Below are 72,089 nucleotides of genomic sequence, written 5' to 3'. Positions count from 1 at the left end.
TCTCAAATGGTATACCCATAGGATGTTGGGCAGTTCGTTTGCCCATAACCCCTTAGCTTGATCTAGCCTAACTTTTAGTTTGCAGATGATAGTTCTGTTTGTGACTTCTGCCTGACCGTTTGCTTGTGGGTGTGCAATCGACGTGAAGTTTTGTCGGATCCTCATGTTTTGGCACCACTCTTGGAATTTGATGTCCTCGAACTACTTTCCATTGTTAGAGATCAGCACTCGAGGTAGTTCGAAGCGGCACACTACGTTCTTCCAGAAAAAGTTCTGGACGTTTCGATCTATGATGGTTACGAGAGTTTCAGCTTCAACCCACTTTGTGAAGTAGTCTACTACCACTACTAGGAATTTCCTTCCTCCTGTTGCTGGCGGGAATAGCCCGAGTAGGTTGATACCCCATTGTGCGAAGGGCCACGGGTTGGTGAGGTACTTGAGGTCGGCGGCGGGTTGGTGGTGAATATTGGCGTGCTTTTGGCACTTTTCGCATTCGCACTTCTTGACTAGCTCGATGGCGTTTGCTTTCATTGTTGGCCAATAGTACCCCTGCCATAGTGCTTTCTAGGTGACAACCTTGCCCCCCATGTGTCCGCCACATAGGCCTTCATGAATGTCGTGGAGTACGAACTTGGCTTCGAGAGGTCGCAAGCAGCGTAGGTAGGGGAGTGTATAGGATTTTTGGTACAGCCGTCCGTCTATCATGACGTACTTGGCTGCCTGGCGCTCTACCCTCCTGGCAGCGTTGCGGTCTGCGGGGAGGGTTCCATATAGTAGGAAGCTCACGAGTGGATCAATCCAACTCGGTTCTGCTTGGGCGACACGAGCGACCTCCTCTGCCCCTAGAGAATGCTAGGCCGAGGTAAGTCCTCTATGTACACAGTTCTCATGGTATTGCCACTGGTGCTGGCTAGCTGAGACAGGGCGTTGGCCTCGGCGTTCTCTGACATCGGGATTTGCTTGATGAAGTGTGACTAGAAGCTAAGTAGAGCTTTCTTTACCTTTGCCAAGTAAGCGATCATAGTTGGCTCGCGAGCTTCGTATTCCCCTGTAACTTGGGTTACCACGAGCTGGGAATCGCTGCAGATAACTATGTGTTTTACATTCACCTCTTGCGCCAGGGCTAGCCTAGCTATCAACGCCTCGTATTATGCCTCATTGTTGAATGCCGCGAACTCGAAGTGTAGCGCATACTCCAGTTTCGTGCCACTCGGATTGTGGAGAACTACATCAGCTCCGCTACCCTACTGATTTGAGGAGCCATCTATGTGAAGGATCCATGGCTCTTTATCCCAGTTCGCGTTCGACCTAACCAGGAGAGATACCGAACTGGGTGCGACCTCACGGGGCTCGGACTCAACCGGCCTGGAAGCACCGAGCTCACCCAAATTGGGAGCCTCGTGCTCAACCGGGCTGAGGACCTCAGAGCTAAACGTGCATTCTACAACAAAATCTGCCAAGGTTTGAGCTTTGATAGCGGTTCGTGGCTTGTATTGGAGGTCATACTTGCCTCAAGGGTTTTTCGGTGAGGACGATGATGGTATGGGCTTGGAAATATGGACGGAGTTTGCGGGTCGCAATGACCAGCGCATACGCTATCTTTTCTATCTCTGGATATCGTGTTTCTACTCCTTACAATATTTTACTAACATAGTAGATAGGTCGTTGTACCCGATCTGCTTCCTTTATCAGTACCGAACTGACCACTTCGTTGCTTGCCGAGAGGTACAGTTCTAAAACATCGCCCTCTTTGGGCCGGGTCAACACTGGGATACTGACGAGGTATTTCTTGAGCTCGTCAAATGCGAGTTAGCATTTCGGGTTCCACTCGAACCCTTTGCCTTTTATTGCTTTGAAGAAGGGTAGGTAACAGTCTGCTGGCTTAGACATGAAATGACTCAGAGCGGCTATTCTGTCATTTAGCCTTTGAACCTCTTTTACTTTTCAGGGTGGTCTCATATTTAGGATGGCCTTTATTTTGTCCGGGTTGGCCTCAATGCCACGCCGATGTGACACTGAAGACACATTTGTTTGGGTTTAGTTTCATGCTAAATTGACGCATTATTTGAAAGATAGAATGCAAATCTTGTATTAATTTATGCGAAAACTGTGTCTTGATGACCATATCGTCTACATAACATTCTATCTTTGTGCCAATCAAGGGTTGAAACAGTTTGTTCACAAGCCTTTGAAAGGTTGCCTCAACATTTTTCAGTCTGAAGGGCATAACCTTGTAGCAGTATAGGTCGAACTCGGTTATGAAGGCGGTTTTTTCCTCGTCAGATGGGTCCATCTTGATCTGGTTGTAGCCTGAGTAGGCATCCAAGAAGCCTGAGTAGGGAGGGGGAAGCAATCTTTTGGGCAAACTCGGTTCAGGTTAGTGTAGTCGACGCACATGCGCCACTTGCCGTTTGCCTTTTTTACCAGAACTGGGTTGGCCACTCAGCTCGGGTAATGAACTTCCCTTATGAAGTCTACTGCGAGGAGCTTCTCGACCTCCTCATCGACTGCCCTTCAGCACTGTGGGGCTAGGTTGCGTTTCTTCTGTCTAACGGGCCTAACTACAGGGTCAGTATTCAACTTGTGAGTTATAAGGTCGGGGTTTATACCGGGCATCTCTACCGCGGACCATGCAAAAAGGTCTAAATTTTGAAGTAAGGAACTTACCAGTTCGGATCGTAGGGGTTCCTAGACGGAGGCACTGATCTGAAGCATCCGAGCTGGGTCTGCGGCTGAGGTCGGAACAACGACTGTTTCTTCCATGGGTGCAACTCGTTCTTCGCCTTACTCTGTAGGCCGCTCCAGTTTGAGGTTGCCGACCACCTTGGTCTTTCCCTTTAGGGCGGCAACATAGCACTTGCGGGACTCGAGCTGGTCGCCCCGCGCTACCCCCACACCGAAGTCTGTAGGGAACTTCATTGCCAAATGATAAGTGGAGACCACCGCCCGTAGGACATGGGTGATCAGCCGACCTATTATGGCATTGTATGGGGAGGAGGTCGCGACTACCAAGAAGTCGTGGTTGAGTCTGATTATGCAGGGCCATGTACTGACTACTACGGGTACTGTCACTTTCCCGAGGGGTCTGACTTCTTCTCCGCTAAAGACCACCAAAGAAGTGTTTGCGGGTTTCAAGTCACTCCCTTGCAATTGAAGCTGGTCGAATGTGGCTTTGAAGAGAATATCTGCCGAGCTGCCCGAGTCAACCAGTACACGCCGAACTTCAAAGTCATTGATCTTTACCTTTATGACAAGTGCACCGTCGTGGTGGTAGTGGACCCTGCACGCATCATCTTCGGTGAAGAATATGGGGTCTTTCGTCTTAGGCCGCTTTGGAGGATTTTGTTCTTCTCTGGCGGCCTCCCGTGTTGATGCTTGAGCTGTTGCCAAGATGCATCCTGCTACGATTGATCCTCCAACGATTACGTGGATTGTTCCCCAAACTGGTCTTTCCTCTGGGGGTTGCTTCTGCAGTTCGGCTGGCTGGCTGCTGGACTCGGGAGAATCTTTGTTGTGCTCTCCCTGTCGACCTATCTTATTACTATTATTATTATTATTATTATTATTATTATTATTATTATTATTATTATGCTGTACAAAATTTCTCAGGAACTCGCGACGGATAAGTTCTTCTATCTCGTTGCGGAGATTATTACAATGTTTGGTGCTATGACCGTGGTGTCTATGGAAACTGCAGTACAAGTTTTTATTCCTCTCGTTCGGGTTTCCCTTCAGACGAGGTGGCCACTTCACATACGGGGCATCCTTGACCGTTATTAAGATCTCGTCCCGCTTCGCGTTTAAGGGTGTGTAGTCTGTCCGGCCTACTAAGGGAGCTCGGAACGGTTGGCTTAGCTTCAGCCCCCGAGCTGGGTCTTTCTTTCTCCTATCATCTAGGTTGGAGGGTTCACCTTCCCTCTTCCTTTTTCGATCCCACTTTCAGTCCTTTGGTTGATCTCCTCCTCTATTCTTATGAATTTGTTTGCGAGCTTGAGAAATTCAGCTACGGTCGCGGGCTGGTTGACTGCCATGTGCCACCTGAACTCCTTGTGTGTCACACCCCTCTTGGCTGCCGCGAGCTGTATCTGCAAGCACACGTCATTGAACCATTTGACATAGCCCCGGATGGACTCTCCATCCCTTTGGACTATTCCAGGGAGGCTCTCCTCAGTTCGGGGGGCACCGCTTGCTAGTAACAAAGTGCACAGTAAAGATTTGCACAAACTGGGTCTAGCTCCTTATCGACCTAGGGGCCAGGTTCCTGTACCAGGTGCGGGCCACTCCCCTGAAGGTGGTAGTGAAGGCCACACACATGCAGGACTCGTTGGCCCTCGCAGGTGCATTTGGGACTGGAAAGCATCGATGTGGTCATGGGGGTCAAAGGACCCGTCATACTTGTCTAGGGGAGGGAGTTTGAAATCCTTGGGCATGGGAAACGCAAGGAGTTTTGATGACAGGGGGGAAGGAACTGAAAGGATAGGGGCGACTTTTACCTCGTCCGAGCTTGTTTCTTCTCTACCTCGGAGCTCGGGCAGGATGCAGGTGGTAGTTCGATGACTTGCCGGCGTCTTCGTTGCTGCTTAGAAGGCTTGGTATTGGCACTACTTGCCTTGGTGTTGCTGAGCTCGATCGGCCCGGACTGTTGGTAGTCCACGGCCAGGATGCCAAATTGGTTCTCTGCGAGCGGGAGCTCGAACTTAGAGTGTTGAGGTGACTTCGGCAAGGAGGTTCCTGATCCATCGGTGGGCTGCGAGGCGGGGGTAGTTAGTCTTTCCCTCCTGCTCGGGGATGAGGCCTGGCTTCTGGAGGGGTTGATCGGCTGGGAAGCTTCCCCTTGGTGAAGGCGCCCGCCCTGAGGAGAGGGCTTGACCGGCCTAACAACAAGGTGCCAAGGTGGGAGCTATGGTTGGTTCAGAGGCAGTTGGGGGAACTGCTGTTGATAGTGATGCTGGGAAATGTGGTGTAGTACTTGCTACTGATGGAGCTGATGTTGCTGGAACTGCTGCATTTGGGCTTGCATTGCTCGCATGCACTGCAGTAAGTCATCAAGCTGGTTTTGGCTGGTTGCTAGAGGGGCAGTAGTTGGTTCGGTGAAAGTGGTCTCGATAGGGGGGGGGGGGGGAAGGGGAACATTCACAAGTGCCACCGCACTTGGTGCATTGAGGCTAGGGATCCCGTCCATTGAGAGGGGGACGATGAACTGTTCGATACATACAGTGGCGGGTTGAGGGTGTTCCTTACAACATTCAAGTCGGCGTTGTGCCTGTTGCTGTTGGAGGAAGCCATGGAAGCTAAGGTTTCTTTGAGAGAGAGAGAGTTAAAGGTTAGGGGAAGCTTTTTGAAGTCTTCCCACAGACGGTGCTAAATGATGATGTGCAATCCGGTTGGTCCTAGCTGCTGGTCACCTTGCCTTTGATAGAGCCGAAGATGCCTGAAACAAGGAAGAGATTGGAGACTTCCGGGGAGGAACCCAGTTGGAACACTCCGAAGCTCAAGTTAGTGCTCTTGAGAAGGCAAGGGAAATGAAGAACTTCAAGACCAGAAAACACAAAATATCACATACCTCCTTTGAGAGATGGGGGCCTTTTATAATCACCCTGTACACTCACTCCCATACCTTTGCCAGATCGGGCATCATCACCTCCGCCAGATCGGGTGTCATCATCCCTACCAGACGTCAGTTCGGGTGTCATAATCCCTGCCAGACGCCAGTTCGGGTGTCATAATCCCTGCCAGACGCCGGTTCGGGTGTCATAACCGCCACTATATTTTCCAAGGCCGTCTCTGCCACGTCTGAGATGGCGGTGGCAGGTGGCCGTTGGAGGGCGGTTGTCATGCGTTAGACCCCTAATCAGTCAGGCGCGCCGCTTCCGTGTACGAGCTTCCTGGGCATCAGGTATGGTTGTTCAGTTAGGCGACTAGGAGCCGAAGTGGTGTGCGAGGTGAAGTTTTGAGTTCAGATAGAAGTGTGGCCCGAATTGCCCCGGTGTGACAGTTTGACACAGGCTTAGCCTTTCCTTTGCTTGGTAGGCTTATGTTAGGGACATGACTGTCATTTTCGCCTGTAAGATTTTTGGGAGAACTGATGTCATCTTCAGGCAGACCACCAAAAGCTTAACGTACTCTTTGAGGAGGGGTGCTCGACCTCCTTGGGTGCCTAACCTTGGCACTCCTAGACCTTCATCCCTTTGCGGGGCGGCCCTAGTTAACGGCTAGCATGGCTATTAGGGTTCCTCATGGGCGCACACTTGCTCATGGGGATAGTGTTGGACCGGCACTGTGCTACCGATACTCAAGGGAGGCTTGGAATGTGGGCTTGGCTCAAGCATGACCCTTCACCATGTTAGCCCCTTGCCCAAGCTGAGTGAGCTATCTTGTTGCCTCTAGCGCTTGGGTGTGTTTCGGCCCAAGCGGTTGCCTATCATCATGGCACACAGGTGCTTGTCATCTTCGGCATACAGGAGACCCCTCACATCGGTGCCAAGTCACCTCATTGGCGCATGGTCGCCTTGCATTATGGTTGTCCCCCTTTAGCACGTAAGCGGCGCCTCCCATGGACCGGTCTGAGCCAGGAGAGTGCCCTGACCATTGGACTTGAGGTCATGATCCAGTGCTACTGACTTTGGTGGAGCCATCCCATCGGGCAACTCCTAGCCTCTAAGCTCATAAAGGCTTGTCCTGGCCTACATTGGCCTGGACGTCGCACGGGTTTCTTTTGCTGTAGAACTACCCCGTGACACTGGGGTGGGTCAGCTCGGGTTTTTGCCCCTTGTGCTCCTTATAAGGCTCAGGACCTCCAAGGGAGATTTCAAATTCTTCCTTGGGGAGCTTGGGTCATGGGTTTTTCCTTTGGCAGATCTCGGGACTCCTTTCCTCGGAGCTCGGGTTGTAGGCCCGCTACCGTGCCGAGCTGGCGCTTCTGTCAAATCACTCTCGATTGCTTCCACGTGTCGCATGGCCAAGGGGTCGGGCCAAATGTCCCTCCATCAATTGTCTAGGAATATGTCATTACTACCATTTTCTTGAAAGAGATGTGATGCGAGAGAAAGTAGATCCTATAATATCTTTGACGTTGGTACGAGGTAGAGATGAAGGCAAAGATGAATGTGGAGAAAAGATTCATCCTTTGACAGCTTTTAGGGAAAAAATGTATATCCCCTTCGAGGTTTTGATTCTTCCTTTGAAAATATTGCAGGCGAGTTGAAATATTGCAAGGATAAAAGAAAAAATGACTCCATTAGATTTTTCAGATAGACAAAGATAGAATAATCTTTGATAACAAGAAAAAATGGCTCCATTAGATTATAAATACCGAATTAGAAATAGGAAGCAAAGTTGAAGTCGTCCGTTTACAATAACCCTTTCACCGTGGGTGTTCAAAGCCGCCGCTTCAATGAATATTCAGAAGTTTTGACAAAACAGCAGAGAGTCAAGGTGGTCTCCAATCACAGCTCCTCTAGACGTCACAAATCAATCAAATATTTTCCGACATCTACTCGGCTATAATGTTCTTTTATTTATTTATTTATTTATGAGAGACATAACGACCTTCTGTTCAAGATCAAAACAACTTTAAGAGCACGGCACCTAAACCATCGAAACACTTGTCGCAATTCGTCCTTTCGACTGGTTAACATTGACTATGTACGTAGGTCCACCGTTTACGATGGACAAATGGTCAATATGGTCTTTCATAAGTGTTAGAAAGGTTAGACCGTACGTTCTTCTGCAACCCCCACATGGTTATAGAGCTTTGTCCCAATACCATGATTCCCATCATAACCTCTGACCATGCATCCCCCGATAACTCATGACCAAACCTTCAAACACACCTAGCTCATTTTCGTTTCCTTTCCTTTTGGACGGAACATGAAGAATGTATAAAACCATAACAGCTACCAATGAGAGGCTCCCCTCATTTTTGCATAGCTCACAACAAGAAAGTGAGGATTTAGTGGCGTTTTTCTAACCGGCATTTATATAAACGCCACTATATATTATTTTTAACGGCATTTATTAAAAGTGCCACTATATCCATATCAAAAAACGCCATTATATATTTTAAGTGGCAATTATTAAAATGCCATTAAAAATATATTTAAATTGCTGCTACATATATGGTTTTTAAGTGGCATTTATTGATTTGCCATTTAAATCATCTTTAAAAGCCATTATATCAACGTTTTTTAGCCATTGATTTCACTTCTACATCAATGGTGTAGATTTAACTTCATTGGAGAAATTAATAAGAATTGGCGTGCGGATACCAATTTCTTCCCCTGCCCATTCTTCTTCTCTTTGGCAACGCACATCTCCTATACCAAAACCGCATTCATCAGAAGCCACCACAGCAAAGAACCCTAATTTTTTCACTTTAGACTAGTTTGCTCTTCTCTCTAGCAACGCTGTCTTTGGAAAACCCCTATCTGAAGATGCTGCTCTTTGTCTTTCTAATCCAATCCTAGAAAAATGCCACTAATCGACCTTGCAATTACACTTTGTTTCTTACTTTTCCATGTCACTAGATTTTCTCCTACAAAAGTACAATACCCACTTGTGGAATTTATATCATCCACAACACTTGCCAAGTTAGCATCTATATAGAGTTCCATTCACTACAAGAAAAATGATTTTTAGCGACAGTCAAAATTGCCGATAAGGGTCCATAAAACTGCTACTAGATGCTTTACTGACAGTTTTCGTGACTATCGGTACAAATACAAAACTTCCACTAAAAATATTTTTAGCGGCAGTCGTGGCTGCTGCTAATAGTAAATTGGCTACTACTATAAGTCTGATGTGCGATTTTTTAGCAGTAGTCAAGGACATCTTTAGCGGCAGTCACGACAACCGCTAAAGCCATACTTTTTTTTCATATAACCAATTTTTTAATTTTTTCTAATTTGCTTCAAATAACATATTTTCTCTATATTCATTTAAATTAAAATGAAATACAAAAATATAAAAAATCAATTATAAATAAAATTTAAAAAACTATTCTCCATTCAAAATATTTGGATCACAAATACATCTTAATTTCAATTGCATCATGCAAGGTCCAATCACAGTAAGTGGTTGGAGAGAAAACGGAATTCCATAGCTCATATTCCCAATCTTGGATTCATTTCCTAGTGGAACATTAGAATGCTTTTTGCCTTGGTGTATCCAGAAACATGTCGTTAACCACTTCGGAACACCAGTTTTAATATTTATAAATTTTTTCTGATTCTCAAACAATTACAAACACAGTAAATGGTGAGAATGGGTCGTATCCACAGGGAAGTGAAGGAAAATCGTTATTTACTTAAATATGGGAAAGAGAACACAATTAAGAGTCGCAGAAATATAGAATTAAATTAATTAAACTAAAATTCATTAAAATAAAATTCGAATAGTGCTGGAAGTGAAAAGTGCAGAAAAATAAATAAATAGCAGATATAAATAAATAAAAGGAACAAAATAAAAAGTCTTTAATCCGATCAGAGGTAGTAGTCTCTAGATCTCTATAGAAAAGAAAACAAGAATCAAACTGAATGAAAGTAAATTGTAAAAAGGAAAAAATGGAACTGGAAGCGAAAGAACAGAAATTAAATCTAAGATTAATGGTTGGGATCCGAATCCAGAGCTGGTAGTAGTGGCTTAGGTGAATTGCAAGTAGGAACCCCTCCTCTTGCCTGGGCGTCCTCCTTTTCCTCTACCCTTGAACTTCTCAAGATTAGCCTTTTGTCTTACATGGGGGCATAATTGAACCCCTTCTCAAGAGCCCTTGGGTCATTTTTATAGAGAATGATGGACACAACTAGGACTAAAGAGAAAGAGGGGGGCGGCAGTTGGGTTTTAGCAAAGATATGGGCACCTTAGGGTTTTTAATGAAGGGTTAGGATGGTTTTGGGTTGATCCTAAGGCTGAGAAGAGAAGAAGAGGGCACCCAATATTATGTAGGGTCAAGATTTGGGTGCCTAGAAATGGAGGGTGGAGATTAAGGCGCTTAGGGTTGAAAGGTGGAGATTAAAAGGAGTGGGTGGCGTTTTAAAGTGGATGGCTGAGATTGAAAATGGAATGGCGGTCTGAGATCTAATGAGTAAGGGTTGAATGGTGAGGACTAGAAGTTAAGTGGCGCCATAGGGTTAAAAAGCTAAAAAGAGAGTGTCCTAAAATGAATGGTGGAGATTAGAAGGGATGGAAGGTGGAGATTGAGCAGTTAGGGGCGGCTAGGGTTTGGTAAGGATGAAAAGAATGAGCTGGAAGGCGTCCTAAGGTTTGCTAATGAGAGGGGAGCATGCTAATATATTAGGAGGGGTGCCATTCTAGGTTTAGTAGATAGTAAGTGCCCTCCTGTTCTCAGCTTTTCACAGAAACACCCCTCTCTCAGTTAGACTTCACACCAGCTTCCCAAAAATTGCATTTCAGCAATTTAATTTCTCCATTTTTCCACAGAAGTTGTATTGATACCCTCAGAGGTCACAATATTGAATTTAACTAGGAAAATGACACACTTTGACTATTCTAAGGCCAAAAATACCCTTGAAATGATGCCCTTAAGGCATCAAAATATAAAGTTATCACACCCCCCAACTTAACCATTGCTAGTCCCTTAGCAATGCAGCCTTAAAATTACAACGAGTAAAGAGATCATTCTCATTGCAAAATCATCCTTCACAAAATTAACCAATTATCTTGATTCCAAAATTCTCAAACTTTGTAGAGATCGGTATTGGGCTTAAGGGGTAAAACTGTTCTACTTTGAATATTGCAGAAACTTAGCTTAGAAATCTTATTTATCCTTTCACTTGCAGACTGTTTTGATAAGCTGAGATTGATTTTTGAAATCAGGTGGGTATTCTTCTTATCATTTTTTTATAGTGGATTTCTATTCCTAAACTTGATATGCACACTTATTTTTATTGTTACCTACAACCGTTTTACGCGAATCTCAACACTTGCCTTAGGTGAAGAGACTCGGTTACTATCACTCCAAACCACATAGTTTGAGAAAAGGCACAAGATAAGAACAAATGCTCCACTGTTTCTATATCTCCATTACAAAAGACACAATGATGATCCACATATTCACCCCACCACTTATTGAGCACCACTCCTGCAAATAATTTCCAAAGAAACAGATGCACACGGGGATAGATTTTAGCTTTCCAAAATTTCACCAAAGGGCCCATTCCCTCAACTCTAGAAAAAACTTGCATAACTAACATCGTGTAGCAACATTTAATAGTGAATTTTTCACCTGCTTGTTCCTTCACCCAAAACCACTCATTCCCCTGCATAGTCATTTTGGAAGCTCCAACCCTTTTGATTGTCGCCTAAATATCATTTGGAAAGAGATCTTCTAACAGGTTTTCATTCTACTTATGAGAGTGGGTAAGTAGTTCATTCACGAGTTCCACACTCATATTCTCATTTCTTAGGGAGGTATCGAATGTAAATCCCTGTACTTTTATTCATTTACAATAAATATATCAGTACATCAATCTGATTAGAGTTAGTGATATACACTGCCTAACATCCTCCACACCAAATCCCTACCAAACATGTTATTCTGATGAAAAAAAACCTTTCATTAATTTTTCAACGCTTTCACATGTAGCCTCTAGTAATGAGTGAACGGACATGATGAAGGTAAAGCCGAAACCACACTTTTAATAAGTACAATTCGGCCCATTTGGGACAGAGAGTTGGCTTTCCATCCACTTAATCGTGATTGAACTCGATCCACCACCTCCTTATACACCATATGCTTATTTCTTCCAACAAACATCGACATACCCAAGTATTTCTCCTTGTTACCCAGTCTTCGCACCCTCAAACTCCTTGCAATGATACGACAATGTCGAGAAGAAATATTTTTTCTAAAATAAATACCTGATTTGGAAAAATTAGCCTCCTGACCTGGGTAAGCCCCAAATTCCTCTAAAATCTTAACCACAATATCTAACTCCCTCAAAGATGATCGACTGAGCAAAAGCAAGTCATATGCGAAAAGCAAATGTGACACTACCGGACAACCCTTCCCAACCCCGAACTCCGTGTAACTACCCTTGTGCCACTTTCTTCTGAATCATCAAATATAGTGGGTTCATCCCCAAAATAAAAAGGAAGGGCGACAATGGGTCTCCTTGATGCAGTCCACGACTAGGAGTGAATCAAATAGATTCTTCTCCATTGACAATCACCACAAAATAGGTTGTAGAGATACACATCTTCACTAGCCTCCTCCATCGTTAATCAAACCCTTAAGCTTCCATCACCTATATTAAAAATCCCCACTCTATTTTATCATATGCTTAGCCATGTCTATCTTTAAGGAAAACACACCATGCTTGCATTTTTTCTTTTTCATGTATATTTCTTGGCCAACTATGACATTATCAATTATTTGACATTTAGGTACAAAAGCTGCTTGCCATGGAAAAATTAATTTATTTATTATCATTTTAAATCTATTAACCAGTATTTTTGAAAAAAAAAAACTTATAAAGTACATTGCATAGGCTAATAGGCCTAAAATGAGTAACTGTTTCTAGACATTTGATGATAGGAATAAGAACTATATTTGTAAGATTAATTTCTGGTAATATCTCATCACAAATGAATATTGACTGAATAAAAAAAAAAACTGATGAAGGGTGATTTGGCGCGACCTAGCAAGAAGGGGACACGTGGACATGACCTGACTAAGAGATGACAGCTCAGCCCGATAAGCCTACTTCGCAACAATTGAGCTCAGGAATTCAATCACCTTGGCACAGGGTCACCTCAGCATTTAATCCAGTTTGGAACTAAAAGACTAAAGTATCAGTTCAGGGCTACTGACCTGGACCACCACGTAACGATCCTAGAAGTTTTTCCAGTAGACTCTAAACCTCACGGGATCACGCCATGTAACGGCAGGCCTAATCTTCTCTCCGCTTGGATCAGGCGGAATTGATAATCTTTATTAATTGATAGCGTTACACCCCAATTAAAGCGGAAATGCATCCCATCAGGATGAAGATCCCGGAACCGATCCGCAGAACCCGCGATGGCTCAGCTATATAAAGGCTCCAACCCCAATGACAGAAGGTACATGTGATTTTTCTACTCTCTAGCTCTCTATAAAGCTTTTTAGCTCGCATCACAATTTACTGGCTTAAGCATCGGAGCGACCTCGTCGGGTTAGTCACCCCGGGTTCTTTGATTCGTTGTCTTGTAGATTCACCTAGCTCATTGCTCAATTGGAAGCCAGATCATCCTCCTGCAAGGAGTAGTAAGGTTGCGCTACATCAATTGGCGCTATCTGTGGGAAAACGATCGAAAAGTCATATTCTTTACAATCATCAACTTTCTTTTGAGTCAATGGCATCTTCTAGTCACGCCGGACAAAGCAACAAGATGAACATCTCTGGAGGACAACCCCAACTCCCTTCAGTGTGCACTGGCCAGTTCACCATCCCGCTTACTGTGGCTGGGGTTCCAACGCTGACCATGCAACCAAACACCACACAGGTGAACACCCCACGTCCCCCAGTGGTAGGCACAACCTTCTCTGAGCCTTCTATGGTTCCCCCCGGAGTTGGACAGACCCAGTTTGACAACCTGGTGCAGTGTGCGCGGACCATCCAGGTCCAAATGCAGCAGGTTCAGCAATTCCAAAAGTATCAACAGTACCTATTCTACCAGTAGTACCAGAAACAGTTCCCCCCACTGCCTCAGAGCCAACAACCAGTTCCACCTCGGCACCCAGGGGCCCAGTAGAATCAGAACCGACCTCACGTGAACCAGGACATCATTCGATATCCCCACTAAGGCGAAGAGACTCCCCAAGTCCCAGTTCCTCCTAGGAGTCAGGTCTCATCCTGCGGGAGGAGAGACAATTAGATCACTCCACCTACTTCACAAGGGAACCTCGGAAATAGATCCAAGGATACTCAGCCTAACAGGGCCAATCTTCCTCGGTGTTCGCAGCAAGAATGTGGGTCGCTTGCAAGTAACCATTTTGGGGTTCAGGGCACAAACTTAAGGCAGGTCCTCTCTGTCCATGATAGCTAGCCCTAGAATCCCACGAGGAACCAGTAGCTACCTCGCTACAGAATGGTACTGGAGCATACCGAGATCAGTAACACCAATGTCGAGTCGATAAAAAAGCAGCAACGGAGGCGTCGCAAGGCACGCCGTACATCAGCTTAGAATAGCCAGCCAGTGAGACTGAACCAACAAGGACAGGCTAAAGGTAAGGAGGAGGCAAGCTTGGTAGCAACAAAGGCCGCTCCTCCCCTACTTTCTGGGTCGTCTCCCCTATCTCCCGAGCTCTTGTGACCTCGATGCCCAATGATTTCAAGATGCCTCCCCTGGAAAAGTATGATGGGTCTTTTGATCCTAATGATCATGTGGACACCTTCTAGTCCCAGATGCACCTAGCTAGGGCTGATGAGTCTTGCATGTGCGTGGCTTTCTCCACCACTTTTAAGGGGGTAGTTCGGACCTGGTACCGGAACCTCGCACCGGGATCGATCAAGAGCTGGGCACAATTCGTAGAGTTGTTTATCTTGCACTTCATCACCAGCAAGAAGTGTCCGATGTTGCAAGAGAGCCTCCTCAACGTAGTTTGGAGAGAAGAAGAGTCGATTAGAAGCTACATCAAGCACTTCAACGACACCTGCTTGCAGATCTCCGACTTAGACCCGGCGGTAAGACTCACAGCAGCCAAGAAAGGAATAACTCACAGAGAGTTCAAATGGCATGTGGTGGAAAATAAACCAAAAGATATCATATAATTCCTCAAGCTAGCCGACCAGTTCATTAGAACCGAAGAGGAAATGAACCAGAAGACTGACAACCCGACAGAAAAAAGAAAAAGAGACAATGACAACACAGGTAGTGATAGGTACAAAAGAGAAGCTGATTTCCTTTGCGATCTCGCAAGTTAGGTTGGCGCTCCAGGACCCCACCTATTGAAAGGACGAACTACACACCTCTCAACGCTAAGCAAGGAGAAATCCTAATGGCCATCAAGGACTCCTCCTTTGTCAAGTGGCCTCCTAGGTTGAGGGGAGATCCTGCAACAAGAAACTGGAACGTCTACGATCATTTCCACAGAGACCACGAGCACAACTCGGAGAACTGTAGTAACTTCCGCGACGAGATCGAGGAGCTCATCCGTCGCGGGTACTTAAAAAATTTTGTACAGTGAGAAGAAAGAAGCCAGGCAGATTGGCAAGCAGACCGACAGGGGGACCAGAGAAGGAATGCCCCCGAGACCAGCAATAGGCAGGACAAGCAGCAGCCATGGCAGTTGCCTGAGGAGAGACCGAGCTGTGGGGTGGTCAACATGATTATTGGTGGGTCCATCATCCCAGGGTGTACTTCGGCAGCTGGATGAACCTCTGTCTGCGAACTAGAAAACGAAGAGGAGAACCTGCCAAAGCAACCTCGACTTGAAGAACCAATTTACTTCACGGAGGACTATGCGCATGGGATCCAGTATCCTCACGATGATGCTTTGGTGATAAAACTAAGGCTCAACGACTTTGAAGTTAAGCACATCCTGGTGGACTCAAGTAGCTCAGCAGACATACTGTTCAAGGACACCTTCGACAAGCTGCAACTCCAGAAAAGTGGCCTAAATCCGACAGACATTCCCCTAGTAGGCTTTAGCGGCGAGGAGGTCAGACCTCCTGAGCGAGTCTCAGTAGCCGTAGAGGTCAGCACGTGGTCGAATATCATAAGGTTCGAGCACACATTTCTGGTAGTCACAACTCCCTCTCCATACAATGCCATAGTAGGTTGACCCATTACACACACCCTACACGCAGTAGTATCCACCTACTGTCTGACAATGAAGTTCCCAATGGACTATGGAGTAGGAGTTGTGCGAGGTGACCAGCTTGAATCTCGCAAGTGCTATGTAGCTGCCCTGAAGGGGAAAGCAAAGCTAGTGGCTGACATCGAGCTTGAGCGACCAACAGAGTATGCCGACAAGCGAGCTGCCCCAACAGAGAAGATGGTTCACATCGCAGTCTCAACCGATGACCCAACCAAGACTCTCCAGATCGACGCTTCGATCGAGGAGCCACTTTGCTCTCAGCTAGTAAGCTTCTTACTAAAAAATTTAGATATATTTTCCTGGTCCGCGACAGAGATGCCTGGAATAAATTCCAAGATTCTAACTCATAAGTTAAATACAGATCCCTTAGTCAGGCCAGTTGGATAGAAAAAGCGCAACCTCGCCCTAGAACGTTGGAGCGTAGTCAATGAAGAGGTCGGGAAGCTCTTAGCGGCATACTTCATCAGGGAAGTCCATTATCCAAGCTGGGTAGCTAACCCAATTCTGGTAAAAAAGGTCAATGGCAAGTGGCGCATGTGCGACGATTACACTGACCTGAATAGAGCCTGCGCGAAAGACGGATTCCCACTGCCCAAGATCAACCGCCTAGTGGACGCGACCTCAGGGCATGAGTTGCTGAGCTTCTTGGATGCCTATTCCGGCTACAACCAAATCAGGATGGACCCTGCCGATGAAGAAAAATTACCTTTATAACTGAGCTCGGTTTGTAATGCCATAAGGTTATGCCCTTCGGACTAAAAAATTCCATTAATCAGAAATAAAGTCGAATGCTATGTTGACGACCTGGTCGTGAAGACCAAGTATTCAATTTTTTTGCTAGATGATTTGCAAAGTGTTTTTCAAATTTTATGAAAATATAATAGCAAATTAAATCCCAACAAGTGTGTCTTTGGGGTCACCTCAGGTAAATTTTTGGGCTATATAGTCAATCGATGTGGAATCAAAGCCAAATCGGAAAAAATAAAGGCCATCTTAGATATGAGACCACCCCGCAAACTAAAAGAGGTTCAGAGGCTAAATGGTCGGATAGCCACCCTGAGCCGTTTTATGTCCAAGTCGACAGATCACTGTCTATCCTTTTTTAAAGCCATAAAAAAGAGTAAAGACTTCAAGTGGAATGCAGAGTGTCAGCTCGCCTTCAACGAGCTAAATGTTGGACAGTTTTTGTATGGCCTTAGCTTCAATCAGTTCTGATGTAATTTTGTTATTTAATGTAAATAAATGAAGTGCATGTTTGATTCATGTTGTGTGGTATTCTTCTGTGTAAGACCCTAAAACTGGACACTTAATGAGACTTGTGTTGGTTTTAAATGTTCACAGCCGTTGGATAAGTTTGGGGAGATTTATCCTGCCAAGGTTGACACTAGTGTGCTGCCAACTATTGGGGTGGCTTGTCTCAACCGCCAGGGTGAGACCCAAGACACACACAGTGTAGGATTACTTGAACCTTTGAACCAGACCAGATTTCCAGTATTGCCCTGAACCTTGGAGATTGATGGGCAAAACTGGAAAATTACACTTGACCCCTAGACCCGATTATGGTACTGCACTAGGTGTCAGATTAGGCTGTCTTTGATATGCCAATCATTGAGATCCTTAGCGGGGGTGAAAACATCTGAGTGGGTGATCATAGTGACGGGATCAACCCCTTTGTCGAACAATGGTAATAATCGGGGATGCACTCTCTCTGATAAAAACCAAACTGCCGGTAGTTGATTTCAATCGTTGATTTTTTGTTTTGCAAAATTTATATATATGATATATACCTAAGTATGGTTTCAAAATGTTTGCAAATGGTTTTAATTCCCGGGATCCATGTAAGTAGAGAGTGCAGCACTGTTCCTTGCAGTCGAGGGAGAGGTCCTCTCTTGTCAGGTAGTGCTTGATCATTATGGGCTGAGAGGTTAAGTGCATGGCCATTTGGTATAATACCTGATGGGCTAATCTTGCACCTACCCACAGTCCCTGGGTTTTTATAAGATGGCTTGGCCCAAGGACCACTTAGTGTAAGTGTTGGGCCCGTAGGGTCCTTGTGATGGGCTCAGGGGGTTCATTGGGCTCTCTAGTGAATTTGGCTAGGCCTTGTAATAGAGACTGGGCCTAACCCATCTGGCTGGTTTGTAGATTAATGCTTGGGTCCCACGCCATACAAAGAAGCCCAACTGGGCAGTAGTTTGGAAGACTTTTGAGCACTTGATTCTTATTAGGCCTAAAGCCCATTTCGAACTGGGCTGATTTGATCAGTCATTAACAGGGGGCGGATCTGAGATTAGGATGAGCTCAAAAGCTTATCTAATATGCAGATAAGATTAAGAAGAGTCGTAATCCAAATACAGATTTGGATAAGGGCAACTCCTGATTTGATTAGGAGTTTTTCTTAATCATTAAGCAACTAGAGGAAACCCTAATATGAGTGACAAGAATACGAACCATAGGGATTTTGCAGAACACTCTGTAGCTTTGAGATAGGATCTCAGAAACCCTAGAGAAGAAAAAGCAGTTTGCCATCTTCTTCTCTAGCCTTCTCCTTTAGCAGCTGTCACCATCTACTGTAGTTCGATTTCTCTGTGAGAGAAAGATTAAGAAAGAGTTCTTGATATCAGTCTTTGCTGAAAGGCCGATTCAGTTCGGTGCTCATTGTTTCCAAAGGATTCTTATGAAGGATTCAATGTGTAGGACGCACTCTGCTGGTTTTGTTCCATAGTTGCTGTGTCATCTTCAGTAGGAGTAGATCTTGGTGTCTTCTTCGGGCGTGAACACCAACTTTGGGAGATATTATTTCTCTGGATCAAGTATAATCTCTCCCTTCTCTTTTGGTTCGGATATGGTTCGGTTCTGGTTCAAGTAGGATCCTTGAATCTTGATTCTAAAATCAGGGAATGTGATTCCTAGTTGGAAGGTAGGTAGGAAAGTTTTGAAATTCACCCACCCATTCTGCAATAGTTTGGCATTCATATGATGGATTCTACCATCCTTTTCACTAAAAAGATACTTTGCTAGCACCCCGGTTCTGACTTGACCCGAGGAAGGGGATATATTAAAGTTGTACCTCTACGCGAGTGATGAGGTGGTCAGCTCGGTACTAATCAAAGAGGTAGATTGGGTCCAACGACCCACCTACTATGCTAACAGAGTTTTGCAAGATGCAGAAACCAGGTACCTAAAGATCGAAAAACTAGCGTATGTGCTAATCATAGCAGCTCGCAAGCTTTGTCCATACATCCAAGCCCACAACATCGTCATCCTCACCAACAAACCTCTGAGGAAAATTCTGCTCAAGCCTGAGGTGTCTGGCAGATTGATGAAGTGGGCTATCGAACTAAGTGAGTACGACATCCGGTATGAACCTCGGACTGCTATCAAATCCCAAGTGTTGGCCGATTTTTGTTGTAGAATGTACATTCAGTACCGCAACTCCCGAGCTAACCAAGCTCGAACACACGGTGGAAGCTTCAACTGGTGCGGCACGGTCCCGGTCAGAGTAGGTCCAACCTGGGATGAGGATCCCTGGATTCTCCACGTTGACGGCTCATCCAACCAACGAGGAAGCGGTGTAGGAATAATTCTGTACGGTCCAACCAAGGTGAAGCTGGAATACGCACTCCAGTTTGGGTTTGCGACATCAAACAATGAAGCAGAGTAGATAGCATTGGTCGTCGGGCTCACCCTAGCAAGGGAAATGAAGGCAAAGTACCTCATCATATCCAGTGACTCTCAGCTCGTAGTCAACCAAGTCAGCAGTGAGTATGAAGCCCGCAACCCCACCATGGTTGCTTACTTGGCCAAAGTTAGGGAGATCCTGGGCGGCTTCATTTCTTACTTCATCATACAGATCCCAAGGTTCGAGAATGCTGTGGCCGACATCTTGTCCCGATTAGCCAACACAAACAGTAATACCATGCGGACCATGTATATAGAGGACTTACCTCGATCTAGCATTCTCGGGGGGGGGGGGGTTAGGAGAGGTCGCTCCTGTAGCACAAGCAGAACCGAGTTGGATCAACCCACTCGTGAGTTACCTGCTTCATGGGACCCTCACTACAGAACACAATGCAGCCCGAAGAGTAGAGTGCTAGTCAGCTAAATACATCATTATAGACGAACAACTGTACAGAAGGTCCTTCAGGCTCCCCTACTTGTGCTGCTTGCGACCCTCAGAGGCCGAGTATGTACTCCACGACACCCATGAAGGCTTGGATGGTAGACACTTGGGGGGCAGGGCTCTCGCATAGAAGGCGTTACGGTAAGGCTACTACTAGCCCACGGTGAAGGTAGATGCACTTGAGCTCGTCAAGAAGTGCGACAAGTGTCAGAGGCATGCCAGCATCCGCCACTGACCTTCTACCGATCTGAAATACCTCACTAGCCCATGGCCCTTCGCACAGTGGGGAATCGACATACTTGGCCCATTCCCGCCAGCGACAAGACAAATGAAGTTTCTAGTCGTAGCGGTAGATTATTTTACAAAGTGGGTGAAAGCTGAACCTCTAGCAACAATCACAACCTACAACATACAAAATTTCATTTGGAAGAACATAGTATGCCACTTTGGGCTACATCGAGTACTCATCTCTGACAATAGGAAGCAATTCGAGGATATTAAGTTTCAGAATTGGTGTGCTGAAATGGGAATTCAGCAAAATTTCACCTCGGTGGTACACTCCTAGGCGAACGGGCAAGCGGAAATCACCAACAGAGCCATACTTCGCGGACTGAAGGCTCACTTTGCTCGAGCCAAAGGATTGTGGGTAAACGAACTGCTCAGTGTACTCTGGGCCTACCGGACTACCATCAAGACTGACATAGGTGAGACTCCTTTTAACCTCATTTATGGTACAAAAGTGATGATCCCAACAGAAATTGTGGTGCCTACACTATGCTTGGAGGCCTACGACAAAGAGATGAATGATGACGAGCTCTATACCAACCTTGACTTGGTGGAAGAAGTACGAGACCTGGCATACATTTGGATTGCAACTTACCAACAGAGAGTAGCTCGGTACTATAACGCCCAGGTCAAAAAGTGACACTTTCGCGTCGGTGACGTAGTTCTTCGAAAGGTTATGGTACTTGAGCTCGGCGTCGATAAGCTTGGACCGAATCGACAAGGTCCATACCGAGTAAGACAAATATTCGGGGAAGGTACGTACAAGCTCGAGAATCTGGAAGGGAAGAAAGTACCTCGAGCGTGGAACATCGGCAACCTAAGAAGATATTACTTGTGATCACCAAACTAGAGAGAGGACTATGAGTCACTCCGAGAAGCCCAAGGTCCATGATGCCGAGTTGACATAAGACCTCGACACTACGATAATTTCCAGTCACCTCTTCGGCATGGGCGGATAAGTCTCAATCGCCTCTTCGGCATGGGTGGGCAAGTCCTAGTCGCCTCTTCGGAATAGGCAGACAAGTCCTAGTCTCCTCTTCGGCATAGGTAGACAAGTCCTATTCGCCTCTGCGACATAGGCAAATCAGTTCTCTTGCCTAAGGCATAGAAAGTTCGGGTACAAACCCTACTATGTCTAACCCACCTCGGCATATAACAACATGTTGATCACATTTGAAGTCAGGCCCGACGGCTTGGCACTGTGGGATAACTGACACCTAAGCGAGTAGTCCATGTGCAAACAAATCGGGTATATACCCTACAGTGTTTGCCCACCTCAGTGTACAATGATGCGAAGTTACCCCTACTCAGAGTCCAGCTTGTAAGCTCGACAGTTCGGGGTAACAAACACTTGGAAAAAAAATCTATCTGGTTATCCCTACTCGTAGTCCATCTCATTAGCTTGACGGTTCGGGGTAACCAACACTTAGAAAAAGAATTTTACTCATATTTGGTTTAGTTCGCCAGTTCGGGAGTTGTTTACGCTTAGAAAATTTTTCGCACAGAGATAGCCAAAATACTTGTATTTCATTAATGTGGAGTTGAGTACAAAAAAAAAGAGAAACTTTCACTATGAACCAAGCTCGGAGGCTCAAGGTGTACATGATAAAGGTCCAAGAAAAGAGGCAAGAATCATGCATCCGATCTACTGGGTAGGTCAGTCTCCATGCGATCCTCCTCTGCGTCCTCTCAACCTGATGGGCCAGCCTCAAGGACTTCATTGTCGCTTTCCTCTTCGGAGGAGCCGGGTTCTTCATTGGTCGCCTTCGCCATCTCAGGAGTGAGGTCAGACATAGAAACAACTCCAAGGTCCAGTTCGGGAAACTTTTGCCGCATCAACCATTTGCATAGCTTGAAGCCAGACCGGTAAGAGCTTGATACGTACTCAACCTGGAGATTGTGGAACTCCAGAGACTCCTTGAAGCTTTTGATGGCGCTCTCTCTCTCCTCCGCTTGTGCCTCTTGAGTGGCCGTCTTGAAGATCTCGGTGTGCTCTTTGATCATTGCATCGAGGTTGTCGTTCTTGGGTTGGAGCTTCTCCTTTTCCTCAGTCAATGCTAGGATTGAAGGGATGAGAGATCCATCATATGGATGGTCGAACCCTGTAGGAAGGTTGGGCAAAATTTCAAAAATTTCTCTCTCCCACGTGGGAATCACATTCCCTATTTTAGAAAGTTGCATTTTCAAGGATTAATCTTGAACCTAAACCAGATCAGATCTGAAACTAAAAGGGAGTGGAGGGTTATACCTGATACGAAGTAATAGTAACCTCCAATGAAGGTGTTCATGCCCAAGGATGAATCCAAAGACTACTTCCATCGAAGATGACATGGTGCAGGGTGAAGTAGAATCAGTAGAATGGCTCTTCAGCAAGAATCGGATTCTTTAGTAAGAATCTGATGAAGGGCGAGTGAGTACGACTTCATATTGCCTTTTCTACCAAAAGATGATATCAAGAACCCTTTCTTGATCGCTCCTAGTGTGGAGATCGAACTGGTTATGGCGGTAATAGCAGGAGAGAGCAAGTGCTGAAGATAGAGGTAGTTCAATTGTATGCTATCTTCTCTCTTGAATTAGTAGACTGAAGGATGAACTGGAGGTTTGCCCTACTCCTCTATTTGTAGCCTTAAAGGAAGGTTTTCCTAATCCCATTTGGAGTTTCCTAATCCAAATCTTGTATTTGGATCTGGACTCTCTTTAAGAGATAAGGATAATCCCTTATCTTATATGCAAATAAAGATTAGCCCTCTTAATCTAATTAAGAGTTTCGTGATCCAAATCTTTATTTGGATCTGGACTCTCTGAGTGGATAGGAACAATCCCTTATCCTATCTGCTGATCTAAATCCCAGAACCGCCCCTCTTTAATTAATCTAATTAAGCCAGTTCAAATTGGACTTTAGGCCCATTAAGTCTATGTGCTCACTTATCCTCAAAACTGTTGCCCAGTTGGATATCCTTGTATTGTGTGGGACCCAAACATTGATCTACACATCAGCCACATTGGTTCAACCCAGTCTCTTTACAAGGCCTAGTCGAATTCACTTTAGGAGACAGTGAATCCCAGAGCCCATCACCATGGGCTCTTAATGGGCCCAACATTTACAATATATGGTCCTTGGGTCAAGCCACCTTATAAAAGCCCAAGGATTGTGGGTAGATGCAAGATTAGCCCATTAGGTATTACCCTCAATGGTTTTACACTTAACCTCTCAGCCTATAATGATCAAACACTGCCCGACAAGAGATGACCTCTCCATTGGGAATTAAAACCTTTTGCAAACATTTTGAAACCATAATATCTATATGAATATCTCTATATAAATATATTTTGCAAAACAAATTTCAACGGTTAAAATTGGCTGCCGGCAGTTTTGGTTTTCATCAGAGAGAGTGCATCCCTGATCATTCACTTTGTCCGACAAAGGGGCTGATCCTGTCACTATGATCACCCACTGAAATGAATTCTCGGATTGTCCCAACGTACCTAGGATTTGACCCCCTCTAAGGATCTCACTGATTGGCATATTAAAGATAACCCAATCCAACACCTAGTGTAGTATCCTTATCGAGTCTAGGGGTTAGGTGTAACATTCCAGTTTTGCCCATCTATCTCCAAGGATTAGGGCAATACTAGAATTCTGGTCTGGTTCAGGGTTTCAAGAAAACCCACACTACATGTACCTCAGGTCTCACCCTGGCAGTTGAGACAAGCCACCCCAACCAACTTGGCGGCACATCAATATCAGCTTTGATAGGATAAATCTTCCCAGATCTATCCAACGGCTGTGAAGATTCTAAACTAACACGAATCTCATATGTGTTCGATTTAAGGGTATTACACAGAAACACACCATAATAACATGAATCAAATATGTACTTTATTCATTTACATTAAATGTCATAATGTAAATCATTCTGATTGGAGCTAAGGGCATACACTATCTAACAAGGATCAACTCCTGTTGACTCCGAGCTCCCTTCTTAGCCTGAAGAACTTCACCCTGAGCTAAGTCCAGCTCACGGTAAAGTTTTTGAGCATTCTCCTCGGCTTCCTGAGCTCACTTTAGGCGGACCTCGGATTGGTAGACCAACGAGTGAATGGCAGAATTCACCTGGCAAAAAGAAAGCAGAGGTAAGTACCCTTAAAAGGCGAACAAGGAAATGAAGTATAAAGATAAAATACTCACCACCATACAATAGCTAGCAGCCCAGCCTCCAAGCTGGCTTGTGGACATGTTAGCCCACTTTGTGACTTTGGCGAGAAATACAACGTCCTTACTCTTGAGGAGCCCGAGCCGAGGGGTCATTATGCTCTCCTTCGAGAGCTGAGGCTCGGGCGCGGAAGTGCTCTCCGGTTCATGAGGCAGAGCTCCTTCATCCTGGTCTTCGTCCAGGTCCACAATAGGAGGCTGGGGATGGACCTCCTCCTCTGGAAGCTTGGCAGAGATCGGCTCTGGCGCAGCGACCTCGGGCGGTATGGGGGTAGAAGGACCGGCCTCCCGGCGAGACTTCTTTGAGTTCTTCCTCTTTTTCCCTCTCTAAAAGCTCCTCGGAAGGTTCTCTGCATCGACCTTCGGCATGGCTACTACAAAAGAAAAAGAAAAGGTTAGTCACGAACTAAAGAAAGTTCAAAATAAAAAAGAATATGAGCATCGAGTTGGAGGCCTACCAGGAGGGCTTAGCCCAGCTCGCACAAGTTTCTCCTCGGCCAAGAAATCTCTCATCTCTAGGCTGAGGTCCCTCTAGGAGTTAATGACCACCCTGGTCTCCACATCTAGCCTCACCCCAGGGTCTTTAATAGCCACCCTACTAGTGAGTCGGGAAGGGTCACCCCTTAGGGTTTCGGATAAAAAAGTATCTCCTCTTCTAGGCCGGTATTTTGTTCGGGCTACCGATCAAGATTTTGAACTCGGGGTGAGGAGAGATGTAGTAACTTTGTCGGATGTCCCCGCATAGGCAAGCATAGTTCTTTTTTATTTAGCAGAGCGAGCTAAAAACGTCTAAGGACAGAGGTTGGTTATACTCGTGGAATAGGGAAATTGTACCTACTATAGTTCGGATGGAGTTTGGGTGTAATTGGTCAATGGTGATATCAAAAAGCTTAATTATTTATACAATGAATGGGTGGAGTGGGAAGCGTAGCCCAGTTACAAGCTACTCTTCGAAAACTGTGAGCTCATGGTGACCATGAACCCAAGGGTACCGACCCAAGGGAATACTGAAAACTAGGTTATCGAGAAGACGATAACGAGCTACCAAGGACAGTAGCTTGTTTGAGGTCATAGTAGAAGGCCCGAAGTCATCTGGATCCCAACCCCGAGAAGAAGATGGGACCCCATCTCCGGAGGTCGGTCCCTCCTCCCGAGCTACAGGCTCCTCAAGTCGAGATGGCCCAACTTCGGGTAAAGAGGTTTCTCCTAAGGGGCGAGGAGGGGAACTACCTAGCAAGGAGCTGACCTCGCCAGCGGGAGCCGAGGACTGGACTACACCTCAGCACCCTCAACCCACTAGAGTCACTAAGAAGCCTATCTATGCTAGCACTAGACATATTGAAACAGGAACAGGAAAAGAGAATAAACTAAGGAAGAAAAGATGAACTCACCAAAAAAGATGAAAATGACCTCGAAACACAAGGGAAGAAGTGGTGAGCTGAAGGACTCCGACGCGACCTCGGGAGAGCTCAATCACAAGATTTTTGGCGAAGAAGAGGGGCCCCTCGGCCCTCTATTTATAGCTCACCGCGTGTTGATCAACGGTTGAGACCTGCTCGATCCAACGACTCTCATGAAAACCGGTTGCATGACACCCGATGACGAAATCGGTTGAGCATGCTCTTTGACGTCCGCGGAGTTTATAAACAACGTGATGTCTGTGCATACCCGAGACGCGATCTGGGTCATTTCGTGGTTTAGCCAGACGATTGAACAGGCCCGACCAGCGGTTCGCTCTTCAAATTGTCAAAACCCCCGCGAAATCCACCTAGATCATCCATGACCTTCTCACACAAGATTGGGACCCCTGGCATGAGGAGTGGGGGACAATTGATGAAGGGTGATTTGGCATGACCTAGCGAGAAGGGGAAACATGGACACGACCTGACTAAGAGATGACAGCTCAGCCCGACAAGCTTAGTTTGCAACAATTGAGATCGGGTATTCAATCACCTTGGCACAGGGTCACCCCAGCGCAATCACCATGGCATTCAATCCGATTCAGAACTAGAAGAATAAAGTATCAGCTCGGGGCTACCGACCCAGACCACCACGTAACGATCTTGGAAGTTTCTCTAGTAGATTCCGAACCTCACGAGATCACGCCATGTAATGGTCGGCCTAATCTTCTCTCTGCCCGAATCGGGTGGAATGGATAATCTTTATTAATTGATAATGTTACTCCTCAATTAAAGCGGAAACGGATCCCATCAGGTGAAAGAATGGTAGGATCCATCTTATAGATGCCAAAAAGATTGCGGAATGGGTGGGTGAATTTCAAAAAATTTTCCTACCTTCTCCCAACTAGGAATCATATTCCCTAAATTTAGAATACAATATTCAAGGATCCTTCTTGAACCATAATCAAACCAAATCTGAACCAAAAGGAAAATGGAGGATTATACCTGATCCGGAGAAGCAGTATCTCCCAAAGTTGGTGTTCACGCTCAAAGAGGACATCAAGATCCGCTCCTGCTGAAGATGACACATCAATAGGTGGAACGAAACTAGCAGAGTGCATCCTACACACCGAGTCCTTTGCAAGAACCCTCTGGAATCTTTGAGCACCAAATCTTTTTAGTCTTTTCTGCAAAACTAATATCAAGAACTGATTTCTTGATTTCTTTCTTTTTCAAAGATCGAATCTTGTCAGAACGAATGGTGGCGGCTAGAGGAGAACTCCTGAAGTGAAGATGGCTGAAATCGCTTCTCTTCTTTCTGGAGTGTGTATGAGATCCAATCTCAATTTGCAGGATGTTCTTTTGCACACAAACCCTAGGTTCAAATTTTGATTATTTTCTCTTAGGGTTTCTCCTCTTTTCTTCTTGATTAAGAAACCTCCTAAGAAGGAGTTATCCCAATCCAAACCAGTATTTGGATAGGGGATGATCTTAATCCTATATGCAGATTAGGTTAGCTTACTCCGGATCTTATCAGGAGGTTACCAGATTCAAATCTGATTTGAATATGGTCTCCTAGAGTGGATAAGGTTAAAGGCCCAATCATTTTCCTAACATTAATCTCAGATCCGCCCCATAGATGGGTGATCATATCAGCCCAGCTTGAAATGGGCTTTTGGCCCATTAAGTGTTTAGTGCTTAACTAGTTTCCAATCAGCTGCCCAATTGGGACTCTTTGTATGGCGTGGGACCCAAGAATTGATCTACACATCAGCCACATGGGTTCGGCCCAGCCTTTATTACAAGGCCCAGCCGAATTCACTGAAAAAGTTAGTGAACCCCTGAGCCCATCACATGGACCCTATGGGCCCAACACTTACATTAAGTGGTCCCTGGGCCAAGCCATCTTATAAAAACCTAAGGACTGTGGGCAGGTGCAAGATTAGCCCATCAGGTATTATTCTAAATGGTCTTACGCTTAACCTCTCAGCCCTTAATGATCAAGCACAGCTCAACAAGAGAGGACCTCTCCCTCGACTGCAAGGAACAGTGCCGCACTCTCCACTCACATGGATCTTGGGAATTAAAACCATTTGCAAACATTTTGAAACCATACATATATATATGTATATATTAATTTTGCAAAATAAAATTCTGACGATTGAAATCAACTGTCGGCAGTTTGGTTTTCATCAGAGAGAGTGCATTCCCGATCATTATCTTTGTCCGACAAAGGGGCTGATCCTGCCACTATGATCACCCACCTAGATGAATTCTCAGACTGTCTCAACATACCCAAGTTTTGATCCCCGCTAAGGATCTCACTGATTGACATATCAAAGACAGCCCAATCCGACACCTAGTGAAGTGTCATAATCGAGTCTAGGGGTCAAGTGTAACTTTTCAGTTTTGCCCATTTGTCTCCAAGGTCCAGGGCAATACTGGAAATTTGGTCCGGTTCAAGGATTCGAGTAATCCCATACTGCATGTGCCTTGGGTCTTACCCTGGTGGCCAAGACAAGCCATCCCAACACTTGGTGGCACACCAGTATCAGCCTTGGCAGGATAAATCTCCCCAGACTTATCCAATGGCTATGAACATTTAAAACTAACACGAGTCCCTATAAGTGTCCAGTTTTAGGGTCTTACATAGAATTATACCAAACAACATGAATCAAACATGCACTTTATTTATTTACACTAAATAACAAAAGTACATCAAATCAGATTGAAGCTAAGGGCATACAAAACTGTCTAACAGCTCCCACTTGCACTTAGGTCCAATCTGGTACAAGCCGGTGTCCCATACTTTCCACGTGTTTCTCAAACACCTTCTGTGTTAGTGGCTTAGTCAATGAGTCTGTCACATTATCTGCTGATGCTATCTTCTGAATTAGGATGTCCCTTCTACCAACGATCTCCCGTAGTACGTGGTTCTTCCTCTCGATGTGCTTTGACTTCGAGTGGGCCCGAGGCTCTTTAGCCTGTGCGATCGCTCCATTGTTGTCACACAACAATGGGATGGGTGATGTGCTGGACAAAATCACTCCCAATTCGTGTATGAATTTCTTCATCAACACGGCTTCCTTAGCAGCTTCACTTGCGGTAATGTACTCGGCCTCGGTTGTGGAATCTGTAGTGAACCCCTGTTTGCTGCTTTTCCAATAAACAACACATGATCCTATCATGAAAACATACTCATATGTAGACTTTTTATCATCTGGATCCGACTGGAAATCGGCATCAGTATACCCTAGAACTTGTAGTGAACTACCATTGAATACCAGACAAAAATCTTTTGTCATTCAAAGGTATTTGAGTATGCTCTTCACAGCAGTCCAATGTTCATACTCTGGGTTGGCGTGGAATCTGCTTACCACACTCACTGCTTGAGTAATGTCCGGGCGAGTGCACAACATGGCATACATGATGCTCCCTACGGCTGGGGCATAGGGAACGTCTCTCATGCCCTCAATCTCTTCAGAAGTCTTGGGAGACATCTTCTTGGTGGGAATGACTCCATGCCTGAAAGGAACGTTTCCCTTCTTGGAGTTCTCCATGCTGTATCTTTTGACAATTTTGTCAATGTAAGCAGCCTGGGATAATCCAATTATCCGCTTCGATCTATCTCTATAGAGTTGAAGACCCAGTATATATGAAGCTTCTCCAAGATCTTTCATGGAGAACTGCTGTGATAGTCATACCTTGACCGAAGTCAACATTCCTACATCATTCCCAATGAGTAGGATATCGCCCACGTACAACACCAAAAAGGTGATCTTATCCCCACTGGACTTCTTGTAAACACAGAGTTCATCCGGATTCTACTCAAAGTCAAACATTTTGACAACAGAATCAAAATGGATGTTCCAACTCCTAAAAGCTTGCTTAAGTCCATATATGGATCTATTAAGTTTACATACCATGTGTTCCTGACAAGCAGCAATGAAACCTTGCGGCTACTGCATGTAGATATCTTCACTAAGATCTCCATTCAAAAACGCGGTTTTGACATCCATCTGCCAAATCTTGTAGTCATGGTATGCTGCTACAGCTAGCAGGATTCTATTGGATTTGAGCATGGCCACGGGAAAAAAAGTTTCCTCATAATCGATGCCTTCTTTCTGAGTATACCCTTTTGCCACCAAACGAGCTTTGTAGGTTTCAATCCTGCCATCGGGCTCCTTCTTCCTCTTGTAAATCCATTTGTAACCAATTGCTTTTACCCCGGAGGGCGGATCTACTAGAGTCCAGATCCCCTTGGTCTCCATCGAGTCCATCTCAGCTCTCATGGCCTCCACCCACTTCTGGGAATCTATGTCTAACGTAGCTTCCGCGTAAGTTACAGGATCCTCCTAACTAGTTAGGGCTTCCACCAGGTAACTATCCTGGTCATAACCATATCAGACTGGTGGCCTGGATACCCGAGTGGATCTTCTAGGTTGGTCACTACCTGGAACTTGTGGGACATCTCCCACTGCTCCTGAGCTCTCCTCATCAAGAGATATTTCCTGACGATGAGTGTCCAGGATGTATTCGGTTTCTAAGAATTGGGCATTTCGACCACAGAACACTTTCTGCCCACTCAGGTCATAGAATAGATAACCCACTGAATCTTTTGGATAGCCTATAAATAGGCAACGACTGGTCTTGGATTCTAACTTGTCCGCACTTGTTCTTTTAACGTGTGTAGGACAACCCCAAATCTTCAAGTGTCTCACACTTGGCTTCCTTCCGATCCATAGTTCATATGGAGTCTTCGGAACCGATTTGGTTGGAACTCGATTCAGTACGTAGATAGTAGTCTCTAATGCATATCCCCAAAAGGATGTGGGTAATTCTGAGCAAACGAGAAGTGACCAGACCATGTCCAACAAGGTCCTATTCCTCCTCTCTGAAACACCATTGAGTTGAGGTGTGGCAGGAGGAGCTAATTGTGACACTATCTCGTTGATTTCAAGTAGTCCCTGAATTCGTCAGAGAGTTACTTGCCACCTCGATCCAATCAAAGGGCCTTAATTTCTCTCCCTAACTATTTCTCGACTTCCTGTCTGAGCTCTTTGAACTTTTCAAAGAATTCAGATTTGTGTCTCATTAGGTACACGTAACTGTATCGTGAAAAATCATCTATAAAGGTGATGAAATACACGTACTGATTTCATGTCCTAACACTCAGGGGACCACATACATCAGTATGTATTAGGTCAAGTGTGCCTGCAGATCTTTCAGGCTTACCGTCAAATGGCCGCTTAGTCATCTTACCTTGAAGGCAAGGCTCACAAGTGGGAATATTTTCTACGGTTAGAAAATCCAAAGGACCATCCTTTACCAGCTTTGTGATTCGGTCAACATCGATATGGCCAAGTCGGTAATGCCAAAGGCACGTGGGATTTACTGTATCACGATTCCTTTTCTTGGGATTTTCGACCGACGTAGTTTCGGTTAAGTTAGTTTCCAGAGAAGGATATAGAACATAGAGACCGTTCTCCAGTTCCCCGCTTGCGATGAATTAGTTATTCCGTTTAACAGTAATCATATTACTAAAATAAATAGTATATCCATCAGCACACAATTTAGAAACAAAAATTAAATTTCTTCTCAAGTTCTGTACATAAAGGCAATCTTTAAGTACAAGCACTCCTTCTCTAAAGACTAATTCTACGGTTCCTATTGCCGTAGCTACAACACTTGCAATCGTTCCCAAGAATAGTGTCACTTTGCCTTCACTCAATCTTCTGCTAACTTTGAACCCCTGTAGTGAGTTACACGCATGAGTTGAAGCCCCGGAGTCAACACACCAGGACACAGAAGTAACTAACATATTAGTTTCTATGACACAAGTTTCGACGTTACCTTTCTTAGATTCCAGGTAGGTAGGACAGTTACTCTTCTAGTGGCCGGTCTACTTGCATAAGTGACAGACATCAGATGCCTTATTCTTTTTCTGCTTCTTAGGCTTGACAGCTTTCTTTTGAGGCTTCTTTGCCTTTCTCTTTTTCTTGCCTGATTTGTTAGCTTCACCAAGCATAACCACAATCTCATCCTTCTTGAGTAGATCCTCGGCCCTCTACAACATATTGCTGAGTTCCTGGACACTGACATTCAGCTTATTCATGTTGTAGTTCATTGTGAACTCATTGAAGGAAGAGGGCAAAGAATTCAGAATGGCATCCACTTGCGTGCCAAGATCTAGACCAGATCCAAGGGCTTTGAGTTTGTTAATGTAGCCCATCATCCGAAGACAATGGTCATGAACTTTCTGCCCTTTGGACATCTGCGTGGTCATGAACAGTTTCAAGACCTTCTGTCGAGTAGAACGGTTCTGCTCTTCATACATTGTCTTTAGACTGTCCAATATGTCATTGGCTAGTTCAATCTGATCAAACTACCTCTGTATTGAGTTGTCTAGTGAGGCAATGACAAAGCAGTGGGCTAGGGAGTTTTTATCCTCCCAATATTGGTAGTTCCTCCTACGGGCCTCAGAAGCCTTATCACCTGGACGCTCCGGGGCAGGATTTTTCACCACCTTATCTAACTTTTCGGAAGTTAGGACCAGCATAAGATTTCTGTACCAGTCGGCATAGTTTGGGCCCTTAAGCTTATTATCGTCTAGAAGCTTTGCGAATTGACCGTTTGCCATTTTCTGATAAAACAACAAAGACATTTGTCCACAACCTTAGTTTGATTCATGCTACCTACATAGATATGGTTTTTAATCTATGTTACATTCCCATTTGTTCATCTCTGAGATTTCCCTCATTTCTTAGTGACGGAGACGACGAAATGACTCTGGAAATGTGGAAAATCACATGGGTTGTGTGAAGCCAACTGTTTCAGCTGCATAACCCCACCACCTTTCTATGACGGATCATATCCACTCATCGAATGAGTTTCCCTTTGGCCTCTGTTAGACAAGGTTTAGAGCCATTTTCAAGTAAACCTTTCTGTCCAGTGAGTGCCACCCATATATTCAGGTTATGCCAAGGTACCGTGAGAGAGTTCCCATTTTCTGGAGAAGCCCCTCCCACATCGGTCTATGACGCCCCTATCATCTTATGAAACACTCTGACAGATCCAACAGCAAATGGATAGCCCAATTTTATGGTATGCTTCCTCATTACTGAATGACCCATCATTGTGCTAATGATGGAAGGCCTTTAGAGAGTCCATCATATGGATCTCCCTATCACATGCACTCATATTTGCTGGAGGGAACAAAATTACGCCCTAGTTCTAATTTTAGGTCAAACCAAAGTGGCTCCCACAGACTTTCATAAAGTTAGATTTCTGGTGGGCCTTAATCGGCTAGGGGTTCTGCACGCATCCCTTTTCAGGGTTGTGGGGCCCACCAAGCAAGGAGGGGTCATCCAATGACCTTAAGGGACACCATGGCAATGATGTGCATTCAACCATGGTGTGCGCAAGAGCCACTAACGAGTCTTCATGGGCCAAGTGCTTATGGCCCATGGTCGTAGCACATCAAACATCCAATCATCACATGTAAAGGAGGAATTGATCCAATCAATTAACTGCTATAAAGACCATTGAACATCCCATTTGAAATTCATAACATTAACAATTAATGTTGACTATGTGTATGGGCTGAATCACAGTTAGCAGTTCGGCCCATACAACTTTTCTTACAATAGTGGGCTTTTGCAATTTTAACCTTTTAAAACTGGGCTTTACAGGTGGGCCGAATTAAATCCTATAATTGAACATCAGATTTGAAACAGCAAGTGTGAGAAAAATGCTGAAAAATAGTCCCCTTCGAACCCTAGATTCGGTCCAAACAGTTTTGGTCTAATATAGTCTGAAATGGTCTGAAACTGATTTTCAAGTCAAGAATTAATTAATGAAAGATCTAAAATTAATAATTTCAATTTTCAACAATCATGAAACAAATATGGACTGTTCGCACCACCTGCAAAACATAGGTTAATCACTAGGGTTGCAGTTTCACAAACTGCAAATCGCAGAAAGCGATTTCTCCATCTGCAAATCTCCAGCGTCGCCTTCTTCTTCATTTTTCTTCAATCAAGAAAATAAGAAAAACATAAATCCTATTTCTATTAATTTATTACATTCTTGATCAAATCCTATACATTCAGTCTAGAAAAATAAAAAAGAATTATTTACAAACCAAATTGAATAAAATAAATGAATAAAAAGGAAAAAGGGTGCGCAGACCATCTGCGCCAACTTTGCACTGGGATCTCCAGGTTCGAACAGTCCATTAAATCAAAATAAATAAAGAATAGTTCTAAATAAATTTTGGATTTAACAAAAATTAATTTTAGATCAATGGTCCTTAACAAGAAATAGTTTCTTGAAATAAAGAAAACAATCTATGCAAATTTTGGTTGAACAACTTCTGTCCATCTGCACAGGTTCAGATCTGATTTTCTTTTGGTTCAAGATTCGAACCTGTGGCTTTGATACCACTGAAAGAATGATAGGATTCATCTTATGGACGCCAAAAAGATTGCGGAATAGGTGGGCGAATTTCAAAAAATTTTTCTACCTTTTCCCAACTGGGAATCGTATTCCCTAAATTTATAATACAATATTCAAGGATCCTACTTGAACCATAATCGAACCAAATCTGAACCAAAAGGAAAAGGGAGGATTATACCTGATCCGGAGAAGCAATATCTCCCAAAGTTGGTGTTCACGCCCAAAGAGGACACCAAGATCCGCTCTTACTGAAGATGACACAGCTGTACGTGGAACGGAACCAACAGAGTGCGTCCTACACACTGGATCCTTCTCAAGAACCCTCTGGAAACTCTGAGCACCAAATCTTTTACAGTCTTTTCTGCAAGAATGATGTCAAGAATTGATTTCTTGATTTCTTTCTTTTGCAAAGATCAAATCTTGCAAGAAGGAATGGCGGCGGCTGGAGGAGAACTCCTGGGACGAAGATTGCTGAATTGCTTCTCTTCTCTCTGGAGTGTGTATGAGATCCTATCTCAATTCACAAGATGCTTTCTTGCTTACAACCCTTGGTTCGAAATCTGATATTTTTCTCTCTTAGGGTTTCTCCTCTTTTCTTTTTGATTAAGAAACCTCCTAATTAGGAGTTATCCCAATCCAAACCAGTATTTGGATAGGGGATTATCTTAATCCTATCTACAGATTAAGTTAGCTTACTCCTGATCTTATCAGGAGGTTACCAGATTCAAATCTGATTTGAATTTGGTCTCCTAGAGTGGATAAGGTTAAAGGCCCAATCCTTTTACTAACATTAATCTCAGATCTGCCCCATAGATGGGTGATCATGTCAGCTCAGCTCGAAATGGGCTTTTGGCCCATTAAGTGTTCAATGTTTAACTAGTTTCCAATTTGCTGCCCAGTTGGGCTTCTTTGTATGGTGTGGGACCCAAGCATTGATCTACACACCAGCCACATGGGTTCGGCTCAACCGAATTCATTGAAAAGCTCAGTGAACCCTTGAGCCCATCACATGGATCCTATGGGCCCAACACTTACATTAAGTGGTGGCCGAGACAGGCCACCCATGTGGCTTGGATCTTACCCTGGTGGCCGAGACAGGCCATCGCAACACTTGGTGGCACACCAGTATCAACCTTAGCAGGATAAATCTCCCCAAACTTATCCAATGGCTGTGAACATTTAAAACTAACACGAGTCTCTATAAGTGTCCAGTTTTAGGGTTTTACACAGAATTATACCAAACAACATGAATCAAACATGCATTTTATTTATTTACACTACATAACAAAAGTACATGAAATCGGATTGAAGCTAAGGGCATACAAAACTGTCTAACATCAGGATGACGATCATGGAACCGATCCGTAGATCCCGCGAGGGCTCAGTTATATAAAGGCACCAACCCCAATGACACAAGGTACGCGTGATTTTTCTACTCTCTAGCTCTCTAGCTCTCAAAGCTTTTCAGCTCGTATCACAGTTTACTGACTTAAGCATCAGAGCGACTTCGCTGTATTAGTCACCCCGGATTCTCTGATTCATTGTCTTGCAAATTCACCTAACTCGCTACCTGACTGGAAGCTAGATCATCTCTAACAGGGAATAGTCAAATCACGCTACATTAAAAACCACATCATGTTAATTAATCGACCAAGACTTATGAAAACATGGTGCTTCGGGAGCCTTTAGCTCACCAATTTGGAATTCAACGTCACCTATCTCCTCTGTTGTAGTCAATGCCTAGTCAATGCCTTTAACTCACCTAGTCAATGCCTTGCAACCTACGCTGTCCCCCACTAACGGTGAAAAACTGCTCCACTCATGAGGCAAGCCTATGTCTCCCACTAACAGAGAAAAACTCAAAAGTTTGAATTGCCGTTCTCTATAGTGAAAGGTTTTTTGAATCGGGAGAACAAAAAATTCTCTTTTCCTTTCAAAATTTCTGTGTAAAAAAAAGGAGCCAATTAACAATATGTCAATAATGGCATCTCAAATCTTCTTTTCTACTTGTTTTTCTAGTTCTTCTCTCCACAAATATTCTTCTCCCTCCTTTTTATCTTTCTCTCTCTAAAGGTTTTCTTCCAAAAAAAAAAAAAAAACCTTGTTTGAATGAAGATGTTCTTCGGGTCTCTTAATTACGATGGGTGGTGGAGATCACTTAATTAAAACTGTTGACACTTTGAATGATTTGTTGATGGCGGTAATGAACCATACTGAGCAGATTAATTAATTAAAGAAAAGTGATAAAGTCTAGTTATTTAAAGCCTTTCTTTTTATAATTGCATGTTTAGATTCAAGGACTGCAAATTAAACTGAACCCAATGCTATGTTCGATTCTCTATTCCATTCGTGATTTAATCAAATTAATAAGACTTGATATATATGTGCATTAGTGCTAGTGAAGATCTTCAAAATCTTCCACAAAAGGGTGTTATTTAATTTCTTGAATAGTTGAATCAAAGATGAATTTTCCTGGACTGAATAATGCCCATTATAGCACATCGATCGAGGTGGGTACATCGATTTGAGCTCGAATTGAAATGCATGAATATGTCTTCTTTGTTATTATTATTATTATGCCGAATAGGAGCAAGTGCATCAGTTAGTGAATTGGTTTATACTTTTCCTCTTTTTCAAACCAGATAAACTTATAAATAAATTTAGGGTTCATGCATCACCAAACCAGAAGCACTCACAACGGTTTTTCTGTTTCGATGATTATTATTATGCGGAATAGGAGCAAATGCATGAATATGTATGTTCGAATTTAATTTTTCAAGTAATTAAAACATTAAATACAACACTTGATGCATGACCTCGATCATAGCAGATGTGATTCTGATACAGTAACTCTTCCACTGTCCCATTTATGAGACTTATTTAACTTTATTTTAATTTTGTGGTAATATATGTACTGAGTAATTAATTCATGAATAGTACATATGTATGTAACACGTGGGGCCGGGTTTGATCAGATTGGGATGGGATCAATGAGCACAAGTTTGATGTGAGTTTTCAACCCTGTAATGACGTTGGTGAAGGCATCTCCATGCTTGTAGACGACTTCTATAATGCGTGCAAGGTTGACAACTGGCATTAGCAGAGGCATTGGTGCGGCAGTCGGTGTGATACATTCCTCGTTCAAAACCTTCCATGCGTTTGTGACAATCTTACGTAACTCGTTCTTTGCCTCTTCCCTTGACACACCATACTGCTTCGTATAACATTCAATAGCAGAGCAGACATGTCCTCTCTCTTGCTCAAACTTCAAAATTTCAAATTTATAGATAGAATCAAACCAATACAAGGTTAATTAGCTTAATTTAAGAGCTCTATTTATTATTAAATTAATGCTAACTAGCTAGAGCTAGCTATATATATATATATATATATATATAGCTAGATTATATTAGATGGATGCATACCTCGTTAGTCATGATGTCATCCGAGAATCGACCGATGATACATGAACTCTTAACAGCATCAGGTGTCTTTGATAGCCAATCAAACACCTCTTTTGTTGCCATTTCTCCCATGCATGCGAAGATGGTATTTGTCATCATAATGTATGTACTGGTAATTAGGCCAAGCTTGCTAAACTCTTCAAATGTAGGAATGTGCCCTTCTTTCAACCATGTGGCTTCAATTTGGTAGGCTTCAATCAAATCCTTCATCTGGGGTTGGTGGCCGGGGCAGAATGAAGTTAAAATTAGAGTTATTAATTAAAAAGAGTGCGTAGGTGCGGTTAACTTGCGAGTTTAATTATGATTTCTTATAAACTATATATAAAGAGCATTGCCATCTAATTAATTACATTGATCATCCTTCGAATTTAACAAGATATATATAGAGAATTAATGGAACAAATAAATAAATTAATCACAGCCGGCCATTAATTGCTGCTTAATTATGTGTAACTTACCGATTCTTTTGCATAAGAAACACAAAAACATCTTCCTTCCTTTCTCATCTCTTCTTCAATTTCATTGTAAATATCTAAGAGTGTAAGGTATACCACTTTCATGTATTCTGGTAGCTTATCAGTTTCATTGGCATCCCACCTAAATATATAAACATGATGAAACTATATAAAGTGAGAAGGGCAATGAAAACATCTAACTAACTAATAAGTAAATCAACTTGTCAAAATTTTGATATAGATCCATGTTAACTTAATTGTGGTCTCATCTCAATTCAAACCTTCGGATTGCATCCGTAAGGAGCTGGAGTTCATCAAAGGTACCATATGCATCGTAAGTATCGTCTAAAATTGTATTGATGGCAATTACTTTGGTGAAAATCTTTCGTCCAAGAGAGTATTGGGGTTCAGGATAAACTCCAACTGTCCAAAAATAGCACTCTACCAGTCTGTCTCTTGCATAAGGTGTCTTTGATGTAAAATCTATATTCTTCCACCACCTGTACGTAAGTGTTAGAGATTATATTAGAGCAGATACAAACATATATATATATATATATATATAGTTATGAAGGTTATCACCAAGTTCAATTCTCAGAGAAAACTGGGAAGCTTACCTTGATACTTGGCTTAGCTCGTTGAGATATAACAACTGTGTTCTGTTGAAATCTAACTTTGCAAGCTTGAGCAGAACTTGATTTCGTGATTTGTCTTCTTCGTAGAAAGAGATGAAATGTCGTGCCTCTATCTTAGGTATTCCCCTGTGGAGAGGCTGCTCTAGGGCATGCTTCACTTGTTTTATAAGAGTAGGGGATGTTGTATCCGTAGCCACAGACGACTTGAGATGAGCAGTGGTAAAAGCAAGGGCTTCATCTAGAACTTCTTCTCCACATTTCCCAAGGTATGCAGCTTCATACAAACTCAGCATACCTTGTATATCTCTAGCCAAGCTCTCTCTAAACTTTCCATCTTCATTTTTGAATTTCTTGAACACATCTGCTTGACCAACAGAAATAGGAAATGAGACCAAAAAACATAAGTCATAGATTATGCAGGGATCGATCGAATTGGGTGATGATGGGTCATAATCCCGAACCTGACCCAATTTGACCCAATTTCTTGAACACATCTGCATATGCGATTTTTGAATATCTAAAGACTTAATTTGAAGAACCAGCATGTATATAATATACCAGATTATGTGCATAACTAACAGAAACCTGCAGAGAGAAATATTAATATTGGGACTTACCACATGGTATGTTATAACCATGTTGCCTGAGTAATCGAAACAGAAGAGCAACAGCATTGAGATTATCATCCATATCATTAAAGTAGACAATGTGGGCATCGAATATCTGTTCTAGCATCTTGTCTATCTCTCTCTCAAAATGATACCCCAAGCCAAGACGTTGGACTGCGTCAATCAAACTCAACATTTCCAATGGTTTATTGGCAGAATTCCGTAAAATGCTCCTCACTTCTTCTTTTAGCTGCTCAACTTGTTGACTGTAAGACTCAAGTTTCTGCACAAGCAATTCTCATCATGTCAAAAACATTATAAATTGAGAGAGAGAGAGAGAGAGAGAGAGAGATGCAACGACCATGTTATCACAAGTGTAAGTAATGAAACGATCTCCCCAAATGCTAGGGTGGAAATTGGTTGTGTGACGAATGAGCTCTGTTTTTCCGGCTTCCGAAGAAGAATGCTGGGTGGGGGGGTATGATGAAATTTGGGAAGACATGTTGATACAACCAAACAGATGTGCTTCAAATGAATGAATACTTGTATGATGGAGATTAGGCTTCTATGGTCAGGTATTTATAGATAGATATCTCGACTGGAATATGCTCAACTCAAAGATGATGCTTCAATTGCCATGACCCGGACCCGGACCCGGTGAGATCCTGTGAGATCCGGATCACTGTACTTATCTAACGTGGCTACTATATCTGGACCCGGACCCGGTGAGATCACCACTGATTGAGGGGGGATTTCATGAATTCATATCTATTCCCCATACAGCATGCTTCACAATCCCACATGCACATAACTTGTCATTTGGAGATGTTTTCGATGAACGGTTTGGATGTGCTCTAGGGCACGTGTAGTGTACATGTGATCTCGAATTTTATCGGAGGTGGAAAGCTAAAAATATCTCATTACCAGTTTGAATCTTCTGTTCACACCCATCTCGAATTTTTTGTATGTATCAACAATTCCCTTTCTCAACATTTGTTAGAAGTATTCTTCTCGGATGCATCCTTAATACATGGTGGAATGAACTTAGGTTATGGGTGATCAAGTTCGTTACAATCACTTTCTTTGCATTTCTGGATGTTCTTATCAACCATATGGGTAGGAAAGAGAAGTTGTTAGAAAGTAACAAGTTGAAAGATACAATAAGGCGATATTCAACTTAATGATAGGTAATTTCAGAAAATTAATGATTTTCGAAATTAATTTTGGTAATAAAATTATTTATCGATATTCTCATTTACATTAGTTTTTGGTAATTGTTTAATAGTATATTGAAACGTTATTCGGGAATTTTAACTATATTTATAATTTCCATAACTATTCAGAAAATTTAATATGTTTTGGAGATTATTAAGTTGAAGAATTTTAATGATTTCCATAATTAATTACTATCAATTTACTTTGGTTTAATTTCCATAATTATTGGTAATTTTTATTGGGTTTTGGTATTTATTGGGAAGTTTTAGTTTAGTTATTTCCATAAACTAATTTTCATGTTTTTGGTAATTTAATTTAGTTAAAGTTCATTTAAAAAATATATAATTTACAGAATTTTAAATTTTCATTAATTAATTGTTCATAAATTCAAATTTTTTTGAAAATTAATTTATTCATATCAATTAAAAAATTTATTCACAAATTTTTGAAAAGTAATGTACTCATATCCATATTTGTACTAGGGATTTTTAAGATATTAAAGTTTTTTTCTTTCTATGGGGACTAATTTTCGGATCAAATAGTTTGGCCATCTGGTCCAAACCAATGGTTCAACCACCCAGATTTGTGGTTCACTGACCAAATTGACGGTTTTGGACTAAATCGGTTTTGGGGTGAAACAGAACCGGTCAAGTTACCGATTCCCAGTTTTCCAGTCCAGTTTTGAAAACATTATTGATAGAAGGTTGGATTTTGAGAACCCAAATCGTTCCCATACATAAAAATGTAAAACCCTTCCTTACCTTACCCTCTTCCATATTTGAGGATGGGGTGAATTGGATCCAAAAGCTGCATCCAATTTTCTATTATTTCTTATTATATATAAATAATAAACAATTAAAATGACATTAATAAACATCAAAACTTTTAATTATTTGATTAAACATATTGAAAACACATAAACAAGGGAAGAAATAAGTGATGCCATGATGCCATCCACCATTGAGTCGGTGTACTGTTATTGTCTTTGTTAGGAATATGTCATTACCACCATTTTCTTGGAAGAGACGTGATGCGAGAGAAAGTAGATCCTATAATATCTTCGACGTTGTTACGAGGTAGAGATGAAGGCAAAGATGAATGTGGAGAAAAGATTCATCCTTTGACAGCTTTTAGGGAAAAAATGTATATCCCCTTCGAGGTTTTGATTCTTCCTTTGAAAATATTGCAGGCGAGTTGAAATATTGCAAGGATAAAAGAAAAAAATGACTCCGTTAGATGTTTTCGGATAGAATAATCTTTGATAACGAGTTGATTGCAGCAAGGCATGGAGACCAGATTATAAATCGGAAGCAAAGCTGAAATCGTCCGTTGACAATTACCTTTTTACCGTGGGTGTTAAAAGCCGCTTCAATGAATATTCAGAAGTTTTGACAAAATAGCAAAGAGGTACGTAGAGAGTCAAGGTGGTCTCCAATCACAGATGATCAGGTCGTGACCTTCACGTTGATTGGCTCCTCCAGACGTCACAACCAAAGCAGTCCACATTCAGGCCTCACAAAAAAAATTGGAGACGTCACAACAAGGTCCAGAAATTCCTGATGTATTGGGTGCACCCACAGGGTTAGACACCTTTACAGGTATAGAGTATGGCACAATCATCACAGTAAGTGGTTGGAGAGAAAATGGAATTCCATAGCTCATATTCCCAATCTTGGATTCATTTCCTAGTGGAACGTTAGAATGCTTTTTGCCTTGGACATCTATGACCCTTGTTGAATTAGTAAGCACATGACCTTCCTTGGGAACCTCAGAAGAGCCACTACTACCACCCATGTTCAGCTTGGTGCCATCTTCATGGTGCAGGGCCAACCTTGAAGTTGAGTCCTGGTGTGTCCAGAAGCGTGTCATTAACCACTTCAAAACACCAGTTTTAATATTTATAAATTTTTTTTGATTCTCAAACAATTATAAACGTAGTAAATGGTGAGAATGGGTCGTATCAACAGGTAAAAGAAGGAAAAATCGTTATTTACTTAAATATGGGAAAGAGAGCACAATTAAGAGTTGCAGAAACATAGAATTTAATTAATTAAACTGAAATTCATTAAAATAAAATTTGAACAATGCTGGAAGTGAAAAGTGTAGAAATATAAATAAATAAAAGGAACGAAATAAAAAGTTTGTAATCCGATCAAAGGTAGCAGTCTCCGGATATCTCGTTTGACCCTCGAACTTCTCGAGCTAGGCCTTCCGTCTTACTTGGCCGAATTCCAGATTTGCAGAAAAGAAAACAAGAATCAAACAAAATGAAAGTAAACTGAAGAAAGGAAAAAATGGAACTGGAAATGAAAGAACATAAATTAAATCTAAGACTAATGGTTGAGATCCCAATCCAGAGGTGGTAGTAGTGGCTTAGGTGAAGTGCAAGCAAGAACCCCTCCTCTTGCCTGGGCATCCTCCTCTTCCTCTACCCTTGAACTTCTCAAGATTAGTTTTCTGTCTTACCTAGGGGCAGAATCTAACCCCTTCTCAGGAGCCCTTGGATCCTTTTTATAAAGAATGATGGATACAAATGGGATTAAAGAGAAAGAGGGGGGGGCATCAGTTAGGTTTTAGCAAAGATATGGGTGCCCTAAGGTTTCTAATGAAGGGTTAGGATGGTTCTGGGTTGATCCTAAGGTTGAGAAGAGAATGAGAGGATGCCCAATATTATGTAGGGCCGAGATTTGGGCGCCTAGAAATGGAGTGTGTGGCGCCCAATATGATGTACATCCGACGATGATGGACTTGCCGATGATCATGTTAATTACCCCGTGGACTAGTCTTTCCTCTACCAACTATCATGGTGGTTGCTCATTGTGCCTGCTGACCTTGGGGCCATTCCTCTGGTCCCCCTGTCGATCTAGCTGTGGGTCTGCTTGTCCCCTCCCTTCTCACAAAACGAAGTTCTTCAGGTACCCATGGTGGATAAGTTCCTCGATTTCGTCATGGAGATTCCTGTAATTCTCCGTGTTGTGTCCATGATCTCGGTGGAAATGGCAGTAGACATTTGGGTTTCTTGTTTTTGAGTCTCCCCTTAACCTAGGAGGTCATTTAACAAAGGAGGAATCCTTAATAGTCATTAAGGTCTCTCCTCGCTTAGCGTTCCAAGGCGTATAGCTCATTCTCTCCACAGGTGGGGTCCTAGAGCATCGACCTGACTTGCGGGTGTGCGAGGGGGATTGGCTTCTTGGATTGCTTCTTCCCCTGCTCGAAGACTTGCTTTTCTTTCTTTTCTGCCCACCATTGCTCGTTCCTTCATTCCCTCTCTTCCTCTTTTCCAACGGTAGATTGTCGATCTTTTGGTTGATCTCCTCCTCGGTACCGATGAATTGATCTTCTAACATGAGGAATTCGGTGATATCTTTCGATTTGTTAGCTACCACGTGCCACTTGAACTCTTTATGGGTGATTCCTTTCTTTGCCACAGTGAGTTGCACCGCTGAATCGAGGTTTGGTATCTGCAAGCAAGTATCGTTGAAGCGCTTTATATAGCTACGGATTGATTCCCCTTCCCTCTGAACCACGTTCAGAAGGCTTTCTTTCGACTTCAGGCACTTATTACTGGTAATGAAGTGTGCGCTAAACAGGTCAGCAAATTGGGACCAACTTTTTATGGAGCCCAGTGCAAGGTTCCGATACCATGTTCGGATTACCCTCCTAAACGTAGTAGAGAAGGCCACAAACATGTAGGACTCATCAGCCCTAGCCAGGTGCATATGAGACTGGGAAGATCCCACATGATCATTGGGGTCGAATGACCCATCATACTGTTAGACAGTTTTGTATGCCCTTAGCTCCAATCAGTTTGATGTACTTATGACATTTATTGTAAATGAATAAAGTGCATATTTGATTCATGTTATGTGGTGTGTTTCTGCGTAATACACTTAAAATTGGACACTTATGAGACTTGTGTTGGTTTAGAACGTTCACAACTGGTGGGTCGGTCTGGGGAGACATACCCTGATAAGGCTGACATTGATGTGCCGCCAAGTCGGTTGGGGTGGCCTGCCTCTGCCACCAGGATGAGACCTGAGGTACATGCAGTGTGGGATCAGCTTGAGACCTTGAATCGGACTAGAATTCCAGTATTGCCCTGGACCTTGGCGATTAGTGGGAAAAACTGGAATGTTACACCTAACCCCTATACTCGATTATGGTACTGCACTAGGTGGCGGATTGGGCCATCTTTGATATGCCAATCAGTGAGACCCTTAGAGGGGGTCAAAACCTAGGTATGTTGAGATGGTTCATTAATCCATTTGAGTGGGTGATCATAGTGACAGGATCAACCCCTTTGTCGGACAAAGGTAATGATCAGGGAAATGCACTCTCTTTAATGGAAACCAAAACTGACAGTAGTTGATTTCAATTATTGAAATTTTGTTTTACAAAATATATTTATGCGATATAATATATATATATATATATATATATATATATATATATTACAGGTTTCCAAAATTGTTTGCAAAAGGTTTTAATCCCTGGGGTCCATGTAAGAGGAGAGTGCAACACTGTACCTTGCAGTCAGGGGAGAGGTCCTCCCTTGTTTGGCAGTGTTTGATCATTATGGGCTGAGAAGTTAAGTGTAAGGTCTTTGAGGGTTAAACCTGATGGACTAATCTTACATCTGCCCATAGTCCTTGGGTGTTACAAGGTGACTTGGCCCAAGGACCACTTAGTGCAAGTGTTGAACCCATAGAGTCCATATGATGGGCTCAAGGGGTTCACTGGTCTTTCTAGTGAATTCGGCTAGGCCTTGTGATAGAGGCTTGGCCGAACCCTTGTGGCTGTTGTGTAGATCAACGTTTGGATCCCACGCCATACAAAGAAATCCCAACTAGGCAGCAATTTGGAAGGCTTAAGTGAGCACATACTCTTATTGGGCCAAAAGCCCAATACGAGCTGGGCTAATTAGATTGGCTTGAATGAGGCGAATCGAAGATATGGACCAGCCTTGAAGGATAAGGGAAAGTCCCTATCCACTTAGTAAGAGTCCAGATTTGAAGATGATTCAAATCTGGAAACTCCTAATCAAATTAGGAGGGCTGATCATGATTTACAGATTAGATAAGGACTCTACCTTATCACTTAAAGGGGTCAACATCTCCTAATAGGATTAGGATCTGATCCCTTTAGGATTATAAAAGGAGGAGAGGGTGGCAGCCTCAAGACACACTCATTTGAGATACAGATACCACATAGAAGAGAGAAATCAGCATACAGTGAGACTATGCCAATTTCTCCCTGTCGTCTCCTTCCTGCCACCGCCGCCTTTAGTAGTTCGTCTCCGCTCATGTGGGAGTCATAAAGAAGCATTCTTGATTTCAGTTCTTTGTGAAAGAATTGAAAAGAAGTTGTGCTCACCTGCCATCTAGTGGGTTCTTGCGAAGGATCCAGTTCCTGTGAAGAACGTTGCTGATTCTACTCTGTTCTACACTGCGCCATCTTCAGTGGGAGCAGTCTTTGGTGACTTTTCTAGGCGTGAACAACTTCGTTGGGGGATACTAGTTCTCTGTATCAGGTGTTTCCTTCTCCTACTTTTGTTCAGATTTGGTTCAGTTCTTGATTCAAGATTGATCCTTGAAAATTAACTTTCTAAAATAGGGAATGTGATTCCTAGTTGTAGGAAGGAAAGAAATTTTTGAAATTCACCCATTCTATTCCGCTTTATCTAGGCATCCATACGATGGATCTTTCCATTCCTACATTGGTATCAGAGCCAGGTTCAAATCTTGAATCAAAATTGTTCAAATCTGAACCTGCCAAATGGGCAGAAGGCGTTCTACCCTATTTGCGTAGATTTTGTTTTCTGGAAAATTGTTCCCATAAATATGGGCTAATGATCTGGAATTAAATTTTATATAAATCTGAATTTTATATGGAATGGTTCCTTATAATTTTCTTGATTTATGGGTTGTTCTTACAATGGAGATCGAAATCTTTTATTCTTGGCACATGGATATCTGTGATCCGCAGATTCTTTACATTTGGTCTGTAAATATATATTTTTTTTATTTTTAGACTAAATGTATAGGATTCGATTTGATGTAATAATTAATATAAAATTAGGTTTTTCTTTTCTGTATTATTTTGGATCAAAGTTGGCGGCGCTGGAAGGTGAATTCGCAGATATGAAAATCGTAATCTGCGATTTGCAGTTTATGAGACTGCAAACTGTGAAATAACCTCTGTTTTGTAGGATGGAGTGCGCAAACAGCCCTACTTGACTGTTTTATGTTTTTCTTTAGCAATATTTAATTTCAGATCATTAATCTTGAATTGATTCTTGCATTACAATCAAACACAGACCAATTCGAACAAGATTTGGACCAAATCAGTTGGACCAAATCTAGGGTTCGATGGGGGCTGATTTCAGTCTTGATTTCTCCCACTTTTGGGTCAGTGATTGATGTTTAATTGCAAGTATTAATTTGGCCCAACCTGTAAGGCCCAATTTTAAATTGTTAAAATTGCAAAAGCCACCATTCGCTTGAAAGCTATATGGAGTGAACTGCTAACTGCTATTTAGCCAATATACCTAGACAATATTAAATGTTAATATTATGGACTTTAAATGGGCTTTAAAATGGGCTTTACAGATACTTAATTGATTGGATCAATTCTTCCTGCATGTGATGTATGGATGTGTGATGTGCTGCATTCATGGGCCATAAGCACTTGGCCCATGCAGATACGATAGTGGCTCTTGCACACACCATGGATGAATGCACATCATTGCCATGGTGTGCCTCATGGTCATTGGATGATCTTCCCTTTGTGGTAGGTCCCACACCCCTGAAAAGGACACGTGCAGAAACCCAAGCCGAATTGGGCCACAAGAAATCTAGCTTTATGAAAGCTAGTGGGAGCCACTAAGGTTTGACCTAAAACTAGGGTGTCAATTGTTCCCTCCTGAAATATGAGTGCATGTGATAGGGAGATCCATATGATGGACTCTGTAAAGGCCTTCCATCATTAGCATGAAGGCGGGTCCTTCAAGTGATGAGGGGAAGCACCAAAAAATGGGCCAACCGATTTGCTGCTGGATCTATTGGATTGTTTCATATTGATGAGAGTAGAATTTATCACATTTTTATCCCCAAAAATTTTGTCTTTCATACCTAACTAGTTCTTCATTAGACTCATATCTCTTGTATTTTGGTTCAGGGCATGAAAGAAGGCAGCAGGAGCAAAGAAAGACAAATCGGATGATTTTTCACAGTTTCAACATTGTTTATTAATCTGGGCGTAACTCGCGTATCCGAACTTCGAATGGGCTAATTCTAGATCCACTAGAAAGATAAGAGAAAAATCAACAACTTTCATGTTTTGGGCTTTCACAGATTCGGCCTACATCGAAGTCAAATTCGGGCTCAAAGTTGGGGAAAATTCGTAGGAAAGCCCAATCAGTAGCTAAAGCACAACTTGGGGAAAAACCTGGCTGAAGCCCAATTCACAGAGGAGGTTTAATACGAATCCAAGAATAAGAAACTGAGAAGAGTCCTTCTAGATCTAAATTCTTGATGTAATCTTAGAAAGATAAAGGGATTGAGTTCATTAGATAAAAAGATAATATTAGAATTAGGATAGGACTTTCTATTCTTGTAAAGATCAACTTCAAGAGGATGTAGGAGACCACCCCTCCCCTTTAAGCTATATAAAGGAGGGGGCAGACCAGCTTTAGGCATCACAGAATCACTCAATCACTCACTTCCTGATTTGAATAAAGAAGAAAAGAAACAATCAGCCAAGAATTTCCAAGAATTCAAGAAACGTGGAGGATGAGATCAAGAATTCAAGAATCCCCAAGAACAAGGTGGTAACAAGAAGAGGAAATCTCAGCACCATGGGTGAATTCAAGAGTTCTTTCTTTCTCTTTGTTTGCTTTAATTCTTCTATCATGAACTGATTTGTTTTTTGCTAGGACTATGAAAAGCCTAACCATGATAATGAATATATTTTTTTCTCTATGATTTTTCCAAGATTGTGATTTCCGTATAGTCTAGGAATTATTTGCTTAATGCGATTGGGAGTGGCCATCTCTTAATTGATTCAGTGTATATGAATGAATCGGGAGGGGAATTTATATACTCGACCACATAATTCATGGTGTGAATTGAATGGCATATATGGATATATACACATAATTCATCTGAATATTTTAGTTTTTTTGGCACTTAATGCATTTCTATTATTGAGAACTCTAATCGAGGGATCGAGGGGTTACTTGATAGAAATAGGTTTAATATATTTTGGGAATGAATATTAAATAAAATTGGGAAAAACTTCAGCTTATGGGAATAACAGTTAATCTTGGTTAATCGAACCCATCAATACTCATTACATTGGTTAGGTGGACCAAAGGTCCTAGCGATTTCATCATTTGCATATTCGATTAGTGGTCACCCTTGCTTTTATTTTCTTTGCTCCAGTTTTATTATCAGTAGTTCTTGCTCAATTCCAAATTTTGATTGTCCAAATAATTAGGGAAAACTGAGATTCTAATACTTATTTTCTTAAATCCCCGTGGGAACAATATTATTATACTACTTGATAACTAATACACTTGCTAGGGTTATATATTTATAGCTATCACATATGATGATAGGGACGTCATAGACCAATATGGGAGGGGCTTCACCAGAAAATGGGAACTCTCTCACGATACCTTGGCGTGGTCGAATATGATGGGTGAGCACTCACTGGACAGAAAGGTTTACCTGTAAACGGCTATGAGCCTTGTCTGACAGAAGCCAAAGGGAAAGCTAATGTGATGAGTGGATATGATCCTTCATAGAAAGGTAGTGAGGTTATGCAGCTGAAACAGTTGGCTCCATGCACCCTATGTGGTTTACCACATTTCCAAGATACGCAATTGTTGTTGTCTCTGTCACTGAGATAGGAGGGAAATCCCAATGATGAACAAATAGGAAATGGAATATAGATTAAAAGCCATATTTTTGTACATAACATGAATCAAATTAGGTTATGGACTGATGTCTTGTTATTTTACTAGAAAATGGCTAACGGACAATTTTCCAAGCTTATTGATGACTTCAAACTTAAAGGCCTTAATTATGCTGGCTAGTACCGTAACCTCATGATGGTACTGACTTCTAAAAAATTGGATAAAGTTTTCAAAAACCCCACCCTGGAGCGTCTGGGTGATTGGGCTTCTGAGGCTCGTAGAAGGGACTACCTTGAGTGGGAGGAAAAGAACTCCCTGGCCTGCTGCTATATCATAGCTTCTCTGAACAATCCAATATAGAGGCAGTTCGATCAGATCGAACTAGGCAAGGACATATTGGACAGTCTGAAACTATGAGCAGAATCGTTGTACTCGGTAGAAGGTCTTGAAGCAGTTCATGACCGCTCAAATGACAAAGGGATAACAAGTGCATGACCATTGTCTTCGGATGATGGGATGCATAAACGAGCTGGAGGCCCTAGGGTCCGGGCTAGACCATGTCACCAAGCTAGACGCCATTCTGAATTTTTTACCTCTGTCCTATAATCAGTTTGTCATGAATTATAACATGAATAAGCCGAACGTCAACATACAAGAGCTCAGCAATATGTTGCAACGAGCTAAGGAACTGATTCATAAGGATGAGCCCGTCGCCATGCTTATGGAAGCAGGCAAGCGTGGCAAGAAGAGGAGGTCTAAGAAGAGGCCCTAGAAAAAGGGCAACAAATCCAAAAGACAGAAGAAGGACAAGGCATCTGATGCCTGCCACCATTGTCACCAGACCGGCCACTGGAGAAGGAACTGTCCTGCCTACCTGAAATCCAAGAAAGGTAATCCAGAATCCTATGTCATAGAAACCAATTTGTTGGTTACTTCTGCCTCCTGGTGTATTGACTATGGGGCTTCAACTCATGCATGTAACACATTGTAGGGTTTCAGAATAAGCAAAAGACTGAGTGAGGGAGAGGTGACGCTCTTCTTGGGAATTTCTGCAAGCGTTGCAGCTGTGGCCATCAGAACCGTAGAATTGTTTTTTAGAGAATGATCACTTGTACTTAAAGATTGTCTTTATGTACAGAATTTAGGAAGAAATTTGAATTCTATCTCAAAATTGTGTGTTGATGGATATTTTGTTTTCTTTAGTAATACGATTACTATTAAAAGAAACAACAAATTCATTGCATACAGAGAACTGGAGAATGGTGTCTATGTTTTGTATCCTTCCTTAGAAACCAACATAGCCGAAATTACGTCGGTTGACGTTTCCAAGAGAACTAGTGATATCGTTAGTCCCACGTGCCTATGGCATTACTATCATGGCCATATCGATATTGACCGAATCACAAGGTTGGTAAAGGATGGTCCTTTGGATTTTCTAATTATAGAAGATCTTCCCACCTGTGAGCCTTGCCTTAGTGGTAAGATGACAAAATGGCCATTCGGCAGCAAGCCTGAAAGACGTACGGACACGCTTGACCTTATACATAGTGATGTATGCAGGCCCCTGAATGTTAGGACTCCTAACCAATACGTATGTTTCATCACTTTCACCGATGATTATTCACGATATGATTACATGTACTAATGAGACACAAGTCTGAATCCTTTGAAAAGTTCAAAGAGTTTAGATAAGAAGTCCATAAACAGTTGGGGGAGAAATTAAGACCCTTCAATCTGATTGAGGTGGCGAGTATCTCTCTGACGAATTCAGCGACTACCTAAAGGTCAATGGGATAATATCATAGTTAGCTTCTCCTGCTACACCACAACTCAATGGTGTTTTAGAGAGTAGGAATAGGACCTTACTTGATATGGTCCGGTCACTTCTCGCACACTTAGAGCTACCCACATCCTTTTGGGGATACGCATTAGAGACTACGATTTACATGCTGAGTAGGGTTCCAACCAAATCGGTTCCGAGCACTCCATATGAACTTTGGAGCGGAAAGAAACCAAGTGTTAGACACTTGAAGATTTGGGGGTGTCCAGCACACGTTAAAAGAATGAACCCAAATTTCTTTTCTGTTTATTGTTAATGAGGTTGCTAAGGTGAATAGGTCTGGCTTCATGACAAGTGCAACCCAGGTGCTATGGATTTTGGATAGAGCTAGATTCATAGACATGTCTGATTTTTGGGATTGGGATGCATAGGTATGGTGTTTTGGGTTTGAAACTTGTATGAGTGTAGCTTACGTTTTGTGTTCATGGGAGCACATGGGCTAGGTTTTAAGAATGATGTTTTCGGTTCATGGAAGTACTTTGGCTAGGTTTATGGTGTTTTGGGTTCACCAGAGGACATTGTATGTGTTTAATTAATATAAAGTATTAATTAATATTAATATATATGTAGACAAACTTCTATACACGTAGGTGTTTTGGGTTCAACAGAGGATTTGAAATAATAATCATGTTTACCTTGAGATAGAAAGAAAGTCCTGTTAGAAAACAGCACAGGGATATCTTAATTAATGAAATCTTTCAGAGTTATTGATCAAAAAAAAAAAAGGTTAAGAAAACAGCCCAGGGATGTCCCTGTTGCTGAAACCTGAAATTAAGATCTCCATTGTTCATCATAAGTGTTTGTGTTATATACCTTTTGAGATAAGAATAAAGAACAACTTTAATGCTACTGAAAATAAATCCAATATTCTAGCTTTGGGCAAGTGTTGAAGAATGTCTACATAATCCTGTTAAGAAACAAACCAGTTAGTACTTAATCATTTTTATTTGTTTATGAAATGTTCATAGTAACTTCATCAGAAACATCAGCATCATTCACATACAAACACAGACAAGGATATGAAGCTTGTGTCATTATTTACCCTGTTTTCCATACAACCTGATCAACATTTTCAATTATATCTGCTTACCAGCCATCTAGGAGACTCAGGAACAAAAAAGAGACCTAGGAGCAGGGAAAAGCATGGAATAAATCCTTCAAACAAGACACCCCCCAATCAATTAATCCCCTATTAGTATACCAATTTAATCTTTAGGTGTTAGAACTTGCCAGTTAGAGCCAGTGTTCGCCATGATACAACTGTCCCTATTAATAAGGTAACTGGTGATCTAGTGACAATCATGAGCTGCAGAACGCAATGGGTTATTATCACCAATGCCTCAAAAGGTAACTGTCCCTATTAGTGTTTGCATAAGACTGCAGGACGCAATAAGGTAACTGTCCCTATTAGTGTTTGCATAAGACAGATAAACAACCCAAGTGGGTTCCTATTCGATGCTAGCAGTTACAAGTAGAGAGGCTCAAGATCCTGAAAATAGATTTGAGCCTTAGTAAGTGGAAGTGACTTCTTTTTATTGAATCCACAGTTGAATTGCTTCGTGGAAGAAGCTTGGCTTTGTACATCTACCGATTTATCTATAATTACAAATGTTAGACAGTTTTGTATGCCCTTAGCTTCAATCAAAATTGATGTACTTTATGAGTTTATTGTAAATGAATAAAAGTACATATTTGATTCATGTTCCCTTGGTATGTTTCTATGTATTACCCTTAAACTGGACACTTATTGAGACTCGTGTTAGTTTTGAATGTTCACAGCCAGTGGGTCGGTCTGGGGAGACCTATCCTGACAAGGCTGACACGGTGGTGCCACCAAGTCGGTTGGGGTGGCTTGTCTCAGCTACCGGGGTGAGACCCTAGGCACATACAGTGTGGGATTAATTGAATCTTTGAACTAGACCAGATTTCCAGTATTGCCCTGGACCTTGGAGATTGATGGGCAAAACTGAAAAGTTACACCCGACCCCTAGACTCGATTATGATACTGCACTAGGTGTTGGATCGGGTTGTCTTTGATGTACCAATTAGTGAGATCCTTAGCGGGGGTCAAAACCTGGGTATGTTGGGACAATCCGAGAATTCATCTGAGTGGGTGATCATAGTGACAGGGTCAGCCCCTTTGTCGGACAAAGGTAATGATCGGGGATGCACTCTCACTGTTGGAAACCAAGACTGCCGGCAGCCGATTTCAACCGTTGAAATTTGTTTTGCAAAATATATTTTATATGAGATATAAAAGTATATATATTATGGTTTCTAAAATGTTTGCAAAAGGGTTTTAATTCCCGGGATCCATATAAATGGAGAGTGCACCACTGTTCCTTGCAGCCGAGGGAGAGGTCCTCTCTTGTCGGGCAGTGTATGATCATTATGGGCTGAGAGGTTAAGTGTAAGAACATTGAGGATAATACCTGATGAGCTAATCTTGCATCTGCCCACAGTCCCTGGGTGTTACAAGGTGGCTTGGCCCAGAGACCACTTAGGGTAAGTGTTGGGCCCATAGAGCCCATTTGATGGGTTTCAGGGGGTGCACTATCTTTAACAGTGTATTCGACCAGTCCTTATAACAAAGGCTGGGCCGAACCCATGTGGCTGATGTGTAGATCAATGCTTGGGTCCCACGCCATACAAGGAAGCCCAACTGGGTAGCAGTTAGGAAGGCTAAGTGAGCACATAAGCTTAATGGGCCTAAAGCCCATTTCGAACTGGGCTATTAATTTAGTTAATTAAAGGGGCGAATTCTGAGATGGATTAGCAGTTAGGATAGGGTCTTAATCCTATCAACTCAGAGAGTCCAGATCTGAATGTGATTCAGATCTAGAAACCTCCTAATAAGATTAGGACAAAGCTAATCTAATCTGTAGATAAGATAAGGGTTTATCCTTATCATTAGAAGAGAAGGCTGATCCAAATATGATTTGGATAAGCACCTCCTAATGGGATTAGGAGCTGATCTTTTCAAGTTAACAAAAGAAGGAAGGGGGCGGTAGCCTTGAGAGAGACCAAGAAACACATCGGATCCTCTTTAGTGCTGAAATCAAGAAGAGAGAAGTCTGCACCCTGTGAATACTCTCTTGCCACCTCCCTGCTCTTGCCGCCCTGTTTGCCAGTTCGATCTCCAATTGTGGGAGAAGTCAAGATTGGATCTTGACATCATTTCTTTGAGAAAGGATTGAAAAGGGAGCCGTGCTCACGTTCCATCCTGTTGTTTCTTGCGAAGGACAGAGTTCTTGGGGAAGAACACTGCTGATTCTGCTCCATCCTGCACTGCGCCATCTTCAGTGGGAGCAGTCTTTGGATCCTTCCTTGGGCGTGAACACCTTCATTGGGAGATATTGCTTATCCGTATCAGGTATCATTCTCTCCCATTCCTTTTGATTCAGATCTGGTTCAGTTTAAGGTTCAAGATTTATCCTTGAAAATATGATTTTATAAATAGGGAATGTGATTCCCAGTTGAAGGGAGAGAAAAATTTTTGAAATTCGCCCCTTATTCCGCAATCTTTGGGCATCCATCTGATGGATCTCTCAACCCTTCAGTGGTATCAGAGCCACAGGTTCAAATCTTGAACCATTCTGTTTCAGATCTGAACCTGCGCAATTAGGGAGAAGGCGTTATACCCAATTTGCGCAGATTTGGTTTTGGGAAATTTGTTCCCAAAACAGTTGGGCAAATAATCTGAAATTAATTTTAAATAAATCTGATTATTATTTAGAATTGTTCTTTATAATTTTCTTGATTTATGGGCTGTTCGTACAAGAGGAGATTGAATTCTTGGTTTGCGCAGGGAACCTGCGATTTTGCAGTTCTTGATTTATTTTGGGTCTATAAATATATTTTTTTTATTTTCTAGACTCAATGTATAGGTATTCGATCTGATGTAATTATTAATAGAAATAGGATTTCTATTTATTTTATTTTGGATCGAAGATGGCGGCGCAGAGAAGGTGATTTCGCAGATAAAAGAAATGCTATCTGCGATTTGCAGTTTGTGAAACTGCATTCTATGATCTAACCTCTGTTTTGCAGGAAGGATTGTGCGAACAGCCCTGTTTGACTTATTCTTGTTTTTCCTTTTATTAGTATTTAATTTCAGATTATTTTCTTGAATTAAGGATTTAATTAAAAATCAAACACTAGACCCATTCGAACCAAGATTGGTTCAAAACTATTTGGACCAATTCTAGGGTTTAATCAAGGCTGAAAGTCAGCCCTAATTTCCCACTAATGGGCCTAAGGATTGATATTTAATTAAATGGTTAATTCGGCCCAGCCTGTAAAGGCCCATTTTTAAATAGTTAAAACTGCAAAAGCCCATTTTAAAGGATAAAGCAATATGGGCCGAACTGGGTAACCCTAATTCAGCCCATAGACCTAGATAATATTAATGGTTAATATTATGGAGTTTTAACGGGCTTCCAATGGGCCTTACAGATAATTAATTGATTGGATCAATTTATCCCTGCATGTAATGTATGGATGTGTGATGTGCTGCGTACATGGGCCATAAGTACTTGGCCCATGCTCATTCGACAGTGGCTCTTGCGCACACCATGGCTGAATGCACATCATTGCCATGGTGTCCCTTTTGGTCATTGGATGACTTTCCTCAGTGGTGGGCCCCACACCTCATCAAGAGGTTGCGTGCAGAACCCTAGCCGATTCAAGGCCCATCGAAATCTGGCTTTATGAAAGTCAGTGGGAGCCTCTTTGGTTTGACCTAAATCAAACTATGGCGTAATTTTGTTCCCTCCAGCTAATATGAGTGCGTGTGATAGGGAAATTCATATGATGAACTCTCTAAAGCCCTTCCATCATTAGCATGAGGATGGGTCATTCAGTAATGAGGAAACGCACCAGAAAATGGGCTATCCATTTGCTGTTGGGCTTGTCTGAGTGTTTCATAAGATGATAGGGGCGTCATAGACCGATGTGGGAGGGGCTTCACCAGAAAATGGGAACTCTCTCACGGTACCTTGGCGTTCATGAATATGATGGGTAAGCACTCACTGCATAGAAAGGTTTACCTAAAAACGGCTCTGAACCTTGTCTGACAGAGGCCAAAGGGAAAATTCATATGATGAGTGGATGTGATCCTTCACAGAAAGGTGGTGGGGTTATGCAGCTGAAACAGTTGGCTCCATGCACCCTATGTGATTTCCCACATTTCCAGAGACAACCCGTAGTCTCCATCATTGAGAGAGGAGGGAAATCTCAGAGACGAATAAATGGAAATGGATCGTAGATTAAAATCCATATCTATGAAATGAACATGAATCAAATTAGGTTGTGGACTGATGTTTGCTCTTTTATCAGAAAATGGCAAACGGATCTTTTGCAAAACTACTTGATGACAACAAGTTGAAGGGCCCAAACTATGCTGATTGGTACAGGAACCTTATGCTGGTCCTAGCTTCTGAAAAGCTGGACAAAGTGGCAAAGAATCCTGCCCCGGAGCGTCCGGGTGATAGGGCTTCTGAGGCCCGAAGGAGAGACTATCAAGAATGGGAGGAGAAAAACTCCCTTGCCCGGTGTTACATCATTGCCTCCTTAGACAACCCGATACAGAGGCAGTTCGATCAGATCGAACTTGCCAAAGACATATTGGACAGTCTCAGGACAATGTATGAAGAGCAGAATCGTTCTACTCGACAAAAGGTCTTGAAATAGTTCATGACCGCACAAATGTCCAAGGGTCAACAAGTTCACGACCATTGTCTTCGGATGATGGGATACATCAACGAACTGGAGGCTCTTGGATCCGGGCTGGACCTTGCTACCCAGATAGATGCTATCCTTAACTCTTTGCCTCCTTCCTTTAATCCGTTCATCATGAACTATAACATGAACAAGCTGAATGTCAGCTTACAAGAGCTCAGCAATATGTTGCAAAGAGCTGAAGAACTGATTAGAAAGGATGAGCCTGTAGCCATGCTTGTTGAAGCTGGCAAGACAGGCAAGAGAAAGAGGAAGGCAAAGAAGCCTTAGAAGAAAGCCACTAAGAGCAAGAAGTAGAAGAAAGATAAAGCATCGGATGCCTGTCACTTCTACAAGAAGACCGGCCACTGGAAAAAGAATTGTCCTGCTTACCTGGAATCCAAGAAAGGTAACTTTGAAACTTGTGTTATAGAAACCAATTTGTTGGTATCTTCTGCTTCCTGGTGTATTAACTCCGGGGCTTCGACTCATGCTTGTAACTCACTGCAGGGGTTCAAGGTAAGCAGAAGGCTGAGTGAAGGAGAAGTCACACTCTTCTTGGGGACTACTGCAAGTGTTGCAGCCGCGGCCATAGGAACTGTGGAATTAATTTTTAGAGAAGGAATAATTGTACTGAAAGACTGTCTTTATGTACAAAATTTAAGGAGAAATTTGATTTCTGTGTCAAAACTGTGTGCAGATGGTTATTCTGTCTTCTTTAGTAATACGATTACTGTTAAAAGAAACAACAGATTCATCGCATACGGGGAACTGGAGAACGGTCTCTATGTTCTACATCCTTCTCTAGAAACTAACATAACCGAAACTACATCGGCTGAAATCCCTAAGAAGAGAGCTCGTGATATAGTTAATCCCACGTGTCTGTGGCATTATCGACTTGGCCACATCGGTGTTGACCGAATCACAAGGTTGGTAAAGGATGGTCCTTTGGATTTTCTAACTATAGAAGATCTTCCCACTTGTGAGCCTTGCCTACAAGGCAAGATGACGGAACGGCCATTTAACGGTAAGCCTGAAAGATCTACGGGCACACTTGACCTAATACATACTGATGTATGTGGTCCCCTGAGTGTTAGGACACGAAATCAACACGTGTATTTCATCACCTTCACAGATGATTTTTCACGATACGGTTACGTGTACCTAATGAGACACAAGTCTGAATCCTTTGAAAAGTTCAAAGAGTTTAGACAAGAGGTCGAGAAACAGTTAGGGAGAGAAATTAAGGCCCTTCGATCAGATCGAGGTGGTGAGTATCTCTCTGATGAATTCAGGGACTACTTAAAGGACAATGGGATAGTATCACAATTAGCTCCTCCTGCTACACCAGTACAATTATTCAAGGACTACTTAAAGGACAATGGGATAGTATCACTAGAAGAGAAGGCTGATCCAAATATGATTTGGATAAGCACCTCCTAATGGGATTAGGAGATGATCTTTTCAAGTTAACAAAAAGTAGGAGGGGGCGGCTGCCTAGAGAGGTAGACCAAGAAACACATCAGATCTTCTTTAGTGCTGAAATCAAGAAGAGAGAATTCTGCACCCTACGAATACTCTCTTGCCGCCTCCCTGCTCTTGCCGCTCTGTTTTACTGTTCGATCTCCAGCTGTGGGAGAAGTCAAGATTGGATCTTGACATCAATTCTTTGAGAAATGATTGAAAAGGAAGTTGTGCTCACATTCCATCCTGCTGTTTCTTGCGAAGGATAGAGTTCTTGGGGAAGAACACTGCTGATTCTGCTCCATCCTGCACTGCGCCATCTTCAGTGGGAGCAGTCTTTGGATCCTTCCTTGGGCGTGAACACCTTCGTTGGGAGATATTGCTTCTCCGTATCAGGTATCATTCTCTCCCATTTCTTTTGGTTCAGATCTGGTTCCATTTAAGGTTCAAGATTTATCCTTGAAAATATGATTTTATAAATAGGGAATGTGATTCACAGTTGGAGAGAAAATTTTTTGAAATTCGCTCCCTATTCCGCAATCTTTGGGCGTCCATGTGATGGATCTCTCATTCCCTACATGGGCACCTAGGGATGATTGGACACCTTGAAGCAAGACTAATGTTGATGAGAAAATATTTTCTTTTTTATGTTTTAGTGAATTATGCAATAAGTTACTTATACTAAATCATTCTACATATACATGAAGGGAGATGTAATGTAGGACTAAAATTACACCCCTTCCCAAACCCAAAAGCAAAACGAAGAAAATAAAAGACCAGCGCACAAGATGCTAGGATTTTGAAGAAGAAAGTAGTAGAAAGGGGGACAAGATGTTTGGATTTTATGTATAATTATTTTTATTTCATTTTTTGTTGCTATATGTGATTAGATAGTCAATGGCTATTAATTTACAAAAATTATACCTATTTACTTTGTTTTTTTTTCTTCTTTTTGTTGCTTTTCTTTGCAAGTTGTGGAGAAAGAAAGGATTGGATGAAGACTACAAAGAGCATTTTTTTTTGAGATGTTAAAAGGAATTTCTTTTGGACTACACTATATTTGATTTGTAGGTTAAAAAAAGAAGACATATACTCAAGGAAGAATGAATATAATGAGGGCTGAATGTTGTGTTTTTTTTTTGTTCTTAAAATGATTATGGAAGTCAATTGGAATTTTATGGATAATGTGTATCTTTTTGGATTTTATATATATTTTTCATATAGGTTTTATGTTTTGATTGAATAAATTTTCATGTAGGTGTATTAATTGGAATTTTTATGTAGCAATATTCATAATATATTGCACTTTTTTAAAAAACTTGGAACCTTTTTAGAAGCGGCCAAAAATGCCTCTAAATATTAAAGGATACAAATTTTTCCTTTTCTTAGATTTCTTTTAGAGGCACAAAATTATCACAAAATCCTTTAGAGGCGTTCAAATTTGCCTCTAAATTGAACTTTTAGAGGCACTTTTAACTGCCTCTATATAGGACTTTTAGCGTTAGTGCAATAAAGGCAGTCATATGCGCCTCTAAAAGTCCAATTTAGAGGCGGATTATAAATCCGCTTCTATTCCTCAACCAAGCGCCTCTAAAACATTTAGCGATAGAGCTTTTAGATGCAATTACCTGGCTGCCTCCTATAACCTTTAGAGGCATTTTTTACTCTTTTAGAGATAGTTATGACTGCTTCTATAGATGAATTTTCCAGTAGCGATTGTTGAACAGTTCGACCACCCGAGTCAGCAGTTTGCTGACCAAATCAACAATTTTTGGTAAAATAATGGTTCTAGGGTAAAAAAGAACTGGTCATTCCTATTTTTTCTGATCCAATCATTTGTTTCAGTTCGGTTTTGAAAACCATGCTCTTCAACACATTTCATTTACCCAGGCAATACAGTAATAGAACATCCAGTAGCCTCAAGCTTCTCCTTTGCTGATTTATTTTCTCCAAAGCATTTTAGTAAGGGAACATGCAAATGCAAATCTTGTTACATGATTTGTCACTATTCTCATGGTGGCTGAAGTGTGGTGACAAGGACCAATTGGAATGTGAAGTCATGAATTTGCGAACTCCATCTCTATCTCCATTTCCCTTTGCCTCCTGAATTTGATGTCTTAAGACCCATGGACCTTTAGTGTTTGTTGTCACTCACTCAACTGTCTCGGTCAACAATTTGTCCATTTCATCTTGAAGAGAAGGCTAATTTAGGTTGTACATGTACAAGTCAACAAACAACTCTAGATGGTCGAGGTTCATGAGAGAAATCTGAATAGGAAAAATTGTTATTTTCCCACTAAGAAGTTGGAATGCTTTAACCAAGATAAATTGATAAAAGAAACAAAAAATTGTTACTTTCCCACTAAGAAGTAGGAATGTAGCTTTAAGCAAGATAAATTGATAAAAGAAACCACTGAAATATATACTAACAATCTAAATTGAACCTACTAGTATAAATTATTAAATTAGCAAAGAATTTTTTCAAACGATGACACATCACCAAGAGATAAATTAGCAAAGAATGATTTGGTGGATCAGTTTGGAAGGAGTACAAATACAAATTTGTAGAGTGCAAAACTTTACAATTTCTATTATTTTGTATGTATTTGTTGTTAGACAGTGTATGCCCTTACCTTCAATCAGATTGATGTACATTTTGACATTTATTGTAAATGGATAAAGTACATAATTTATTCATGTTATCTATATTGTGTTTTTGCGTAATACCCTTAAACTGAACACTTATGAAACTCGTGTTAATTTAGAATTTTCACAACCGTTGGATAGACCTAGGGGGTTTATCTTGCCAAGACTGACACTAATGTGTTGCTAAGTCGGTTGGGGTGGCTTGTCTCAACTGCTAGGGTGAGATCTGAAGCACATGTAGTGTGGGTTTGCTTAAAACCCTGAATCAGATCATTTTCTAGTTATGCCCTAGACCTTGGAGACAGATCGGCAAAATTGGAAAGTTACACCTAACCCCTAAACTCGATTATGGTACTACACTAGGTGTTGAATTGGGCTATCTTTGATATGCAATCAGTGAGATCCTTAGCGGGTGTCAAAACCTAGTTATGTTGTGGTAGTTTGAGAATTCACCTAAGTGGGTGATCATAGTGATGTAATCAGCCCCTTTGTTAGACAAAGTGAATGATCGGGGAATGCACTCTCTCTAATGAAACCTAAACTACTGACAGTTGATTTTAAACTTGTCGAGACTTGGTTTTGCAAAGTATATTTATATAGAGATATACATATATTTTATGGTTTCACAAAATGTTTGCAAAAAAAGTTTTAATTCCCATGATCCATGTGAGCGGAGAGTGCAACACTGTACCTTGTAGACGAGGGAGAGGTCCTCTCTTGTCAGATAGTGTTTGATCATTATGGTCTAAGAGGTTAAGTGTAAGACCATTTAGGGTTTATACCTGATGGGTTAATCTCACATAAGCCCATAGTCCTTGGGCCTTCATAAGGTGGTTGGACTCAGGGACCATTTAGTGTAAATGTTGGGCCTACTAAGAGCCCATACTGATGAGCCAGGGGTTCACTGTCTTCAGTAGTGAATTCGGCCAAACCTTGTAAAAGAGGCTAAGCTAAACCCATATGGCTTTTGTGGATATCAATTATAGGGTCTCACACCATACAAAGAGAGCCAAGCTAGCAAACAATTAAAAGGAAGTGAGCCTAAAAGTTTAATGGGCCTAATGCCCAATTCGAACTAGGGTTTAATGAGATTAATTAAAAGAGGCGACTTTGGGTTTATATCTAGATAGGGATTAATAAGAGGATAAGATAAGTCTTATCCACTTAAGAGTCTAGATCCAAATAAAGATTTGGATTGAAGAACCCTTTCCTAATTTGATTAGGAAGCTGATCTTGAAAGGATATGAGTTAGGGGATGAATTCTACAGAAAGAACTATTCTTTTCTACAATTTGCTTTCTTCCTTTGCTCTTGCCACCCTACCTTGTTTGATCTCCAGTTCTTGGAGTGATCAAAATTAGATCTTGATATTGTTTCTTAATAGAAGAAACTATTTTGAAGTTCTACTCACATCCTTGCTTGATTCTTGCTAAAGAATTGGGGTTCTTGTTGAAGAATATCCTTGTTGATCCTACCTCACCCTAAGTTGTGTCATTGTCAGTGGAGGAAGGATTTGGTGAATTCTTTGGGTGTGGACACCTACGTTTGGGAACTACTGTTGATTCCGTATTAGGTATATCCCACCCTTAATCTTGGTTTCAAATTTGGTCTTATTTGTTTCAAAATTGAACATTGAAAAATGTATTTTTTCTAATTCGGAGAATAGGATTTTCGGAAGGGAGAGAAAATTTTTGAAATTTCTCCCAACCACCCTGCATGGTTCGGCCATCCATATGATGGATCTCCCTTCCCTTCATTTGTACCCTATATTTTTGCATTTGCACTCCTTCCAAATTGAGCTTAGTAAAAATGACGACAACCTGAGTTAGATAGTGTGTCATGCACAAGAAGTTGAAAAGCAACTTGTCTATTTTTTCAAACAGCCACAGTTTTTCCAAAGCAAGGCACATATAAACCCCCACCTATATATCTAGCTTGAGAACCATACTAACCAACCATGGCATGACGAAATATTAAAAGAAAGGTGACCACTTTTAACAATATACAAGAAATTTATAAATTAAGAAAAACTACATAGAAAGAACAATAACAGAAAAACATATTTGGGAACATAGTTGGGATCCATTTATAGTCATAGATTATTTTAGACAAGATAATGGTACAAGGACAGTTCATGATATATGAACAATGCCCTAATGTTATGATAGGAAAGCTCAAAACTTTTTGATATTTCATATTGATCGATTGAGACAAGATGGTCATGCAAATATAGGAACATTTATTTCACTACATGACTCCACCTTTATTTCTTTGCATCTCTTGAGGGTCTCAAGAGTGTAAGAGTCTAGGGTCGCTCTTCTCTTGATATCAAACCTTTCCATTGCATCTGTAAAGAGCTGTAGTTCTTCAAATGTACCATATGCATCGTAAGTATCATATAGAATTGAAGTCATGGCTATTACTTTGGTTAGGATCATCCAACCAAGAGAGTACTGAGGTTCTGGATACACTCCCGTCATCCAAAAATTACACTCTACCACTATGTTTCTAGCATATGGTATCTTTGATGCAAAATCTAAATCTTTCCACCACCTTTAATAAAGATGGATATAAACAAGCCTGAATTAGCTAGAACTTAATTACCTTGAGGGAGTGTATTGTGGAGGGGAGAATAGTGAAAGAAACTCACTCACTCACCTTGATATTTGGCTTAGTTCCTTGAGATGTAATGACTGTAATTTATTGAAATCCAGCTTTGCGAGCTTTAGCAAAACTTCATTCTGTTGATAGAAAGAGATGTAATGTCGTTTCTCTAACTTAAGCATGCCTTTGTGGAAGGGCTGCTCTAGGGCATGCATTACTTGTTGAGCTGTGGTAAAAGCAAGGGCTTCATCTACAAGTTCTTCGCATATCCCAAGATGTGCAGCTTCATACAAACTTAGCATGCCTCGTATGTCTCTAGTTAAGCTATCATTAAATTTTCCATGTTCATCTTGGAATTTGTTGAATACATCTGCTTGACCAACAAAAAAAAGAAAAGTAGAGGTATAAGTTGGATGTAATAGGGCCAGGTTTTAAGCCAACCTAATGCCAATCCTAAATATTGCGTCCAAGCTTGAGCTCAAACCAAACTAGGGCTAGGTTTTATTCATTTATTGTAAATGAATAAAAGTGCATTATTGTTTCATGTTGATATTGGTATGTTTCTGTGAAATTACCCTTTAAACTGAACACTTATGAGACTCGTATTAATTTACAACATTCTTAGCCATTGAATAGACTTGGAGAATTTATCCTACCAAGGATGACACTGATGTGTTGCCAATGAAGTTGGGGTAGCTTGTCTCAACTACTAGGATTAGACCCAAAGTACATGCAATGTATGTTTGGTTGAAACCCTGAACGTGAATCATTTTCCAATTATGCCTTGGGCCTCGGAGATTGATGGAAAAAATCGGAAAGTTAGACATAACCCCTAGACTTGTTTATGGTATTGTACTAGGTGTTGGATTTGACTGTCTTTGATATGCCAATCAGTGAGATCCATTGTAGGTCAAAACCTGGGTATGTTGGGGCAGTTTGAGAATTCACTTAAGTGGGTGATCATAGTGATAGGATCTACTTCTTTGTCAAACAAAGTGAATGATAGGGTTTACCTTTTCTCTGATGGAAACCTAAACTATTAGTAATTGATTTCAACAGTATTTGAGATTTGGTTTTGCAAAATATATTTATGTTTTATGAAAAAAAATGTTTACAAAAGGTTTTAATTCCTAGAATCCATCTGAGTAGAGAATGTGACATTGTACTTTATAGCTAAGGGAGAGGTCATTCCTTGTCGTGCAGTGTTTAATCATTATGGGCCGAGAGGTTAAGTGTAAGAGACCATTGAGGGCTAATTACCTGATGGGCTTTATTTTACTTAAGTCCATTATACTTGGATTTTCATAGGATAGTTGAATTCAATGATCATTTAAGTGTAATTGCTGGGCCCATTTTGAGCCCATAGTGATGTGCTCAGGGGTTTACTGCATTTAATAGTGAATTCGATCAGGCCTTTTCAGAGAGGCTAGGCCAAACCCATGTGAACTTATGTGAGGTCATTGTGGGGCCCCACGTCATATAAATCAGGCATAAGTTGGCCATGCAACACCCTTGGGTCGGAGCCGTATAGCTGATGGGCCTAAAACCCATAATTAATATGTTTAATTAAATTGTGGCATGGGGCGAATATGAGTTTGGAAATGGTTATAGAGCATATATGAGGATAATGCTTATTTCTTAATAGAGTTCAGATCTAAATTAGATTTGGATAATCTCCTAATTTGATTAGGAGAAGTGCTCCATAAAGAGATAAAATAAAAACAGGGCAAACTGATCAAGAAGAGTTCGGATCTCTTATCCACAGCTTCCTACCTATATCCTTGCCCATGCTATAAATTTTGGACACATGTCCACTAACATGTGCCTCTTCTTCACATGTGCAGAATTGCATGTGAATTCAAAGGGATGTAATGGGATGGACGTCCATTCTGTCAGAATTCACCCATTAACGTAAAAATAAATACTTTCCCCTTCCCAAGAATCCTAATAGTCTCATTCTTTCCATTCATTTCTCTATAGTGTACTATTCCATGAAACTTCACCGGCAACCGGCAATGGGCAACCAGCAATTGGCGATGTGCTCACTGACATCTTATTCTCTCTATACTCCATCAGTTAACCTTTTTCTTCTATTCTCCATGACACCATGTTCCAAGAGATTCCACAGACATACGACATCCAGAAGTCGACAACTGAGGACATTCTCACTGATACACCGGTTGTTAAGTAACCGCAACCAGTACAAGAAAAAATTGAGCATTCTTTTCTTATAGTTCTTCCAACTAGGTTCTTCTTAGTGGTAGTTATGTTGAGTTTTATTTGATTCGCTTATTTTTTGTTTTCTTCTGGCTAGGCACAGTAATCTCCTTAATTTATTCTCACATTATTTTTTCCCATATTGATGGTTTTCTTGTACTATTGCATGGTATTCCAAAGCCTATGATGGGAAAACCCTCAATTTTTTCTATATTGGTTGAGGTTACTTAACCACTAGTGTATCGGTGAGCACGTCCTCAGTTGTCGGCTTCCGGATATTGGATGTCGGATGTCAATGGAATCTCTTGGAACAAGATGTTATGGAGAATAGAAGAAGGTCAACCAATGGAGTACGGGGAGAATAAGATGTTGGTGATCGCGTTGCCGGTTGCCAGTGAAGTTTCTTGGAACAATATGCTATAGAGAATAGAATGGAGAGAATGAGACTATTAGAGTTCTTGGGAAGGGAAAAGTAATTATTTTTAGGTAAAAAAATTAATTGGGTTAATGGGTGAATTCTGACGGGATGGACTTAATTTCCATCCCATTACATCCCTTTGAATTCACATGCAATTCTGCACATGTGAAGAAGAGGCACAAGTTAGTGGACATGTCCAAAATTTATGGCATGGGTAGGGATGTTTGTAGGAAGCTGTGGGCAGGAGATCCGGACTTGATCAAGAAGACCTCTTAATTCTGCTCTCTCTCTCTCTCTCTCTCTCTTCTTCTTTTGTCTTAAGTATACATCTCCCTCTTTGTTGGTTTCAAATCAGGTCCAATTCAGTGCAAGACCGATCCTTAAAAATACAGTTTTTCAAAACATAGGGAATTCAATTCGTGGAAGGATTAGGAAATTTTTGAAATTTCACTCAGCCATGTAGCATAGTTTGGCCATCTATATGATGGATCCTAACCCATCCTTTAGTCCAACTCAAAATTGAAAATTGCATACAAACATCTCTGCATGTATGTGTATGTATGTATATATAGGGGTGAGCAAAAAAAAAAAAATGAACCAAAAAATTGATTTACTGAACCGGTCAATTTGGTGTTTTACAAAAACCAAAGGTATTGGTTTGGTTTCAGTTAACCAATATAGAAAATTGGCAGTTAACGAAACCAACTGACATACATATATTTTTATATATTTTATATATATTTATGTAAATTATATATATATATATATATTTAATATATTTTTATATATTATAAATTAATAAATATGCATTATATATTTAATATATGATATATTATTTATTATTTAAAATATAATATTATATATATTTATAATTTTTTATTATATATTTTTTATAATATATATTGTAAAAATAAAAAACCGATAGTTAACCAAATCGATCAACCAATTGGTTTCAGTTCGATTTTGATTATCGATTTTCCAAAAATCAATAATACCACTTTAATTACAAAAAAATATCCACGATTCAGTTAACCTAACCGTGAGCACCCCTAATTACATCTCTTTCTATCAAGATATGTACGCATGCACGTTAGGCTGGGCAGAGCACTAGAGGCTATACCCAAGCCTAGTCCTAAAAATAAAAAAAAAACCCAGGGTTTTGGACACCAGGTTAACTTGTGCAAAAATGCCGGCTAAATCCAGTCTGGCTCAGGTTGAGACATAAAACCAAATTGCACCCTAGAAATGTTGATAGATGGAAACATTAACACATAAGCTGTCGTGCATATTTTCCTTTATAGAGGATCGGGGATTAACCTGATCCCCCGAGTTGGCCACATAACCCATTTGAAACTCGTCCAGTTGTCTGAAACTATCAATAAAGTGGACTGACCCGGGTTGTTTTGGGGTGAGATAAAAGATAAAATATTAGTTAAAATAAATTAAAAATAAGAAATAATAGATGACAAATGAAAGCCTGATATATTATTATCATAAACCATTATCCAAATTCATGATGGATTGACAGTTGTCAATCCCAACCCAACCCTAACATGATTAGATTCTTACCATACCCTTGCCAATGAGATGAGGTATGGCATCTACTGAATAATCACCCCATTAATCCAAATTTGATTCATTTAATTTTCACTTGAACTCGAATTGTTCTTATCCATTAGATTTTCATCAGATTCCAATCAATTCCAGATTGCAATCAGTTATTGAATAGTATGACAATGTATTTCGTTTATAAAATGAATTAAAAATTACTTCTATGAAAGTTAAACCTACGGCAATTTAATAACAACACAACACTTATATCAACTTTATTAATAGATATAATATAAATCCTAAATATATATAACCATATAAACATAGATATTTAAATCAAATTGAATTGATTTGAATTATATATATCAGATCAGATAGGTCTATAGATCCATATTCGGCCCAGCTATAAATGGTTCAAATTCAGACAACTCTTAATGGGAGCAAATTAAAATTCGAATTTGAACAATGAAATACTAAATGCACTCCTACCACTAACATCACTAATATTATTTTCAACATTTGGTTTATATGTAGCATAATTATATGCATTATAAATCTAAAAATGAAACCCGAAGAAAAATGAGGCCTTGTCTTAATTGCCAAATGATATATTATAGCCATGTTGTCTGAGTAATCGAAACCAAAGAGATCATCATCAACCCCGTCATTGAACTAACCAATTTGGGCATTAGAAGACAAATGTTCTAGGATCTCATCGATCTCTTTTTTTGAAGTGATATGCCAATCCAAGGCGTTGGAGTGTGTCAATCAAGTTCAATATTTGGGATGGTTTATTAGCAGAAGTCAGTAGCATGCTCCTCACTTGTTTCTTTAGCTATCTGTATAAACAAAGTATCATACATGTCAAAAACAATAAGAAATGAAATTCCCTAACGTAGCTGAACCACACATCCATGTCTATGTGTTTATGAGCGAGAAAGAGAGAGAGATTAATGTTAGCAAAGAGGGTGTTGTTGGTCAATACATTGTCAGCAAAAAGCAAATGTGTACTCCTATAGTACTTCTCAGCAAAAAGCAAAACAGTAGGGACGGAGCCTAAGGGGAACCTAGGGAAGCCCCCAGAAGATTTGACAATGTGGCAATCCTGTACTTTTGGGCCTAGTGCCACTTTGGTCCCTAAACTTTAAAATGTTATAATTTAGCATTTGAATTTTAAAAATGTGTCAATTTAATATTTATCCTTAAAAAGACATAAATGCCCTCTGAGTGTATCAATCATTTAAATGTTGACAAAAATTTAAGTCTTAAATCCTTCCCTCTTTTATTTAAGAAAGTTGGGGTGTACAATGCCCATTGAGACATGACCCTAAATTTCTTAAATAGAAGAGGCAAGGATTTGAGATTATTAATTTTTCTGTCCACGTTTAAATGGTTGATAAAGAAAGTTAGATAAAACTCAAAGGGCATTTGTGTATTTTTCAAATGCCACTTAACAGTTGATTAACAACTATAACGACAGGTATTGGATTGACACATTTAAAAAGTTCGGATACTGAATTGTCGCATTTTAATGTTTAGGAAGCGAGAAGAAAAAACCATTATGCATTTGGGTTTTTTCTCTATTGTTATCCACCACTAAATCCATTATGCATTTGTAATTATTATATATGTACCATTATGCTTAGGCCTACCCTCCGATGTGTAGCCTCCATGAAGCGGGAAGAAAAAGAGCCATTATGCATTCTATTAAACAAAATGAATGGTAAAAGGAACAGGTTTCCTAGTTGGATTTATAAAAGTAGAAACCTTGTACTTCATGCTATTTTGTATGCGGTGAAAAATCAAAGCCTTAGGCTCAGTTTGGAAGGAGAGTATAAAGGAAAATATGTTAAGTGCAAAACCTTGTACTTCATGCTATTTTGTATGCTTTGTACTGTATATATTTGTATTTGTATTCTTCCCAAGCTGTGAAAGGAATACAAATGCAAATATATAGAGTAAAAAAATATTGTATTTTGTATTATTTTGTATGTATTTATATTTATATTCTTTCCAAACTGAGCCTTAGGATCCTTTTGGTTGTAGTGCAAATTTAGGAGTGCAAACAAAATAAGTGTGAGTCCTGTTTTAGCCTTTTTTTTCTCAGATTTGACCTTGTTTTGTTTGTAAGAAGTAAAATGATGTGAATCCCATTTTATACAAAAGAGAAATGAGGCGGGAGTAAGGTTATTCATTTAGGGGGAAGGTAGGTAGCAAATTGATATGATCCCCACTTTATATGAGAGAGAATGAAGGTTGGAGTAATTGGCAATTTTAGAGGAAGAATAAACGAAGATTGAATAGAAACAAAGAATGAAACGAAGAAAAAGAAAAAATCAAAACAATTTATTGAGTTCAATCCAATAATTATAATATTGGATTACTGAAAATTTGGTTTTAAGATTGGTTCAATCCAATAAGAATATGAACCAATTTATTTAAGATTGGTTCAATCCAATAATTATAATAGATGTACAAATCTGATTTGATAAGATTTGGATTGGATTGAGAATCTTAGCTATAAAGTCATTGTTTGATGTAAAAATAAAATCTGAAACTAACAAATGTAAGAATATAAATTCAAGAAAAACATTTCTACCTAGTCTACCTCTCCTTGGACCTTGGAGAGTTGGGACCATTATTGAGTAATGGCCCAAAGGAGAATGCAAATGGGCCTGGATGTTGTATTTCATATTTCAGTACCATTAAAAAATATATTGACCCATTGGTAAGACAACCTGGCAAAAATGAGAATGTGTATATTGTGTCCTACCAAAAAGATAAAACAAAAAAGAATGTGTAAATTGTAGGACACAACATTCAAAATCTGTTGAACTCATACCTCCTACGCGCAAACTCTTCCAAAGATATTCTCATCAATACACAGCTGGAGTGTTGGGTATGGCTATGGGAATAGTTTGTGGGTTGGAGGTTGGGTATTCACTCCCCATTGGGTATGGGGAATCCCTGAAAATAATATATGTGGTGGGTATTTTATAAATAGAATTATGAGAATTTGGGGGTATTTTAGGATTTGAATTATGATAACTTGGGAGTATTTCAGAAATAGAATTATGGGATCCTAAGATTTTAAGAAATTGGGAAAAACTTAGAGATATTTTTAAGATAATATTAAATCTAGGACCATCAGGTTCAGGGCAGGTTCAAGGAATTATATGTAAATCCTATCCCTACCCTATCCCCGGTTCAGGGAAAAAATATTTTTCCCATCCTGTTTAAGATTAGAGAAAACCCGCCCCATTTGGGGCAGGACCCTGGCTTTACAGGGAAAATTTCCATCCCTATGTTTAGCAAATTTGGTTATGAAAGAAAAAGGATTTATTGTCTTTGAGAAAAAAATCCTTCCCTACTACTAAATTATTGAATTTGATTAGAGAAAATCATGTGTATTCCTTGTTTCCAAATTGATTAGTATCCTCTAAGGAATGTTTTGTGACTAAGTATCTTCTTGTAGTTTTAATTGCTTTTGGATTTTCATTATAAGGGGTATAGTTGAGTTTATAATGGAGAGCCATTTATGTCTTGGGCTTGGAGCAAGGTAGGTTACATACTCCCTTGTAATCTTTTTTCTTCCCTTTGATAATGGTTGATAAAATTTAAGGTGGCTACCCCTCCACTTGAAGTAAAATTTGGGGATAAAAAATATTATTACAAAAAAAAAAAACAAATTTGCTAACCATAAGATGCTATAACTATACGTCCCAAGTATGACCCAATCAATGACAATCTACGAAACATGTTTTAGATATGTGACTATTGTGTTAGTGCCTTGAATTCCAGTTGTGACCTTTCCTTGACATGAACCAAACAAAATTGAGAAAAACTTGAGAAAGATTCCATAATGGTCTGTGGTGGAGCAGAACTTGGGCCTACTATATGAACTTATAGAGACGAGTGGAGATCACTAGTATCTAGTCTTGAAGTATATTGGATCTTGTAGATAGGTGGGTCTTGCAGCATAGTCAATCTTGTGGCTTATCCAATCTTGTGGTTAATCTAGATCATGCAGGATTTCAAACTCA

The 72,089-nt window shown here is 41.2% G+C and overlaps 2 protein-coding genes across 2 annotated transcripts; both read right to left on the bottom strand.

The window, feature by feature from the left end:
* Window positions 1-37,039: 37,039 nt before the first annotated feature.
* LOC148878039 ((-)-germacrene D synthase-like) lies at window positions 37,040-40,016 on the bottom strand. The gene is made up of 7 exons (XM_088948136.1): window positions 39,819-40,016; window positions 39,467-39,740; window positions 38,832-39,210; window positions 38,496-38,714; window positions 38,218-38,356; window positions 37,721-37,969; window positions 37,040-37,560 (listed from the first exon to the last, which is right to left on the bottom strand). Exons 1-7 carry the CDS (start codon window positions 39,957-39,959, stop codon window positions 37,267-37,269), a joined length of 1,695 nt encoding a protein of 564 aa, XP_088804262.1. The 5' UTR covers window positions 39,960-40,016; the 3' UTR covers window positions 37,040-37,266.
* Window positions 40,017-63,475: 23,459 nt separating this feature from the next.
* Window positions 63,476-64,162, bottom strand: LOC148878038 ((-)-germacrene D synthase-like). The gene is made up of 2 exons (XM_088971435.1): window positions 63,915-64,162; window positions 63,476-63,809 (listed from the first exon to the last, which is right to left on the bottom strand). Exons 1-2 carry the CDS (start codon window positions 64,160-64,162, stop codon window positions 63,476-63,478), a joined length of 582 nt encoding a protein of 193 aa, XP_088827561.1.
* Between the last annotated feature and the right edge of the window lie 7,927 nt (window positions 64,163-72,089).

The sequence above is a fragment of the Nelumbo lutea genome, chromosome 1, assembly GCF_056320005.1.
Source record: "Nelumbo lutea isolate HS-2025 chromosome 1, American lotus-T2T, whole genome shotgun sequence".
In the NCBI taxonomy this organism is placed as follows: Eukaryota; Viridiplantae; Streptophyta; class Magnoliopsida; order Proteales; family Nelumbonaceae; genus Nelumbo; species Nelumbo lutea.
The sequence above is the reverse complement of the archived record's forward strand: the minus strand, read 5'-3'. Positions and strand labels throughout refer to the sequence as shown.

Excerpts from the sequence above, each read along its gene's own strand:
- LOC148878039 (XM_088948136.1), bottom strand. The coding sequence starts at position 39,959 with ATGTCTTCCCAAATTTCATCATACCCCCCCACCCAGCATTCTTCTTCG. Across the intron at positions 38,357-38,495 it reads CTTACGGATGCAATCCGAAG|GTGGGATGCCAATGAAACTG; the intron begins GTTTGAATTGAG and ends TTATATATTTAG. Across the intron at positions 37,970-38,217 it reads TTTCTTATGCAAAAGAATCG|ATGAAGGATTTGATTGAAGC; the intron begins GTAAGTTACACA and ends CACCAACCCCAG.
- LOC148878038 (XM_088971435.1), bottom strand. The coding sequence starts at position 64,162 with ATGCTAAGTTTGTATGAAGCTGCACATCTTGGGATATGCGAAGAACTT. Across the intron at positions 63,810-63,914 it reads GAACTAAGCCAAATATCAAG|GTGGTGGAAAGATTTAGATT; the intron begins GTGAGTGAGTGA and ends TCTTTATTAAAG.